General features: G+C 45.2%; 2 protein-coding genes and 1 pseudogene across 4 annotated transcripts; 1 reads left to right on the top strand and 2 right to left on the bottom strand.

Annotated features, from left to right (window-relative positions):
• Positions 1 to 11,462: 11,462 nt before the first annotated feature.
• On the bottom strand, positions 11,463 to 15,909 carry GOT1L1 (glutamic-oxaloacetic transaminase 1 like 1). The gene is made up of 9 exons (XM_019440788.2): positions 15,683 to 15,909; positions 14,733 to 14,914; positions 13,864 to 13,975; positions 13,507 to 13,616; positions 13,196 to 13,288; positions 12,952 to 13,102; positions 12,278 to 12,443; positions 11,911 to 12,053; positions 11,463 to 11,663 (listed from the first exon to the last, which is right to left on the bottom strand). Exons 1-9 carry the CDS (start codon positions 15,795 to 15,797, stop codon positions 11,515 to 11,517), a joined length of 1,221 nt encoding a protein of 406 aa, XP_019296333.2. The 5' UTR covers positions 15,798 to 15,909; the 3' UTR covers positions 11,463 to 11,514.
• Positions 14,815 to 37,781, bottom strand: ADRB3 (adrenoceptor beta 3). Of its 3 annotated transcripts, none has more exons than XM_019440790.2 (3): positions 36,405 to 37,781; positions 17,596 to 17,719; positions 14,815 to 14,914 (listed from the first exon to the last, which is right to left on the bottom strand). In XM_019440790.2, exons 1-2 carry the CDS (start codon positions 37,576 to 37,578, stop codon positions 17,697 to 17,699), a joined length of 1,197 nt encoding a protein of 398 aa, XP_019296335.2. In that variant the 5' UTR covers positions 37,579 to 37,781; the 3' UTR covers positions 14,815 to 14,914; positions 17,596 to 17,696. The 3 variants fall into 3 exon arrangements, with proteins under 3 accessions (XP_019296335.2, XP_053757057.1, XP_053757056.1); XM_053901082.1 differs by lacking the exon at positions 14,815 to 14,914 and adding an exon at positions 35,555 to 35,694 and having other exon boundaries at positions 17,616 to 17,719; XM_053901081.1 differs by lacking the exons at positions 14,815 to 14,914; positions 17,596 to 17,719 and adding exons at positions 34,970 to 35,456; positions 35,555 to 35,694.
• A 23,040-nt stretch (positions 37,782 to 60,821) lies between these two features.
• On the top strand, positions 60,822 to 61,233 carry LOC128776426 (60S ribosomal protein L37a-like; annotated as a pseudogene).
• The last annotated feature ends 24 nt before the right edge of the window (positions 61,234 to 61,257 follow it).

Here is a 61,257-nt window from a genome sequence, read left to right as displayed (position 1 = left end):
TAGTCCTCAAACTTGGTTGTTTTTCAAAATTGGCTATTCTAGGTCCTTTGCATTTCCACATGAAGTTTGTTTATTGGTTTTATATTCCCCTTCCCTCCGACCCACCTCCCCTCTGGCAACCATCAGTTTGTTCTCTTAAGAGTCCGCTTTGTGGGGCGCCTGGGTGGCTCAGTTTGTTAAGCGTCCAACTTTGGCTCAGGTCATGATCTCACGGTTCGTGGGTTTGAGCCCCGCCTTGGGAACCCGGAGCCTTCTCCAGATTCTGTGTCTCCCTCTGTCTTTGCCCCACCCCTGCTCACACTGTGTCTCTCTTTCTCTCAAAAAGAAATAAAACATGGGGCGCCTGGGTGGCTCAGTCGGTTAAGCGGCCAACTTCGGCTCAGGTCATGATCTCATGGTCCATGGGTTCGAGCCCTGCGTCAGGCTCTGTGCTGACAGCTCAGAGCCTGGAGCCTGTTTCGGATTCTGTGTCTCCCTCTCTCTGACCCTCCCCCGTTCATGCTCTGTCTCTCTCTGTCTCAAAAATAAATAAATGTTAAAAAAAATTAAAAAAAAAAGAAAACATTAAAAAAAAAGAGTCTGTCTTGTTTTTTTAGATTCCACACATGAATGAAATCAGATGGCTTTTGTCTTTCTTGGTCTGACTCACTGTTGGTTTTGAAGACTATGCAGAGCTAGAGAGAGGGGATGCAAACACATTAGCTTAAAACCCCACAAAGCTCACTGCTCTAATCAAGAGTGAGGGGGTTCCAGGGTGGCTCAGTCAATTAAGCTTCGGACTCTTGATTTCAGCTCAGGTCATGATCTCTCAGTTTGTGACTTCGAGCCCCACATTGGGCTCCAGGCTGGCAGTGCAGAACCTGTTTGGGTTTCTGTCACTCCCTCTCTCTCTGCTTCTCCCCCACCTGCTCCCTCTCTATCAAAATAAATAAATGAACTAAAAAAAAAAGAATCAGCTGGGTTTTTTTGAATAAACAGTCCCTGGATGGCTGCAAGCCTTTGACTAATTTCCAGAATTATGAAAAAGTTGTTTCTGTTCAATGTTGCCGGTTTCTCATTGTTTTTACAGAGGAGAGAATTTTCAGAGGTCCTTACTGCACAATTTTCACCAATGTCACTTCCTCCCCTCTTGTCTTAACTTTCCTTCACAGCCAGCCCTGGTGCCAGGGTCCAGACAACAGTGGCTGCCTATAAAATCTCATGACACTCTTGCCTTTTTCTCCTCTGCCCTACTCTTTACTGCAGGATTCCTGGCCTGATCACACTGGGTTACCCGCCTTCTCTGAGTCTGCATATAAGTAGCTGAATTTTGGGGCACCTGCATAGCTCAGACGCTTGAGCCTCTGACTCTTGATTTCAGCTCAGGCCATGATCCTAGGGTTATGAGATCAAGCCCCACATCAGGCTCTACATTGACAGCATGGAATCTGCTTGGGAATTTCTCTCTCTTTCTGCCCCTCTCCCCTGCTCGTGTACTCTGTGTGTGTGTGTGTGTGTGTGTGTGTACAATAAAAAATAAAAAATAAAAAATTTTTAAATTAGGGGCGCCTGGGTGGCTTGGTTGGTTGGGCATCCGACTTCGGCTCAGGTCTTGAACAGTCTGTGGGTTCAAGCCCCACGTTGGGCTCTGTGCTGACAGCTCAGAGCCTGGAGCCTGCTTCGAATTCTGTGTCTCCCTCTCTCTCTGTGCCTCCCCTGTTCATGCTCTGTCTCTCTCTGTCTCAAAAAATAAATAAAAACATTTTTTAAAAAATTTTAATTAAAAAAAAGTAGCTGAATTTTGCTGGAGAAAACCATATAACTGACCTCAAATGGGCACTCAGCACGGGCAGACAGTCTTATTACAATTAATTAATACTCTTTCCCAGTCTTTTTTTTTTAAGTTTATTTATTTTTGGGACAGAGAGAGACAGAGCATGAATGGGGGAGGGTCAGAGAGAAAAGGAGACACAGAATCTGAAACAGGCTCCAGGCTCCGAGCTGTCAGCGCAGAGCCTGATGCGGGGTTCGAACTCACGGACCGCGAGATCATGACCCTAGCCGAAGTCGGCCGCTCAACCGACTGAGCCACCCAGGCGCCCTCTTTCCCAGTCTTAAAGAGAAGCAGAGAAATGCGTATTGATTCCTGATTTTTCAATTCCTATGCATTATCACAGACTATCTCATTTCCTGCCTTTGAATGCTGATGAGATTAACTGTTTATCCTTCCTGTCTGCTGAATCTTTCTCCACACTCTTGCCAGTTATTTTAGTTTGCATTCTTTAATTCATGATGAACAACAATTTTTTCAGGTTGAAAATTTCCTTTTTAGTACATTTCTTGCTTATATCCTAAGTCCTTTAATAAATTGCTTGTTTATGTCCATTTTTCCATCAAAGTATTTTTTTCAAGATTTTGTTTTTAAGTAATCTCTACACTCAATATGGGGCTTGAACTTACAACCCCAAGATCAAAAGTCGCATGCTCTACCAACTGAGCCAGCCAAGCACCCCAAGGTATTCTTTTTCTTGATGTCATATATGTTGCATATCAATAAGAGTGTGTGTGTGTGTGTGTGTGTGTGTGTGTGTGTGTGTTTTACTTTGGAGCTAATAGCAAATGCTATTGGTCAGAACTGGTGTTTCTTAATGACATTTAAACAGCTCAACTCATAATGTCCTATACCTTTTTGTATCACCCTGAGCTAAAAATGTTCCTCATACAAAACATAAAGGAGGCTCAAAATTTACTGTGGATGATGACTGAAATGATACAGGAATATCTTAGAGCAAAAGTTTCCTAATTCCCAAAGGCTGCTTTCTAGAGAAGCCACCTTGGCAAGTGCTTGACATAGTCTTATAGAATTTAAGAGCCAGAAGAAAGTTTAGGTGATCCTCTATTTCATTCTGGACAATGTAAGAAAACTTAAGGTAATTTAAGAAATTAAATTTAAAAATTTAAGAAGTCTGGGAAGGGGTGCCTGGGTGGCTCAGGGGGTTAAGCGGCCAACTCTTCATTTCAGCTCAGGTTGTGATCTTACAGTTCCTGAGTTCTAGCCCCACATCGGGCTCTTCCCTGACAGTGTGAAACCTGCTTGGGATTCTCTCTCCCTCTCTCTCTGTCCCTCCCCTGCTTGTGCTCTCTCTCCCAAAATAAATAAACAAACATTGAGATATATATATATATATATATATCTCAATGTTTGTTTTATATATATATCAATGTCATATATATATATATATTTAAGGAAGTCTGGGGAATAATAAAGTTTTCAGATAAGAAAAGATCTTGAGAAAATCTTATTCCAACCTATCATTTATTTTTTTTCCAACCTATCATTTATCAAATGAGCTCCCAAAGAAGGAAATGACTCGTCAAAGATACGCATCTCATTAGAATCTCACTGGTTATTCATGTCATGAATGGACTTCAAACTACAAAGTTAGACTCTAGTCTGGAGAGATAAAAGCCAGATGCATACAGAATGTGGAGAGGGTAAATGTTCATACTTCTTGAAGCTGAACCATTCAAATTTGAGATTAACCAGTGAGATATTATTTATGTTTAGTAGTCCACTGTTTAAGAAAAGTTAGGAATACTTACTCACATGCACTTAGACATTTGATTACATTTTAAACAAAATAGAAGAATAAACCATAAAACATTTACAAAAGTTATCTATGAAAGACAAGGAAGTAGCATGGAAGGTACAGTAAAAAAATAAAATTAAGGGGCGCCTTGGTGGCTCAGTCGGTTAAGCGGCCGACTTCGGCTCAGGTCATGATCTCTCGGTCCGTGAGTTCGAACCCCGCATCAGGCTCTGCGCTGACAGCTCAGAGCCTGGAGCCTATTTCAGATTCTGTGTCTCCCTCTCTCTGACCCTCCCCTGTTCATGCTCTGTCTCTCCCTGCCTCAAAAATACATAAAAAAAAAAAAAAAGTTAAAAAAAATTTAAAAAAAATAAAATTTAAAATTAAAAAAAAAAAAAACTTGGGCACCTGGATGGCTCAGTCGGTTAAGCATCTGACTTTGACTCAGGTCACAATCTTGCAATTTGTGAGTTCAAGCCCCTCATCAGGCTCTGTGCTGACAGCTGGGAGCCTGGAGCCTGCTTCGGATTCTGTGTCTTCCTCTATCTTTTCCCCCTTCCCCCACTTTTGCGCGTGCGCGTTCTCTTTCTCTCCCAAAGATAAATATTAAAAAAATCTTTAACTCTTAAACACAGAAAACAAACTGAGAGCTGCTGGATGGGTTTAGGGTAGGGGGATGGGCCAAATGGGCAAGGGGCATTAAGGAGGACACCTGTTGGGATGAGCACTGGGTGTTATATCTAAGGGATGAATCACGCTCTACTCCCAAAATCATTATTGCACTATATGTTAACTAACTTGAATGTAAATTTAAAATAAATAAATAAATATTTTAAAAATCTTTAAAAAACAAAACAGGGGCGCCTGAGTGGCTCAGTCAGTTAAGCGCCCGACTTCAGCTCAGGTCATGATCTTGCAGTTTGTGGCTCCCAGCCCCACGTCAGACTCTGTGCTGACAGCTAGGAGCCAATAGCTCAGAGCCTGGATCCTGCTTCAGATTCTATGTCTCCGTCTCTCTCTCTGCCCCTCCCCATTCACGCTGTCTTTCTCTCTCTCAAAAATAAATAAACATTAAAAATTTAATAAAATAAATTTAAAAACATAAAAAACAAAACAAGCACTAATCTTAAAAAAATTATTTTAAGAAGTCCAAGTGTAGGACAATCAGGAATGAAGATAAATGATATTACATATGTGGACATGTGATATATTGGATGTATGTTGATAGGAAGTAATTGTTGGTTTGGAGGTGTGTGATGTTGGTATTATAGCTATTTTAAAAAGAGGAGCCCTTGTCTTTTAGGAGTACATACTAAATACTTACAGATTAAAGTATGTAACAGTTTGTTTCAAAATAATTTGGAGGTATGCCTGGAGAGATAGAAGAAACAGATTGGCCGTGATTTGGTCATTGAAGGTGGATATGGCTACAAGGGGGGTTCATTATATAATTCTTCCTAGTGTGTTTGAAAATATTCATAATAAAAAGTTTAAACTCATTAATACTTTAAACAAAGAGTAGTGGGGCGCCTAGGTGACTCGGTTGAGTGTCCAACTTCGGTTCAGGTCATGATCTCTCGGTTGGTGGGTTCAAACCCCACATCGGGCTCTGTGCTGACAGCTCAGAACCTGGAGCCTGCTTCAGATTCTGTGTCCCTCTCTTGCTCTGCCCCTCCCCTGCTCACACTCTGTCTTTCCCAAAAATAAATAAAAATTGGGGTCTATCCACCAAGAAGACCTAACAATTATAAACATTTATGTGCCAAATGTGGAAGCACCCTAATATATAAATCAATTAATCACAAACATAAAGAAACTCATTGATAGTAATACCATAATAGTAGGAGACTCCAACACCCCACTCACAGCAATGGACAGATTAATCAAAAAACCAACAAGTAAACAGTGGCTTTGAATGACACACTGGACCAGATGGACTTAACAGATATATTCAGAACATTTCATCCTAAAGGAGTGGAATATACATTCTTCTCCACTGCATATGGAACGTTCTCCAGAAGAGACCACATACTGGGACAAAAATCAGCCCTCAGCAAGTACAAAAAGATTGAGATCATATCATCCACCCTTTCAGACCACAACACTATGAAACTCGAAATCAACCACAAGAAAAAACTGGGGAAGGTAACAAATATTTGGAGACTAAAGAACATCCTACTAAAGAATGAATGGGCTAACCACGAAGTTAAAGAGGAAATTAAAAAGTATATGGAAGCCAATGAAAATGATAACACTACAAACCAAAAACCTCTGGGACGCAGCATAGGCAGTCATAAGAGGAAAGTATATTGCAATCCAGGCCGTCCTGAAGAAGGAAGAAAGATCTCAGATACACAACCTAACCTTATGCCTTAAAGAGCTGGAAAAAGAACAGCAAATAAAACCCAAAACCAGCAGAAGACAAGAAATAATAAAGATTAGAGCAGAAATAAATGCTATCAAAACCAAAAAAAAAAAAAAACAGTAGAATAGATCAATGAAACCAGAAGCTGGTTCTTTGAAAGAATTAACAAAATTGAGAAACACTAGCCAGCTTGATCAAAAAGAAAAAGGAAAGGACCCAAATAAATAAAATCAAGAATGAAAGAGGAGATATCACAACCAACACAGCAGAAATAAAAACAGTAATAAGAGAATATTATGAGCAATTATATGCCAATAAAATGGGCAATCTGGGGGCGCCTGGGTGGCTCAGTAGGTTGAGCATCTGACTTCAGCTCAGGTCAGGATCTCACGGTCTGTGAGTTCGAGCCCCACATCAGGCTCTGTGCTGACAGCTCAGAGACTGGAGCCTGCTTCGGATTCTGTGTCTCCCTCTCTCTCTGTCCCTCCCCCACTCATGCTCTGTCTCTCTCTCAAAAATAAACAAACATTTTTTAAAAATGGGCAATCTGGAAGAAATGGACAAATTCCTAGAAACATATACGCTACCAAAACTGAAACAGGAAGAAATAGAAAATTTGAACAGACCCATAGCCAGTAAAGAAATTGAATTAGTGATCAAAAATCTCCCAGAAAACAAGAGTTCAGGGCCAGATGGCTTTCCAGGGGAATTCTACCAAATATTTAAGGAAGAGTTAACACCTATTCTCTTGAAGCTGTTCCAAAAAATGGAAATGGAAGGAAAACTTCCAAACTCTTTCTATGAGGCCAGCATTACCTTGATTCCAAAACAGACAGAGACCCTACTAAAAAGGAGAACTATAGACCAATTTCCCTGATGAACATGGATGCAAAAATCCTCAACAAGATATTAGCCAACCAGATCCAACAATACATTAAAAAAATTATTCACCACAACCAAGTGGGATTTATACCTGGGATGCAGGGCTGGTTCAATATCCACAAAACAATTAACATGATTCATCACATCAATAAAAGAAAGGACAAGAACCATATTATCCTCTCAATAGATGCAGAAAAAGCATTTGACAAAATACAGCATCCTTTCTTGATAAACACCCTCAAGAAAGTAGGGATAGAAGGATCATACCTCGAGATCATAAAAGCCATATATGAATGACCCAACACTAATATCATCCTCAGTGGGGAAAAACTGAGAGCTTTCCCCCTAAGGTCAGGAACAAGACAGGGATGTCCACTCTCACCACTGTTATTCAACATAGTATTGGAAGTCTTAGCCTCTGCAATCAGACAACACAAAGAAATAAAAGACATCCAAATCGGATAGGAGGAGGTCAAACTTTCACTCTTTGCAGATGACATGATACTCTATATGGAAAACCCAAAAGATTCCACCAAAAAACTCCTAGGACTGATTCATGAATTCAGCAAAGTTGCAGGATATAAAATCAATGCACAGAAATCGGTGAATAGGTGAATTCCTATTTACCAACAATGAAGCAACAGAAAAAGAAATCAAGGAATCAATCCCATTTACAGTTGCACCAAAAACCATAAAATAGCTAGGAATAAATCTAACCAAAGTGGTGAAAAATCTATACACTGAAAACTTTAGAAAGCTTATGAAAGAAATTGAAGAAGACACAAAAAAATGGGAAAAGATTCCATGCTCCTGGATAGGAAGAATAAATAGTGTTAAAATGTCAATACTACCCAAAACAATCTACATATTCAATGCAATCCCTATCAAAATAACACGAGCATTCTTCACAGAGCTAGAACAAATAATCCTAAAATTTGTATGGAACCAGAAAAGACCCTGAATAGCCAAAGCAATCTTGAAAAAGAAAACCAAAGCAGGAGCCATCACAATCCCAGACTTCAAGCTACACTACAAAGCTGTAATCATCAAGACAGTATGGTACTGACATAAAAACAGACACTCAGATCAATGGAACAGAATAGAGAACCCAGAAATGGACCCACAAACGTATGGCCAACTAATCTCTGACAAAGCAGGAAAGAATATCCAATGGAATAAAGACAGTCTCTTCAAGTGGTGCTGGGAAAACTGGACAGCGACATGCAGAAGAATGAACCTGGACCACTTTCTTACACCATACACAAAAATAAACTCAAAATGGATGAAAGACTTCAATGTAAGACAGGAAGCCATCAAAATCCTCGAGGAGAAAGCAGGAAAAAACCTCTTTGATCTTGGCCTCAGCAACTTCTTACTCAACACGTCTCCGGAAGCAGGGGAAACAAAAGCAAAAATGAACTACTGGGACCTCATCAAAATAAAGAGCTTCTGCACAGCGAAGGAAACAATCAGCAAAACTAAAAGGCAACCGACAGAATGGGAGAAGATATTTGCAAACGACATATCAGATAAAGGGTTAGTATCCAAAATCTATAAAGAACTTATCAAACTCAACACCCAAAAAAACAAATAATCCGGTGAAGAAATGGGTAAAAGACATGAATAGACACTTCTCCAAAGAAGACATCCAGATGGCCAACCGACACATGAAAAAATGATCAACATCACTCATCATCAGGGAAATACGAATCAAAACCACACTGAGATATCCTGTCAGAATGGCTAACATTAACAACTCAAGCAACAGCAGATGTTGGCTAGGATTCGGAGAAAGAGGATCTCTTTTGCATTGTTGGTGGGAATGCAAGCTGATGCAGCCACTCTGGAAAACAGTATGGAGGTTCCTCAAAAAATTAAAAATAGAGCTACCCTACGACCCAGCAACTGCACTACTAGGTATGTATCTAAGGGCTACAGGTGTGCTGTTTCGAAGGGACACATGCACCCCAATGTTTACAGCAACACTATCAACAATAGCCAAAGTATGGAAAGAGCCCATATGTCCATCGATGGATGAAAGGATAAAGAAGATGTGGTATATATATACAATGGAGTATTACTCGGCAATCAAAAAGAATGAAATCTTGCCATTTGCAACTACGTGGATGGAACTGGAGGGTATTATGCTAAGCGAAATTAGTCATTCAGAGAAAAACAAATATCATATGACTTCACCCATATGAGGACTTTAAGAGACAAAACAGATGAACATAAAGGAAGGGAAACAAAAATAATATAAAAACAGGGAGGGGGACAAAACATAAGAGACTCTTAAATATGGAGAACAAACAGAGGGTTATGTGAGGGTTTGTGAGAGGGGGGATGGGCTAAATGGGTAAGGGGCACTAAGGAATCTACTCCTGAAATCATTGTGGCACTATATGCTAACTAATTTGGATGTAAATTTAAAAAAAATAAAATTAAAAAATAAATAAAAATTTTAAAAAGGGGTGCCTGGGTGGCTTAGTCGGTTAAGTGGCTGACTTTGGCTCAGGTCATGATCTCGCAGTTCGCGAGTTCAAGCCCCTCATCAGGCACTGTGCTGACAGCTCAGAGACTGGAGGCTGTTTCAGATCTTGTGTCTCCCTCTCTCTCTGTCCCTCCCCTGCTCACACTCTGTCTCTCTGCCTCTCAAAAAAAATGAATAAATGTTAAAAAAATTTTTTTAATAAATAAAAATAAAAATAAAAAAATAAAATAAATTTTTGAGGAAAAAATAAATAAAAATTTAAAATTAAAAAAAAAAAGAGTAATGATCAGGCATCTGATGCTAAATAAGAGGTGATCAAGACAGAAACTAGTTTCAAGGAAGGCTTAAATGAACATTCAGTAAGAAATTTTTAAATGGGGTCCTGAAGTCAACTAGAAACAAAGTGTGGGAGGACAACTATTCCTCCCTCAAATGCTGCCAGAATCCTGGGCTGGGGGCATTAGAACCCCTTGTATCTCATGTAAGCCACTAGTAGAAAAGGTCACAGGCAGTGGTTTTGCTCTGCTAGTTCAATGCTTTCTAGCCTATATAATCTAAAAGTCACTAGTATTATTTTCTTAGGCTCAGAATGTTGGGGAGAACCTGGTTGAATAAATTCTATCCTCATGCTAAAACACCTTTGAGAATGGTTAAAACATGCCACCCATATGCACCGAGGGTTCGTTCCTCTAGAGTTCTTCTGACATTGAGGCTAGAAGCCCTTAGAAGCTAAGGACCAAAGGAATCTTGAGAAGAACCTGCAGGGATGCCTGGGTGAGTCAGTTGATTAAGCGACCAATTTTTTTTTTAATAACTTGTTTTATTTTATTTTTTTAATTTATATCCAAATTAGTTAGCACATAGTGCAAAAATGATTTCAGGAGTAGATTCCTTAGTGCCCCTTACCCATTTAGCCCATCCCCCCTCTCACAAACCCTCATGTAACCCTCTGTCTGTTCTCCATATTTAAGTCTCTTATGTTTTGTCCCCTCTCTGTTTTTATATTATTTTTGTTTCCCTTCCCTTATGTTCATCTGTTTTGTCTCTTAAAGTCCTCATATGAGTGAAGTCATATGATATTTGTCTTCTCTGACTAATTTCGCTTAGCATAATACCCTCCAGTTCCATCCACGTAGTTGCAAATGGCAAGATTTCATTCTTTTTGATTGCCAAGTAATACTCCATTGTGTGTGTGTGTGTGTGTGTGTGTGTGTATACCACATCTTCTTTATCCATTCATCCATCGATGGACATTTGGGCTCCTTCCATACTTTGGCTATTGTTGATGGTGCTGCTATAAACATTGGGGTGCATGTGTCCCTTCTAAACAGCACACCTGTATCCCATGGATAAATGCTTAGTAGTGCAGTTGCTGGGTCATAGGGTAGTTCTATTTTTATTTTTTTGAGGAACCTCCATACTGTTTTCCAGAGTGGCTGCACCAGCTTGCATTACCAAAGCGACCAATTCTTGATTTCAGCTCAGGTCATGATCCCAGGGTCAAGGGATTTAACCCAACAATGGGCTCCACATGAGCTTGGAAACTGCTTAAAATTCTCACTCTCCCTTTGCTTGTGCTCTCTCTCTCTCAAAAAAAAAAAAAAAAAAAAAAAGGCACCTGTGTTGTTCTGGAGAAAAAGGACTGGATTGTACCTGGTTTTTTTTGCCTTCTCTTTATTTTCCCTTTGTTGCCCAGATACTATTATCTGAATGTTCATGACACCTTAAAATTCACACGTTGAAACCTAATCTTCAATGTGGTGGTATTTGGATGTCATTGGATCATAGAGGCAGAGCCCTCATAAATGGGATTAGTGTCCTTATAAAAGAAGCCCTAGGGAGATCCTCTGCTTCTTCCACAATGTGATATTACAGCTAGAAGATGCTGTTTATGAACCAGGAGGTGGGCCTTCCCCAGACACCAAATTTGTTGGTATTTTGGTATAACAACCCAAACAAAGACACCACCAAATCAGGGCCTTAATATAGTATGTGTTCAATAAACATGAGATGGTCAATGAAGGTAGACATTCCCTTTCTCTCTGGGCCTTTTTTCCTTGCTGATTCCAGACCAATGCTTCATAAATAGACAGAAAGAGAGAGTGCTTTGCAGAGAAATGAATTGCAGCAATGAATAATCAGCACAGAATTTTTGCAAAGACTAAAGCTTTTTATTCTGACCAGAAGACATTGACTGTCTGAAGACATTACTGTGAGCCCTTGATGGAAAGGACAGCCTCATTGATGCTCTGAGTGATGTAATCTATATTGCAGGCATTGATGCAGGTGAAGTTGATCTGACTATCCTTGGGGATGTAGATATGCTTTTCCTTGACCAGGTACTCCACCTGTTCAGCTGGTGATAATCACAGGGTCTGAGATACAAAGGTGGCCACCTCTAACTCTCCTCTAGCCCAGGGTGGATTACAGAGAATAGGGAGTGTCAGCATTTCTGGGGATCCAGAAGGGTCTTTAAAGCAGCTCTACTTCCCTCAGGAAAGAATCAGACTCTGAGGTGAAGCTAGGGACAGGTCAGTGAAGTTTAATGCTCAATTATAAGCCCAAGGCCAGAAAGGGTGAGCTACCCCCTCTTAGATACTTACAGTTGAGTCCAAGGTAGCTATGGGGCCCACTCTGGTCCGTGATGTGATCCCAGGAACCAGGGGTTCCCAGGAGCCGGAGCTTCTCCTTCACCTTTTCCTTGGTCAGCATGATGTCCTCTACAAGTCCTTTCAGGCTGTGCTTCCTGCGAAAGGAAAGACAGCAAGGAATTAAAGTCCTCTTACCCCCTCCCCCAAGGTAAGGCAACTTTTGGCATGGCCCCTATAATTAGTACACAGTGGGTACTCAGCAAATGTTGATGAATGAATGGAGTCAAAGAGGCAAGGAAGAATCCTGTGAATTGGCAGGTCTACAGGTATGTCTAGAGGCTCTGCCATCCCCCTTCCTGCCCCCACCCTCTGCCCTTACCATTCTCCCTGAAGAGCAGGGTTACAGAGGATGGAGGTGATAATGCGAGCACCCCTACTGGGAGAGTTTAGCCACAGGGCCCGGGTGAGTGTCATCAGCTGGGAGAGGACACATAGCAGGAGCTGGTTGTTGAGTGCCACCACGACCAGGATCCCCACTCCTTCATCTGCAGCATTGAAACAGATAGCCCCTCAGTCTCCTCCTCCATTACCAGAGCCTTCCTTTATGACCCTACCTCCAACCTTGTAGAAGAGAGGGTTGGACTACAGGGCCCTCCTCCTTGTAGCCTAGCCAAGCAGCTATCCAGGCCCCAGGAAGTTGCCAGAGGCTCTTCTTCCAGAAAAAGTAGCCATAAGTAAGTGTCTCAAAGATGGGAGGCACTTGAAGGATCACTAAGTCCTACCCCTTCATCTTATAGCTGAGGAAACAGAGGCCCAAAGGGGCAAAATGATTTCACTGGAGTCAGTTTTAGTGGCTAGTTTTAGTAGCTGAATGGAGACAATATCACAGAACCTGACTTGTAGCTTGGTGTTCTTCCCATCTGCCTCCATGGTGCTCTCCCTGGAGGTCTTGGCTCTCTCCAGAGGGTAGAGATGTCAAATACATTGTTAGTGCCATGGCTGTGGCACCATTTCAGCACTAGGCCTTCTCTTGCCCTTCTCCCCATACCGTACCATAGATGCCAAAAGTCTTGGACAGAGACTGGCTGCAGAAGAACTCAAAGCCTTGAGACACAAAGTATTGTAAGAAATTAGTATCTTCTTCCAGGTCCCCGGTGGATAAGCCTTGATAGGGAATGTCAAAAAATGGGAATATCTGCTTTCTCTGTAGGAGAAAGGAGAACAGGAAAAGGACGAGATTGGTGGAGGAGATGGTGGATGGTGGGAGGGAGGAAAGTCAGGTGGATACTGGCCTCACCTTCATGCTGGCCATCAACCTTGCCCACTGACTTTGTGTCAACTTGCAGTCACCAGTGTTCCCGATCACAAAGATACAGCCATGTGGGGCCTGCTGCAGGTAGACATTGTCTCATCAGGCATTTCCCCTACCAAGTGGGAGTGGTACCAGGGCCCATGGAGGAGAAGGGATCCTCCATGTTGGTTCCTACTAAAGGGCTAGGCAAATCCAAGCCTAGAAAAGGTCTTTCATGATGACAGGGGTGGAGGGGAGGAAAGGAAAATAAAATTGTAATCAGGTGTGGGGGAAGATTCTGAGCAGGGCCCCTCTACCTCCACCACATTGAGAAGCACGTTGGGGTCCATGTGCAGCTTCTTGGGGTCCCAGAAGGAGTATTCGGAAACTTTAAAGCCCATGTCCTGGAAGACGAGTCCATGTGGCTCTGTGGGAACACAGCCCCCCTCCAGTTGGTACAGAAAAAATGGCGGCAGACATGCCAGAGAATGGGCCTCAAGGTCAATGGCTGAAGGTGGGACAATAACAGGAAAAGGACAAACATACTTGGCTCATCCACACCATTTTGTTCATGACAGAGAGTGAGAAGGACAACAGTGAAGATTGCAAATGGGGCAGGAATCAGGAACAGGGGAGAAGAATCTTCTGTCACCCTCACTTTGCATAATACTCACCTTTTCTAGAAGAAATAATGTAAACTACTTGAGAATCTTGACGCCAAATTTTGAGGAATTGGGCCCCAAGTTGGAAGGCACCATTGTCACCAACAGTGTGCACACCCCCTACCTGCCAGCAGAAAATAAACCGAAATAACTCTTGAGGGGAGCCTGAGTGGCTTAGTCGGTTTAGTGTCTGACTCTTGATGTTGATTCAGGTCATGATCTTACAGTTTGTGGGTTTGAGCCCTGAGTTGGACTCCATGCTGAAAGCATGGAGCCTGCTTGGGATTCTCTCTCTCCCTCTCTCTCTACTCCTCCCCTCATTCTCTCTCTCTCTCTCAAAATAAATACACTTTAAACAAAAGAATGAACTCTTTAAAAAAGAGTAATAGTGATACTAGTGCTGCCTCAAATCCAGACTATTTCTTTTTTTTTAGTGTTTATTTATTTATTTTGAGAGAGAGAGGGAGCATGTGAGTGTGCAGGGGAGGGGCAGACAGATAGGGAGAGAGAGAATCCCAAGCAGGCTCCACAGTCAGCTCAGAGCTCCACATGGGGCTCTATCCCATGAACCGTGAGATCATGACCAGAGCCAAAATCAAGAGTCAGACGTTTAGCCAACTGAGCCACCCAAGCACCCCCTGACTATTCCTTTCTCAAAAGAGCTTGTACATCAGCAGTGTGGGCTGGTGCAAAGAGCAGTGGCTTCAGGTTCTGATCCTGGCTCTGCCCTTCACAGACTAAGTCTCTGGACTCTGAGTCTCAGGGGTGTCCTCTGTCAATGCCAGGGAGCCCTCCAAGGCCCCTTCCGGGTTTAAGACTGTGCAACCCCAGAGCCCCACTCCCTGTATCTGGGTGAATAAACAAAGGGCCCTTCATCTCACCCTGTTCTCCGCAATGACTTGGTTGTGCCTTCCAAAGAGGAGTTTCAAGGAGGCCTGGATGAATGATTTCATGCCCATCACTGGCATGTACTCGTAGTTCAAAGAGGGATCCTGTGCAATCTGCAGTCGGGTCTTGCGCACCACGGAAGAAACCCAGGGCTGGCCTTTGTTACTCATACAGACTGTGAGGGAAAACCACAGAGGGAGCTCTGGATGCCCTGCCTCGGGGCCTCCAGGTCTGGGCTCTGCAGATAGCCCACAAACAATTCATCTGTCTTGGCTTTCTTGGGGTTTTGGAAAGTTGCCTAGGAAAAGACAACTTTTTTCTTCCCTCCCCTTTATAAAAACAACATGCTGTCAGTGAATGTGTATAATTTTTGTCTTTTTAAAGACAAGTGAACCCTATGCCATTTTTTTTAAACCTATGTCACTTTCTTTAAAGTTTTTTTGTTGTTGTTTTTGTTGTTGTTGTTGTTTTTTTGAGAGACACAGAGAGAAGGAGGGGCAGAGAGGGAATCCCAAGCATGCTCCACACTGTCAGGGCTCGAACTCACAAACTGTGAGATCATGACCTGAGCTGAAATCAAGAGCCGGAGGCTTAACTGACTAAGCCACCCAGGTGCCCCTAAATCTATGCCATTTTAAAGGGCAAAAATGATACACCACACGTGCCGTATATATACAAGGCTGAACAAAGGTAACCCTGACTTTCACAGTGGCAAGGGCTGGCTGCATTTCACAAGAGTCCATTTTGGGAGCCATTCTTAGTTCAGGAACAGAAAAGGGGAGAGGATCAGGGAAAAAGTATAGTGCCCAAGCAGACCCTGAAGCATAGAGCCAGGGTAGAGGACATAGGTCTTACCCCATCCCTGGAAGCCCTAGTGAAAGGCAGAGGGCACAGAATGATACAGGACATTTTCTGCTTTTTTCCAAAACCATGAGACATCTACCTTTATAGGCCAGGAACATCTTGTTAGGACAATCGTCTTGCTTGTAGGTCTTTAATAAGCTGCCCTCTAGCTTCTGGGCTAGGGGCACATCCAAGAACACTGAAAGGGTGGGCATCACTGAGATACAAGTATGGCCAAGCCTGTGCTGTCCTCTGCTCCTGCCCCAAAGCCTTCCCCCAAGCCTGGCCCAACCAGGGCTGCCTCTTTCCAGAACTGCAGCAGGTCCAATGCAGAGGCTCCAGATCGCTGGTTACCAGAGCAACAGAACCCTACAAGTCCTGGTCTCTGAGGGGGTGATTCCAGAAGGCTATGGGAATATGCCATGGCTGTTGAGGACGATCCCCTGAGAGAGTGGGCAGAGAGCAGGCGGTGGGAGGACCTGGAATTCCTAGGCACCTCTCTCTACCTCACTGCTTTCTCTTCCCCCAGTTGCCCAATCCAAAATAACAAGGCAGCCCCTTGGAAGAAAGGGCAAGGCAACAAGGCCTCTGAGCCAGGGGAGAGCTTCTCCTGCAGAAGTGAGAACCTCAGACCCAGCCATGACGCAAGTTGAGGGATACATTTCAAAAGTTTCTGCTTTCATTTTGCTAAGGGCCCCAGATTTTAAAAAGAATGGAAAGAGAGCACTGTTTTCTTCCATAGTTATTTTAAATAAGACTACTGTGTTTAGAAACAGTATAATACGGGGTACCTGTGTGGCTCAGTTGGTTAAGCATCCAACTCTCGATCTTGGCTCAGGCCATGATCACAGTTTGTGATTTCAAGCCCCCCATCAGGCTTGGTGCTGACAGTGCAGAGCCTGCTTGGGATTCTCTCTCTACAACTCCCTCGAGCACATGCTTACTTGCGCTCTCACTCTCTCTCAAAATCAATACATAAACTTCATTTTAAAATTTTAATTTAATTTAAAAAAAAGAAACAGTATCATAGGCAGCTCAGTAAGCCAATCCTATTTTCTCTCAGTTCTAGAGCCAAGACTTCTACATGTGTTAACTGGTTCAGCGGTAGACCAAGCAGCAAGTGTAGATGGCAGATATCAAGGGCAGAAAGAGCCAGTCTCTGTAGGATCAGTCTTGCATTTTGCTTTCTTCTTTTATTTATTTTATCTTATCTTATTTCATTTTTTGGTTTATTTATTTTGAGAGAGAGAGCAAGCAAGAGAGAGGCAGAGAGAGAGGGAGGGCTCGAACGGTGAGATTATGACCCAAGCCGAAACTAAGAGTCAGACACTTAACCAACTGAGACACCCACGCGTCCCTCTTCTTTTATTTTTCAAAAATAACTTTGCAAGCCTGGAGCCTGCTTCGGATTCTGTGTCTCCCTCTCTCTCTGCCCTTCCCCTGCTTGCATTCTCTCTCTCTCTCTCTCTCTCTCTCTCTCTCTCTCTCTCAAAAATAAACATTAAAAAAAAAGTTTTTTAAAGGGATGCATGGGTGGCTCAGTCAGTTAAGTATCCGACTTCGGGTCAGATCATGATCTCACAGTTTGTGGGTTCAAGCCCCACATCCGGCTCTGTGCTGACAGCTCAGAGCCTGGAGCCTGCTTCAAATTCTGCCTTGTGACAAATGATTATGAAAATTATCCCTATTATGATAGAAAACCTTAAAACCCCAAAAAACTTTAATGAAGAGCACGGATTTCCTACAGTCAATTTATAACCACTATTAACATTTTGGTGCATCCCCTTCTGGTTTCTTTTCTATGATGTTTATGTCTTAAGGTAATTGATATCAAAATTTACATGTAATTTACATGAATTCCCACTTCACATTTCAGTTGTGAGAATTTTAACATGTGTGCCAATCAGAACTGTTTATGTTGCAAGTAATAAAAAAAAAAAAAAAAAGCCCAGCCCAAAATAGCTTAAGCAGAGAGATCATTTATTGGCTCTAAAACTGATCAGCTCAGGATACCTCTGTTTTCAGTTGCTGTTCGGTCCAGAGTGTCAACGTGCCATCAGGGTTCTGGCTTCATTCTCTGTGATTTCCTTGGCTCTGCTCTTCTAGATGCATCTTCAGCTTTGTTCGCCAGCTGACTCTGGGTGTGGGAGCAAAAGCAAATGTAGTACAGGTACAGAACTGATGAGGGAGCATAAGGCGAGCTGAAGGCAAAGCACAAGCTAGCACACACATCCCCCCCTCCCCAGGTGGGATATATGTGATAGTCCTCAGGCACTCCTGGATGCCTAAGAAAAGAAAAGGACGATCTTATCAATAGCCTAATCTCCAGAAACTTATAGACTCAGTTTATTGGAGCCTCAACATCACCCTCTTCTTCATAGTGATGTGGAGAACAAAGGCAGAAGGAAATGGCAGATAAAACTAAATTTCCGTATAACCTGCAACCCATTGGCAAATATTTGAGGCAGGCAGAATAAAACATTTCTCCAGGAACTCCCTACTCACTTAATGTAAATGCTTTGCTACAGGGAAAAACAATCTTAGCTTGACAATAGTTAGGCCTCCAGTATCCTGAGTCTTCTTTAGCATATGAAAAATCTTTGGAAACTTCCCCTTGACTTGACCTCCCCAACTCCCAGGTATATAACCAGTCTCTCTTCAAGGTCCTGGGGCAGCTCTTTCTGTCTCCAGGTCCTGTCCCTGTGCTTCAGTAAAGTCACCTTTTTGCACCAAAGACGTCTTCAAGGATTCTTTTTTGGCTGTTGGCTCTGAACCCCATGAACCCCACCATCACCCCACAACCTCATCATATGATTCCCAACGTGTGGTTATGAGTCTTTTCATCTGGACTCTGAGCTTTGGTGCATACTTGGTGAGTACTTTATCTTTTCCTTTACTCCATCTCAGGGGCTTTTTGAGAAATATAGTCTTATTGGTACACTTTCATGTCAATTGCTCAGGCTACAATCCTTTAGCCCATGGCTACTCTATGGGGAGGAGAAAGCCTGCCTTTTGGCTGGAAGTTAATACCCTAGTTGAAATGGTAATACTGATGAAGGAGAATGAGGCAGGCTGAGCACAAGGTAGCACCCACCATCTGCCCCTCCCAATACCCACCACCACCAGGTGGAATATGTATGATATTCCTCAGACACTCCTGGCTACCCAAGAACAAAGGAAAGGGGTTTAAGTGTTTGCCATGGTAATGTGGGAAACTAAGGTAAATGAAAAATTAAATTCCCTTACTGCCTACTGCTGATTGCCAAGTCCTTGAACTGGCAGAGTGACCTCCCTCTAGGAGCTCAGCTGCCTCGATGATGACATTTTGCTAAGGGCAAAAGAGAACCTTAGCTTAACATTAATCCAACCTCGAGGATCCTGTAAGTCTACTTCCTTTATCTCAACTCCCCCAAGATATATGCTGGCAATCATGCTCCAAGCTTATGGCCCGCCAATATACATCTGAAGGGTCTCATGACTGAGATTTTATTAAGCAGTGATAAATGTGTTTCTCTAGCAACAACTAGCCCCTCAATGTCCTGGAGACCTTGCTTCCAAAATTCCTTAGAGACTTACTCTATCCCTGACCCCCTCCCAACCTGAGGATATATAATGGGTTACCTGTCAGGACCCCAGTGCAGCTCTTCCTGCCCATGAGTCCTGTCCCCATGCTTTAATAAAATCAACCTTTTGCACCAAAGACATCTTCAAGAATTCTTTCTTGGCCATTGGCTATGGACCCCATGAACCACCCCCCCCATCACTTCAAAACTTCATCATTTGGTGCCCAACGTGAGACTATGAGTCTTTTCATCTGGACTCTAAGCCTTCGTACAAATTTGGTGAGTGTACCTTTCTCTTTTCCTCTTTTACTCTCATTTCAGGGTTGTTTTTGTTGTTGTTGTTTTTGAGAAGTATGGTCTTATTGGAACACTTTCAGGTCGATTGCTCAGGCTGCAATCCTCTTGCCTGTGGCTACTCTATGGAGAGGAGAAAGTCTGCCTTTTGGCTGGAAATTAGTACCCTGGCCACACTGGTAATAAGATTCAGAAACTTGATGCCCTGTCTTTATTCCTGTCCTTATACAAGTTGTCTGTCTTGGGCATGGGACAGCCACCTAAGTGACTAGCATGGCTGCCAATCTTAAGACTCCCGTGTGAGCTTTCCTCCTGTTTGGTCTAACGTGATCCTCTCCACATCTCTGGTCTAGCTGCTTCTGACCATGGGAACGCCACTGGGAGCCAGCTGAAACCAGTACCCAACTGAATTAAAACCCAGCTGGGGACTATTTCCTAAGAAGCCAGCTGTAAGGACTACATGTGTTGAAATGTCACTTAGATCATGATGGATTTCTAACTACTGTTTTCCATCCTTGTCCTCAACTACAGAATTGGGTAATTTTGTAAAACTTTTCCAGTGTTTTCTGTGGGTTAAAAATGGTGGATTCTGGGGTACCTGGGTGGCTCAGTTGATTAAGCATCCAACTTTGGCTCAGGTCATGATCTCGAGGTCTGTGGTTTCAAGCCCTGCATCAGGCTCTGTGCTGACAGCTCAGAGCCTGGAGCTTGCTTTGGATTCTCTGTCTCCCCCTCTCTTCACCTCCCCCGCTCGCACCCTGTCTCTGTCTCTGTCTCAAAAATAAGCATTAAAATTTAAAAAAAAAAAATACCAGCGGGTTCTTCATGGCCTTCTCAGCACAGCAATATGCCATTCATATGCCAGCACCCATTTGTAGTCTAATGTTAATGCTAATCCTTTGCTAGAGGGAAAAACAACCTTAGCTTGACAATAGCTAGGCCTCCAGTATCCTGTGAGTCTTCTTTAGCATATGAAAATCCCTTTGGAAACTTCTCCTTGATTCTGCCTCCCCCCAACTCTAGAATGCAATGGGGAAGTGAGGGGAAAGCCAGCCTCTCTTCTACAGGGGCCCTTAGTGGCCAGTTGGTGATCACAGTGATTTTGTTCCAGGGACACCTTGGGTTGATTTGACACCTCAGGAACCTCTGACCTATCCCGTGTGCGGGACACCACCGGCAAGTCGGAGGGAATTTTTCTGGTAATGGACCTTCTCTTTCTAGGAGGAGCATGGGAGATTCTCTTTAGTCCCCAGGGGCTCTCCCTTGGGATGCCTCTTTAATCCACTGGAAAGCATTGGAATTGCAAAACTTGGGAAAGTACTGATCTTCTTTAACACTGCATGGTCTTCATTGGATCCAGCAGTTAGATCTCTCCTGCAGGAAACAAGGCAAATGAACAGAGATACCCTATCTAGGTCCAGCCCTTCATGGCTCTAAATCAGGACCTAGACTTAAGGGCCTCTTGCAGAATGTGTTTGCCTGAATATGTTTAACTAGTAAACTCCCTCCTGACATATTGGATGTCTAAACAGGCCTCCACCTGATAGAACTCAATCCCTGGAGGAAGCAGAGGCCATCCCTGATGAAGGGGATGCTGACTCTCTCTCTCTGTTCCTCTTCCTAATAGAGGGGGGCTTCTCCCTATTCATATCCCAGGTAATGGCTCTAATTGGAGCCAACTGTGGTTAGTATCCCTGGACTTTAAGGAATATTCTCAAGCAGAGCAGTGGCTGAAACTCCCTTTGTTTCAGGGAAATTCCCTGTCTTCTCTGGCCTGACATGGGCTGCATATTTCCACTTTGGAGGAAAACAAACATGGTGCCTGTTCCTCTGTCCACACCGACCACATGTAGAACCAGGAACCCTTTCCCTACCTGCTGGCAGCATCTTGCCTCTTCTGCCTCCTCCTGTTTCTGCACCACCTAGAGTGCGGCCTGCCTAACTGATTCTATACCATCCTCAGTGCCTGCAGCACCATTGGCTCCTCCTCCCACCCTCAGTGTCAAGGAACAAAGAGCACCCACTTGGACCACCCACTTTAGCTTTCCCCACTAGTGTTCCAGGTAAAAATTGACAATGGGGAACAAATTGTCTTACGTGGACACAGGTGGAACATATTTGATGTTTAAGCTACTTTAAGTTTGCTGGTTTGAGATAGACCTGTCTATCAGCATTAAATATGAAAGTTTTATTCTACTAAGGTTTATTAAAAGTCAAATAAGCTTCTGTTATCTCTATTGCAATTTGTTAGCAAAAACATGACTTAAAATGATGGTTAATTCTGTCTCAAAGTTTTCATGGGTAATTGTTAAGATAGCTTTCAAAATCTTTGGTAACCTGAAACTTTACAGTTTTTTTAAATATTTTTTAAGTGTTTATTTATTTTTGAGAGAGAGAGACAGAGTATGAACAGGGGAGGGTCAGAGAGAGGGAGACACAGAATCCAAAGCAGGCTCCAGGCTCTAAGCTGTCAGCACAGAGCCCGATGCGGGGCTCAAACCCACAGACTGTGAGATCATGACCTGAGCCGAAGTCGGACGCCCAACCAACTGAGCCACCCAGGTGCCCCGAAACTTTACAGTTTTGCTTCAGGTAAATACACACCCCACTTCAGGTAAAACACCAGCCCTGGGTGAGCCCCGCTTCTCTCTCTTTCTCTCTCTCTCCCTCTCTCTGCCCCCCATGTAATTCTCTCTCTCAAAAAAAAAATATATACATATAAAAGAAAGAAAGAAAGAAAGAAAGAAAGATGAAAGAAAGAAAGAAAGAAAGAAAGATTGATTTAAAAAAACAATTCTTAAAGGAAGGTTCGAAGAGAAGCGCACCCTTATTAGCTGATCCAAAGAGCCAATTCCATTGCTAGAAATGTGGATCAAAAAAATGTTTGCACCTAATGTCTATGTCCACATAAACATGGTATGAGGTCTGGACCAGTGATCACTGTGTGTGGCTGTCCTTTCACTTTTCTAGATGGAAATGATCCTGAAGCTTTCAGAAACTACTGCCCTGTCATATAGGAAACCCCCCAAAATGATGTCAACTGCTTGTGAAGAGAAGTTGGAAGAAAGAACATTTGTTAGATGACTCAAGTCTCTGATTCTTGTATCAGTTTAGATTTGTGGTTGCAAGCAACAGAAATGGACTCTAGCTGATTTAAGTCTCAGAGGGATTTACTGGAAACATATGGTAGCTGACAGAATTGATAGGGAAGTTGGTGATTTGGAAGCAGGAGCATGGCCACCGTCAAACCACAAAAGGAAGCAGGTGGGGGATTCTACTGCTGAACAGCAGATGATGCTGTGATTTGCCCCACCCTCATAGTCCTCTGCTTGGCCTCGGGAAGGCTGGCTGCCACTACAGGTCCCAGATATGGGACTTTGTTGCCACAGATTCTGAGTGGGTCAGGACACTTGGGATACTTCCTTCCCAACCTGGAGGCCCTGAAGGGCCATGGACCAGGAAGTCCATACCTGATTGGCTGACCCCATTCACGTGTTCCTCAGCCTCCCCTCTCCCTCCTCCCCCCACCCCCCTCCCCCCTAGCTAAGGGGGTGGAGCAGTTAGCCTGGTCTTTATGGCTTCAAATGTGGGAGGCCAGCTCTGCCTTCCTTGGAGACTTAGAAAATGGAGAGTTTGCCAAGAAGTACACAGTCTGGGCAGCAAAAAATGACAAATTTTCACAATTATATCACCTTTTTCCCTCTCAACTCCAATACTCCACACTTCCTCCCAGTAGTCTCAACTATTTCACAGAGTCTCAACTTATTTCACAGAGACAGAAAAGCTCTGGAAAGAGAGTTTCACATACTCCCATTACAGCTGCCAATCTATTTGCCTAAGTACCCACCTACTCCATCTTTTAGTGCAGTGCTAGGGCCCACCTCTTCTGTGCCCCATCCTGGTCCACCCTTCGCCTTTGTGCCCCAGGTCCTGGCTACACTTTCCTGCAGCTGTCCTTCCTCTCCTCTATAACCAGACCCCTCCACTAGAACATTCTCTTGAACATACAAACAGGCATCAAAACTCCCACCTTAAAAATCAGACAGCACTCCGTTGAACTCCCCTTCCTTCTCCAGCTGTTACCCCATGTGTCAGAGCTCATCTAAAGCAGAACTACGGTGAGTGGTGTGGGTATTGTAGGAATTAGAGCTCACACAATTGGAAGAGGACCCAGGGAAAGAAAGGGCCATGGAAGGGAGTTGGAGAATTAAAGAAAAATCAGTAATCAGGCTGTCTGACGCACCTGCAGGTGGGCAAATCAGAGTGTAGAGGGAAATCCAGAAGCCAGGCACCTCCAGCTATAGAATTGGGACTAAGAAGGGAAAATGCGTGGAGAGGTCTAGGGGAACATACGGCTTCTGTGCATCTCCCTACATCTCTGAGTCTGCAGCCAACAGTTGTCAGAGTCAACAGGCTGGAAGCAGAGCTGGACATGGCATGGAGGAGAGTCTGAAGGCAAACCAGGACCCACCAGCACCTCTGCTTTCTGCAGCTCACTCTGAAGCTCTTCAGGTATTAATGGGTGCTACTTCACTTCTGCCTCTCATATCTTGGCAAATTTTTCCTCTTTGGACAACTCTACCCCCAGAATCTAATATGAATTCTGGGAAACAGAATGCCACTTGCTTTTGCCTCTCCTTTAACCCTCCTGCTGCAGCTTCTCAGTTGGCGTTGCTGGTTCCTTCAATTTCTTTTTTTTTTTAAGTCTGTTTCTTTTTTTAAATTTTTTTTTAACGTTTATTTATTTTTTGAGACAGAGAGAGACAGAGCATGAACGGGGAGGGTCAGAGAGAGGGAGACACAGAATCTGAAACAGGCTCCAGGCTCTGAGCTGTCAGCACAGAGCCCAACGCGGGGCTCGAACTCATGGACCGAGAGATCATGACCTGAGCCAAATTTGGCCGCTTAACCGACTGAATCACACAGGCACCCCTGGTTCCTTCTATTTCTGACCTCTATATGTTAGAATACTCCAGGGCTCGGTCCTCCGAGTTCCTTTTTTTTTTTTTTTTTTAATGCCTGGAGTTGTTTTTATTTTTTTTCCAGCTTTACCAAGATGTAACTGACATATGACATCAGGTAAGTTTAAAGTGTCCCCTGTGTTGATTTGATGCACTCTGAATTCTTCTCTTCTCTGTCTACAGTCACCATGCAGGTAAGCTTATCCACTCCTGTGAGCTTAAATACCTAGCTGTCAAATTTATATATCTAGTTACTTTTCTCCTAACCTACAGAGTTGGAAATCCAAATGCCTATTGATATTCCAATAATTAATAGACTTTTCAAATTTACTGTGTCCAAAAACTTACACATAGCTTCATATCGCACCTCCCTCGCCCCCCACTGTGGTACATGGCAAGTCATTGTGCCAGGTGGTCAAGCCAAAAATCTTGGTCTCATCCCTGACTTCTCTTTTTCTCTTATACCCTACATTCAAGCCCTTGGCAAATTGTGTGAGTTTTATTTTGTAACATACCTAAAACCTGTTCACTCAATAAAAATTCATGGCTGAGATGCACGAGTTGATGAACACAGTGAACAATCTGTGTTTAAATGGATGACAGAGTGTACAGTCTGTGTGAAGATACAAAGACAAAGAAGAACATGAGTTCTTTAGTAAATGTAAGTGTGGTTGGAATAAAAGTGTATGGGGGAGGAGAGTGGTGAGAAATCAGATTACGAAGATAGGCACTATCCATCTAATGCCACATCTCTCTGTTGAGGGTTCTGAAACTTACCCCCAAATGCTTCAGAAAGTCATTGAATGGGGGCACCCAGGTAGCTCAGTCAGTTGAGCGTCCAACTCTTGATTTGGGCTCAGGTCATGGTCTCACAGTTTGAGATCGAGCCCCATGTCAGGCTCTGCACTGACAGTGTGGAGACTGCTTGGGATTCTCTCTCTCCCCCTCTCTCCCTTCCCCTTTCCCACTTGCGTGTGCAAGCTCTCTCTCTCTCAAAATAAATAAAGAAACACTTTTTAAAAGCCATTGAATGGGATGGAACTGGAGACTGTTATGCTAAGAGAGATAAGTCATACAGAGAAAGACAGATACCATATGTTTTCACTCTTATGTGGATCTTGAGAAACTTAACAGAAGACCATGGGGGAGGGGAAGGGGAAAAAAGTTAGAGAGGGAGGGAGGCAAACCATAAGAGACTCTTAAAAACTGAGAATAAACTGAGGGTTGATGGGGGGTGGGAGAGAGGAGAAAGTGAGTGATGGGCATTGAGGAGGGCACCTGTTGGGATGAGCACTGGGTGTTGTATGGAAACCAATTTGACAATAAATTTCATATTAAAAAATAAAAAATAAAAAAATGAAAGCCATTGAATGATTTTAAGAACGGAATGACATTGTCAGATTTATATTTTATAAAAATCTCTCTTGGGGCTTGTGGAGGATGAATTGGAGGGTATCCAGAACTCAGCAGGCCAAGTGGAGACTATTTTAGTTAATTTGGTTAAGAAGTGATGAGGGCCTCAGCTATGGCATTCGCTAATGGGTAGACTTGTCAGATGTCCTACACAAAAATACCAGGCACCAAACCAAGCAAGAGGGAGATGTTGGTGAGCAGGGGCAGTTCTGAAAAACACTTGCTTAACATAAACAATATCTTATGTGTCACTAATAATTTCCACTTATTTTGGTACAACTTCTCTACCTCCTTACTGCTTTTTAATTTTTTTTAATGTTTATTTATTTTTGAGACAGAGACAGAGACAGAGCATGAGTGGGGTGGGGGCAGAGAGAAAGGGAGACACAGAATCTGATGCAGGCTCCAGGCTCTGAGCTGTCAGCTCAGAGCCCTACGTGGGGCTTGAACTCATGAATGGTGAGATCATGACCTGAGTCAAGGTCAGACTCTTAACCGACTGAGCCACCCAGGCACCCCTCTGCCTCCTTATTGTTTTTTAAAGAAACACATTTTTCATTACAACTTGCAAGAAATGTTAAAGGACAGCAAAGGCAAAGTTTAAATTTTTTTTCATTCCGTGAAGTCAGAAGTCCAATACCAGACCACCCAGGTCAATCACAGCTCGCCAGCAACCCTACCAAGGTACCTACCAACCAGACCAAGGGGACGTGGGTAGGGATAAAAACAGTTTGCTCTTAAGACCAGTTCTACCCTCAGAAAATGGGAGGAAGCCATCACTCAGCTAGGCTCTGGAACTTGAGGTTGCTGGAGCAGTAAAGTTCGCCATCAGCCCCATATGTTTCTCCTTCCCCAAAAATGGTAGGAATTTCTCCATTGGAACAGCAGCTGCCTATGCTTCCCTTAGTTCCCCAGTCTCTCTCCCTGTGGTCCTGGGAGAATGTTCCAACATCAGTAGGCTTAGACTTGGGCCCAGGGGGAAGCCTGGGAGAAAGGGCTCACTCACATGATCCAGTGACTAGAGAGAAACCAGAGACACTGTGGGTGGCTCTGAGCTGATGCAAAGCTCTCCTGTCCCCATTTCTCTCTTCCCTGGGAAGAAGTGACCCATCCCTTGTCCCTTCTGGGAATACTAACAGCGGAAGCAACAATAGTTCATCTTGTGTTTTGTTAAAGAGATTTTGGGAACTGTGTTTGCTGTGTGTTCGTGGTATAAAGGGGTCTCCTCACTAGCATCTCAGAAATAAAACCTGTACTTAAATGGCTTTTGGACCTTTAGCTCCTAATTTTCTTAAAAAGTGTGTGGGGGCCAAGGAATCAGAGACTGACTGGTCATTCTCTCAGGTCTTCGTGAAAAACAAAGACTGAAAGACCCTATTCCTCGGACACCCAAGCAAGAGTCTCCGATGGTCCTTTGGAAGAATAGTAAACCATGGCAGATCATGGATCTCAGGGATCTTCCTGAGCTTGTGGTCCATTGTCTTTGGTTTCTGATGGGAAACCTTTAAAAACACCACCAGAGAGGGGCACCTGGGTGGCTGTCAGTGGAACATACGACTCTTGATCTCAGGGCTGTGAGTTTGAGCCCCATGTTGGGTGTAGAGACAGCTTAAGAAACATAAACTTAAAAACAAAACAAAACAAACAAACAAAAATAACAAAAACAGAAAACCACCACCAGAGAAGTACAGTTAAAAAGAGCAGCCTTGGGCAGAATTGTGCAGTGAATCTACATTTGTTTTCTGTTGTTATGTAGCAAATGACTACAAACATCACAGCTTAGAACAACACACATTTATTAACTCACAATTTCCATGTGTCAGGAGTCTGGCCATGAGGGAGCTGGGTATTCTGCTCAGGGTCTCACCGGGCTGCAGTGACAATGTCAGCCAGGGCTACAGTCTCATCTGGGGCTCAGGGTCCTCTTCCAACTCACATGATTGTTGGCAGGATCCACTTCCTCGCAGTTGTGGAACTCATAGTGGCTAGCATCCTTGAGGCCAGCAAGAATATCTTTCTGACTTCTTCCAGCTCTGACCCCTTTCTTTTAAAGGTCTCTCACCTGGTTAGGTCAGGCCCACCCAGGATAATCTACCTTTTTATTAACGTAAATCAATTGAGTAGAGATCTTAATCTCATCTTTGAAATTCTTTCACCTCTGCTACATAATATAACATAATCACAGGAGTGATATCCCATCACCATTGCCATATTCTATTCATTAGAAGCAAATTACAGGGGTGCCTGTGTGACTCGATTGGTTAAGCGTCCAACTTCAGCTCACGTCATGATCTTGTGGTTCATGAGTTTGAGCCCCACGCCAGGCTCTGTGATGACAACTCAGAGCTTGGAACCTGCTTCCAATTCTGTGTCTTCCCCTCTCTCTGCCCTTCCCTGCTCATGCTGTCTCTCTCTGTCTCAGAAATAAACACTTTTAAATTTTTTTTTAAAAAGAAGCAAATTACAGGTCCCACCCACATTCAAGGGGAGGGAATAATACAAGGACATGGGTCCTTGGGGTTTCTCAGAATTGTGCCTACCACAGAGTCCAAGAGCTTCTGGAGAGAACAGCCCTTTCCTGAAGGGTAAATGGGTGGATTATAATCTTTGAGACCGGAACTCTGAGTTAAAAGATTTATGTGTCTCTCACTGTAGTGGGCTGAATAGTAGTCCCCAAATATATGTCAACTTGGAATCTCTGAATATGACCTTATTTGGATTAAGCGTCTTTACAGATATAATTAAGGTAAGGATCTTAACATGAGATCATCCTGGATTAGGATAGGCTCCAAATCCAATGGCATGTGTTCCTATAGGAGACAGAAAAGAGACCCTTACAGACACAGGGAGAAAGTGAGAACAGAGGTAGAGATCGGAGTGATTTTTGTCTACAAACCAAGGAATGCTGAAAATTGCCAGGGCCACCAGAAGCTGGGAAAGAGGCATGGGATGGATTCCTCCTCAGAACCACCAGAAGGAGCCAGTCCTATTGACACCTTACTTTCAGACTTCTGACCTCCAGAATTATGAGAGAATAAATTTCTGTTGTTTTAAGCCATCGAGGTCATCAAGGTCAAATTGTTGCAGCAGACTTGGAAAACTAATACACTCACTGATCATTGTCCCCATGCGAATCAACGTCAAAAAATGGACATGATGGTCTCAGGTGCAACACGAACTCAGACTCGATAGAGATGCCAGTTCCCAGAGATCAGAGGTGCCCTAAGAGGTAGCAAAGCAGGGCAGCTCTACAACCCAAGCTACATTCATCACGGAATGTCAGCAGATGCCCATTCATTTCTACCCTCTTTTGTTATCCCTTCATTGATGAATTTGTTTGATTCAGCTACTGTTTAAAATGTGGGGAGGCTAGGGGCGCCTGGGTGGCTTGGTTGGTTAAGCGTCCGACTTCGGCTCAGGTCATGATCTCGTGGTCCATGAGTTCGAGCCCCGCGTCGGGCTCTGTGCTGACTGCTCAGAGCCTGGAGCCTGTTTCAGATTCTGAGTCTCCCTCTCTGCCCCTCCCCTGTTCACGCTCTGTCTCTCTCTGTCTCAAAAATAAATGTTAAAAAAAAAATGTGGGGAGGCTAAAATAACTGTGGCTTAAACAAGATCGGAGTTTATTTCTCCTTCACTTAAGGGTCTTAAACATAGGCAGTCCATGGTGGAAATGGTGACTCCACATTATTGAACACCCACGTTCTTCTGCCATTTGCAACACATAGTTGCCATCTCATGACCTAAGGTGGCTGCTTTAGTTCCTACCGTCACACCTGCATTCCAGCCAGTGGAAAAGGTAGAAGTTGGATGTGAAGGATGTGTCCTTTTCCTTTAATGGCAGACCTGGAAGCTGTACACCTAAACCGTCACATAGTCAGACCTAGCTACTAGCTGCAAGCGAGGCTCCAGGGTATCTTCAGCAAGACCCGGTACCCAGCTAAGGGTTCTACCACTTAAGCTAAGACTCCAGTTTCTTCCTAAAACCTAAGGAATAAAGGAAACCGGAGAGGGGAGAGCAACTTCTGTCCACAGGAGACAACACAAGGTCTGACTTGTTCAGTGGCCTCCCAAATCTGGGGCCAGTGGAGAAGGGAGGAAAGTCCCCAAAATGGAAATCCATAAGTAGATCAAACGCCTACCACCCTTCAAACTGATAACAGCATGAAGAAGAACCTTGAAAATGTGGGTTTAAAACAGCAGGGATAATGGGGCTCCTGGGTAGCTCAGTCAGTTAAGCGTCCGACTCTTGATTTCAGCTCAGGTCATGATCTCAGGGCTTATCTGTGCTGACAGTGCAGAACCTGCTTGGGCTTCTCTCTCTCTCTCTCTCTCTCTCTCTCTCTGCCCCTCCCTCACTCTCTCTTTTTCTCTCTCTGTCTCTCAAAGTAAACAAACTAAAAAAACAGTAAGAATGGGGTGCCTGGGTGGCTCAGTAAGTTAAGTGTCTGACTTCGGCTATGGTCCCACATCGGGCTCTGTGCTGACGGTGTGGAGCCTCCTTGGGATTCTTTCTCTTCTTTTCTCTCTGCCCCTCCCCTGTGTGTTCTTTCTGTCTAAAAAATAAATAAATATACTTTAAAAAATGAAAAAAAAAAACAGCAGGAATAAGATGAGTACAAAAAAGCTAGGAGTATAGTATTCCTCCTTCCCATACCCTCTGTTGTGGGTTGAACTGTGTCCCCCTTAAAGAATCGCTGAAGTCCTATCCCCCAGAACCTGTGAGTGTGACCCTATTTAGAAATAGGGTCTTTGCAGATGTAATCAAGTTAAAATGAGCTCATACTGAATTAAGTTGGGCCCTAATGCAATGACTGGTGTTGTTATAAATGTGGACATAGACACACAGGCAGAGGCCATGTGAAAACAAGCAGAGGTTTTGGGGTTTTTTTTAATATTTATTTTTGAAAGAGAGAGAGAGACAGAGCACGAGCGGGGGAAGGGCAGAGAGAGGGAGACACAGAATCGGAAGCAAGCTCCAGGCTCCAAGCTGTCAATGCAGAGCCTGACATGGAGCTCGAACTCATGAACCATGAGATTGTGACCTGAGCTGAAGTCGGACGCTTAACCAACTGAGCCACCCAGGCGCCCCCAGAGTTGTAATCACACAGCTACAAGCCTTATGATGCCAAAGATTGCCAGCAACCAGGAGAACGTGTAAGAGGCAGCCAAGGATTCCTCTCCTAGAGCTTTCAGAGAGAGCATGATCCTGCCAATACTTGATTTTTTCCTTCTAGCCTCCAGAACTATGAGGAAAGTAATTTGTTATGCCAGCCCTAGCAAACTAATTGACTGTCTCCCTTTCTGGTTTCTCGTGGCCTTGTTCTAATGAACCTTTGCTATAATGTACCATAAAGCCCTGACATCCAGAAGTGCTCTGTGTTCTAAACTTCTGTCCCTCCTTAAAATTTAGCTCATCACTGGGGTGCCTGGGTGACTCCATCAGTTGAACATCCAGCCCTTGATTTTGGCTCAGGTCGTGATCTCAGGGTCGTGGCATCAAGCCCCTCATTGGGCTCCGTGCTGAGTGTGAGCCTGCTCAGGATCCTCTCTCTCTCTCTCTCTCTCTCTCTCTCTCTCTCTCTCTCTCTCTCTCCATCTGCCCCTCTCCTCCCTCCTCTCTTTCTAAAATTAAAGAAAAAAATTAGCTCATTACAAATGCTGTGTGGGAAATGGAAGGGTGAGCCAAACTAGGACCGAAACATCAGACACAGGCCAGATGAGAGTCTAAGTGTGAAAAAGGAGCCAGAGGGGGAGATGTGCATGTGACATGGATATGAAACCAGGGGCATCAATCCGAGGCACGGATGAACCTGCAGAAGAAAGATGAGGTGGGACGTGGCCACCCTGGCCAAAGACAAGTCCAAGATCTAGGCTGTCTACGGAGGCAGGACCATCCGCAAATCAAAACCCCAGAGGCCTGGGACTAGTCCTCGCTGCCTACTCCAATGACTCCACTTACACTGGAGGAGTCCTTCGGTTTCCAAAGGTTTTCCTTCGGTTTCCTGCTTTATATGTCACCTCTTAGATGGTCTTCAAAACCAGTCTGCGTGGGCTGAGTAGAACAATAATAGAATTCCATTCGACTCACAGGCAAACAAAACGTCAGAGATACAAGTAACCTGCTCGGTGTCACATAACTGATTATCAGTGTGTGTGGAAGGGAGGAAAATGAAATTTAGAGTCTCGTAGGCTGGGTTAGAACCTATCTGATTTCGGGGCACCTGGGTGACTCAGTCGGTTAGGCATCCAACTCTTGATTTCAGTGCAGGTCATGATCTCATGGTCCGTGAGTTCGAGCCCCATGCCAGGCTCTGTGCTGACAGTGCGGAGTCTGCTTGGGATTCTCTCCCTCTCTCTCAGTCCCCACACCCCCTCCACACACACACTTCAAAATAAATAAATAACTTTAAAAAAAGAAGAAGAAAAGAAGATATTTGGTTTCTATGAGGCTCTACTGTTTGTTTGGTATCACTTCACCTACCATTTGCAGATCGCCTCTTACAGCGTTGGCTTATTGACTGATGCTCACTCAATAAATGACCATTTCCTTCCTCCTCCCTTTCTTGCTTCTCCAGCTCCAAGTTTGGTGCTCATTACACTACCAGTGTTGCCTTTCTCTGACTAAAGTGATCTTGGCTACTCACAGTTCACCTCTCTAGAAGTCAGTTTCTTCACCCGCTTTATCAAAGGGTTGGACTAAATCATTCGCAAGGTCTCTTCCACCCCTGATAGTCTGTGGCCTTCTGAACACTGCCTTCCTGCCGCAGGTCCCAACGGACCCACCCTGCGAAGCCCACACCTGTTGGACCTGCCATCGCCATCAGGTGGCGCCCAGCACCGTTTACGCCTTGGGTGGAGGAAAGTCTGAAGCTGCGATGCTCGACCTCAGCCAGCACAGAGCTTTAGGAGAGCTAGCCCTAGAGAGGAGAGAAAGTAAACCTGTCTCCATTTACTTTATAGATGAGGAAACGGAGGAAAGCGTTTTGCTTTTCCTTCGTATCATAATAGGACGAGCTAGGAAAGATTAGATGGCCTCCTGGAGTTCCTGCTAATTTAACTGAGTTGCCTCAACCCATTGTCCCGTAGTGGACCACATCCAGGGCTTTTTTGCACAGCGTCGGGGAGGGCATTAGCTGTGCTCCCCATTGCAGGTTCCCGCTCCTCTGGAGAGACATGCAAACACAAATATATGCACGCAGCCAGGAAGCATGAGAGGGAGCCCAGATGATTGGGTTTTAGGATCAAAACACAAAGGAGCATGATTTCCATGGCCTTCACCTATGCCCCCAGAATGAAAGGAGCAAGGCTGCTCCCAGTTTGTAAGAGCTTGAGGAATGGAGCTGGTGGGGATTGATAGCCCCGTGACTGCCCGTGACAACCACAGCCTGCGCTGACCATTGTTCCCCAGAAGAATCTACCACGGGGAGCCTCCCAGGAAAGCCTGCTCTCCACCTCCTCCTTACCCTGATTCTGCCTGCTCCTTCGCGGCTCCACCTGAAGCAGAAGGTCAAGTCACCTCTGGACTAGCCAGTCACTCCTCATCCGGTCTCTGCCAAGTTCTGCCCCCTTCGCGCTGCCATCTCTGTGCATGCCCAGCTCCTGCTAACAGGTTCTAGGAAGGCCAGGGGTCCACAGGCTCGCTCGGTCTCATCGGTCTGTAAGTCTTCACCTCTCTAGCTTCAGAGGATGGTTGTTTGCTCAGGCCCCGTTAGCAAAAGCAGCCTGCTCAGCATCCAAGATGTAAATCTCCCCCAGCCTGACACCTGGCCACAAGTTGCCGGAGAGACGACCAGAATGGCTGACTCTCCATCTGTCAGATGCACTGGTGACAATTTGCAGATGGAGTCCACAGCCCAGTGCAAGTCTAAACACTCTAAAGGAGCCTGACAGCTGGCACATGGGTGTGTGTCGAGCAAGACTCACGCAGTATGAGCTCTTGGATAACGTTCAAGGACATTTCTCCAAGCCAGAGCCCCACTCTCTGCCCCCCTCCCAAAAATCATCCTTCTTCCCTGCCCAGGAATGACTGGACAACTTTCCTCAGTGATGTTGCAAAAATATCCAGAGATGGAGAGAGGAGGCCCTCTTACTTATCCCAGGCCAAAGCAAGACTTCTTTCTCCACTAAGCATTCAAAAGTTGAGTCCTTGCCAAGAAACCTCCCACACACCTCGGACCCCAGAGATCTCACACTGCTCTGGATTCAAAAGGAGAAAGTCATCTTTGGTATGCAAACATCCTGAGAAATAAAACATGGGCTCCTGGGGAAAAGGGAGCCGCATAGCCCAGGTCAAATTCACAGGGAACACCCATATGTGGAAATCCACTGGGCTTATCCTCAGGACAGATCAAAATTTCATAACTCCGGAGCCCCCAAACCCACCTTGTGCACCGCACACCGCTGTCGCACAGCACATTAAATATTTGATGATTTCCTGGTCATCCTGTACCTCAGCCTGGGCAATCGTCTCTGCTTATGGAGTTTAAGTAAGAACTCGCAAAATGATTCAGTGGTTGCCACAGAAATTTCCTTTCCATAGGAAACTGCTGATAAGGTTCATAAGAATTGAAATAAGGAAAAAACTTTATCAACCGGCTCAAACTTGGGACTCCAGTTTTACTTCAAGAGGATAACATTGATTTCTGCAGCCCAGGAAAGGTGGAGGTTATGGAAAGGAAGCATCAGAATACATTTGTAACCAAAGACATTTGCCCAACACAGACAACACTCTGGGCCTCCAGACACACATACACGTACAACACTAGACAAAACTGGTTCCCGCAGGCAATGGGATCTTAGGAATTCACTGCTGGCTTATAGCATGGGAGCTGACATATGCCCATAGACCCTGATCCTGAGCACAGCAAACTCTGTCCTCCTATGAGCACTACACTCAAGTCTTTGGGTAGCATGGCTTTGCTACCCACTTGCAACTGGGTTCCATGAATTTTGGAAAGGTGGAGATACAGGAGTGTCAAAGGCTTAAACTCACTCCCCTTTACCCAAACAGACTTCTCATTTTTTGTTTCATGAGGATTAGGAAGAAAGGGGCAAGGACTAGTCCTAATTTACTGCATCTGTCAAAAGCCAGCTCTAAGAAGGGTGTAAGTGGATTATGGGGGTGGTGCGGGATGGAGAAAAGAAGGCAATGGAGGAATCGCATTCAGTAATATTTATTCATTTGATGCTAAAAGGAAAAGAAGGGATCTGTTCTAATGGTTCGGCCTCCTATGAATCCCGGAGCCATCACCCCCCCCCCACCCCCCTCCAAAAAAAAACCCTGAAGAAGTCCTTCCGGCACTGCTGTGAGGTAGATCAGAGCTGTCCTGTGTCCAAAGTGGGGGAGGCCGGTGCTTAGAGATCCGTAGCGATGTGTCAGGGACAAAACCCCAAAGCTGCACCTTTGCTAGCTTCCTGCTCCCAGCTTAGGCCACAGAGCAAGCAGCGAGCGTGGGGAGCACTGAGTGGTCCATCAGGTCTAGGCAGCAGGAGGGATGGAAGGAGGAGTGCTGTCTCTGCCCTAAGCACACAGCACAGAAGTGAGCAAGGTGACAGGTGTCCCACCAAAGCTAGTCCGGCTGCTCCAGGCTGCTGGATACTTCAGCTGCTGAGGTAGTGGTGAAGTTCAGGGCTTAGAAAAGTTCTCTCAGAAAGAGAGAGGCAGAGAGGATAGTGAAAACCCACCTGCTAAAGATTTTCCCTCCCCAGTCGGCCCCCCTCCCCACCCCAAGGCCAAGTCACCAGTTTCTGGAGGTCAGAGATTTCCAGCTGGGAAACTCCACAGGGCTCATTCTAAACAGAGGCCAGAGGCTTTCCAAAAGTTCTGGATGAACAGAGTTGTTTCTTGTCGTTCAGGACCTAAGAAATTCCCCCAGGAAGCCCTGAAAAATGGAGATAATATATCTTGGGGTGAGGGGCACAGGGTGGGAACAGAAGCACTAAAGAGCAGGGGTGAAAGTCAGGGACCCTGGGAAGAATATGTATGTAATCACACAAAAGCATCCGGGCTCCACCCAGCCACAAAATACCCACCCCCATCTCCAGCCCTGTTCCTGCCAGGGAGAAGAACTGGGGCTCACAGGTTCCCCTACTCCTGTTTACCCTTCATAGCCGAAGTAGAGTCTCACCTCCACAGCCATCAAACCTTTCAAAGAAACCACAGCTGAGGCTAAGGGCCGGGGTGGGGGCGGGGGGGGGGGGGTGCTCTATTCTTCTCCGCAAGTCAAAGCCAGCCCAAGTGCAGGCAAGAAATATGCGAGGCCAAAGAACTGGGCTAGAAAATCTAGAGCTGACCAGGCAGGCCCACGGTAAAGCCGCACTTCCTGGCCACACTTCCCGCACTGGGTCCTGGGGTGAAGAACAATCCTCCGCCTTTCTTTGCTTCAACCCTGGGGCAGGTGGGTGGGATGCTGGAGAAAAAAGTCTCCTGGGTTTCCTTTTGGTTCCGTCCTCCTTGTCCCCCTTCTTTCGCTGCAGAGACCTCCCCAACCCCACCTTCTCCTCCCGAACCCCAAACTCTGAGAAATGGCCACATGAGACACCGAATGCTTCCAGATCCTGAGCCGCCAACCCCTTCGCTTCGGTTACCTACCCGACTCTGCGGGCCTGGTCAGCGCCGCAGGGGCATCCGAGGTTTCTCCAGCCCGGGAGGCTGCTGCGTGGCGCTCCTCCCGCCGGCAGCGGCACAGCAGGCGGCGAAAGGCGCTGCGAAAGTCGGGGCTGCGGCAGTAGATGAGCGGGTTAAAGGCGGAGTTGGCATAGCCTAGCCAGTTAAGGGCCAGGAAAGCCGGACTGGGAACCAGAGAGGGGCCCCCGAGGGCGCGCACCACGTTGGCCACAAAGAAGGGCAACCAGCAGAGAGAGAAGGTCCCCATGATGAGACCCAAGGTGCGCAGGGCTCGGTGTTCCCGGAGAGGCAGAAGGCGCGCGGGCCGCCGACCGTAGGAGGGCACCCCTGCGGGAGAAGCGCACGGCCCCGCCGGGGCGGGGGACAGAGAGCGAGACGCGGCCGGCGGAGACTCCCCTGGTGGGAAGCGGCCCAGCTCTCCGCGCAGCAGGCGCAGCTGGCGCGTAGCCACGACGAAAACGCGCGCGTAGACGAAGAGCATCACAAAGAGCGGAAGGTAGAAGGAGACGGAGGAGGAGAGCAGCGCGTAGGGTATGTTGGAGGCGAAAGCGCAGCAGTGCGGATTGGAGTGGCAGCGCTGCGCCTCGGCGTCGGCTCCCACGCGCCACCATTTGCTCATGATAGGCGCAAACGACACCGCCGCTGACACGACCCACACCAGTACCACGGCTGCCCGGGCGCGCCGTTTGGTGACCAGGGCGCCGTAGCGCAGCGGGTTCGTCACTGCCAGGTAGCGGTCCACGGCCAGGGCGCACAGGGTTTCAATGCTGGCCGTCACACACAGCACGTCCACTGAGGTCCACAGCTCGCAACCAGTGGCGCCCAGGGGCCAGTGGCCGGTCAGCGCCAGGGTGGCCCCCGGCGGCACTACCAGGAGTCCCACCACCAGGTCTGCTGTGGCCAGCGAGGTCACGAACACGTTGGTCATGGTCTGGAGTCTCGGCGTCCGAGCGATGGCCACGATGACCAGCAGGTTGCCTCCCACGGTGGCCAGCACGGCCAGCGCCAACAGCGCCCCGGCCAATGCCACCGCCCACGGCACCCCCGGCAGCCCACTCGTGTTGGCAGTATTGGGCGTCAGGGTGGGGGCATCCGGCCACGAAGCCAGAGAGCCGTTCCCGTGAGGCCACGGAGCCATTCCCGCGGCGTGCGTGGGGCGGGAGGGAAAGAGAGAAGGGGTCTCCCAGCTCACCCGGCTCGGGGGCGGGGACAGCGGGGCGTGGGAGCGATTTCCCGGGCCTGGGCCATTTTCCCTAGTTGACCGGGGCGAGAACGCTCAACCTCCCCCCCTCCCCACTACCCGCCCCGGTGCCACTGCTTGGGGTGGGGAGGAGTGGAGGCCCTTAAAGGGGCAGCGGCCAACAGTCTCTATGCTGGGCGCCAGGAGGGGAATTGGAGGGAGGGGAGAGAAATGAGATGGATGTCTGAGTTTTCTTGTAACCTTATCTGGAGTGCCAACACCCGGACTTCTCTGCCACCATGTGCCCACTCCTGCCGTGACCACCGCAGGCACTCAGCGCAACACTCCGTCGGCACTGATTGCCTGGAACGCCGCACCAATTTCCCCGGAAGGTCCTGCAGCTTCGCTAGCAGAAAGGTCATGAAGACATCACCACCACCGCCTTACCTTGTCAGAGGAAAAGGGAACCCTCCCAGGGCCAGCAAAATGATCCCCACTAGCACCGCACCTACTTGAGGGTCCTTCTCTAAAATATTGTAAGTCAAAGTATCTTCTCTCTTTTCCCAAGACTTCGCGCCAATGAGACTTGGCCCCTTTCCCTTCTATTTCATTCACCTGCCCTGCCCCTCCAGTTCTCCGTTGTCTTGTTGCTGTTCTTTTCAGTTAGCAGGGAAATTTGATGTTTTCCTGGAGTCTTTATACTTGCCTGCTCATTTGAATTTTGATTAGGCTTCACACAGCCTAAGATGCTGAAAGTTTCCATCTCTCCATCTTCCCCATTGTCCCTTGCCGCTTCCACACACCTTTCCACCTAGAGAATTTCTAGATGGGTCCCTGCTTTTAAAATTTCTTTAAAATTGGAGGCACCCAGGTGGCTCAGTCGGGTAAGCATGGGACTTCGGCTCAGGTCACGATCTCAAGGTTGGTGAGTTTGAGCCCTGCCTTGGGCTCTGTGCAGACAGCTCAGAGCCTGGAGCCCTGCTTTGGATTCTGTGTCTCCCTCTCTCTCTGGCCCTCCCCTGCTCTCTCGCTCTCTCTCTCTCTCTCTCTCTCTCTCAAAAATAAACATTAAAAAAAATTAAAAATTACCTTTATTTTTTAATGTTTATTTATTTATTTTGGGAGAGCGAGTGAATCCCAAGCCCACTCCGTACTGTCAGGCGCCCCGACATAACACCTTTATTAAATCCTATCACAACCTGATCCTGGAGCAGTCTTGCTTCCACCCGGGGTAACAACGGGACAAAAGGGGAAAAAATGATCATGGAAAATGCCTCCGGGGCCATACCCTCACATGTCTCTTTTGAACAGCTCTATATTTCAAAAGAACGCTGTATGGTCTAAGCAATCCCTCTGGGAGGCTGAGCCCGGGGTTGGGAGTAAGAAAGACTGGAGGGGACGTGAGGGCCTAAAATTATCCTTGAGGAGAAAGAACCAGTTTTGTCTCCCAGGGACCCAGCAGCTCACCCACAAGCAGGGTTTGTCAGTGGCCCCCAAGCAAATGCCTTCCACGCCCATGCAGTACCCCAAGCCTTTGGACCCCAAGTACCTTTGGATCCAAGGAAATGCCCACTAGGTGGAGGTGGAAAGCCTATCCTCTGCCCTCCACCCCCCAGTCCTGCCCAAGTGGGCAGGCCCTACTTGGCCTTGAGTCTTGGCTGTGCCCTCTTGCTGATCATCAGGATGTCCACTTCCCAGTTGGGTTTTGCAACACCCCAGAGTGTTGCCAGTTATCTCAAAGGGGTGTCGTAAGATTCTCAAAGAGTAATCTCTAAAACAAATACATATCATTCAGCAATTTTTTTCCAGGACATCAGTTGGGGGCCAGGGTGGGGGAAGGGGGCTAGGAAGTCAAGCAACTTCAAAGGCTGTCATTGCTTTAGGGGGTGACTTCTTTATTCCGAACAAGTGTGTAATAATGTTTACATTTTCCAAAAAGACAAGCTTTCCGAAGCCACATGAGTGTGCTTGAGTTTGGGGACTGATTAGGGCAATAACCAAAGAAGAGTGTGAGCAGAGAGATTCCAGGCCCTGTTAGTGAAGGCTTTTATGAGTAAGCAGGGCACTGCCGAAGCACCTGGCATGCTTCCCTCTACTCTGGCCCTTCCTGCTCTCATTCCTAGTCTGGCCTCCCCCTGCCCAAGAGGCTGACAGCCAGAAGGGCTCCTTCTTTTGCCACTTTGGTCCATGGGATTATTCTGTTTTTCTTGCTTTTGTGCTTTTCAACTTAATCTTTTTTGCATTTATTTATTTTTGAGAAGAGAGAGGGAGGGAGGGCAAGGGACAGAGAGAGAGGGAGACAGAGGATCCAAAGCAGGTTCCACGATGACAGCAGAGAGCCCCTCTCGGGGCTCAGACTCTGGATCCACGAGCTCATGACCTGAGCCAAAGTCAGAGCTTAACCGACTGAGCCACTCAGGTGCCCCGGGTATGCATTCAACTTTATTCAACCATCAAAATATTCAAAATTCATGTAATAGAAAGTTCCCTTTATCCTGGTTTTCAGCACCCTCACAAGTACCCACCATTAGTCTCTTTTTATCCATCTAGTGATATGTTATATGTAAATAAATCAATACAAGTACATGTGCTTTTGTCCTTTCTTTTCTACACAAATGGCAGTAGGATATCCCCACTATTCAGCACCCTGCTTTTTTTTTTAAGCTTTATTTATTTATTTAGAGAGAGACAGAGACAGCGTGAGCAAGGGAGGGGCAGAGAGAGAGAGAATCCCAGACTGGCTCTGCACCATCAGCGCAGAGCCCAATGTGGGGCTCGAACCCATGAAACCATGAGTCTGATGCTTAACCGACTGAGCCACCCAGGTGCCCTGCACCTTGCTTATTTTAACTTAACGATGTATATTTGTAATCCTTCCATACCAATACATAATAGCTTCCCATTTTTAATATTCCATAATATAGCTATACCGTAACCTATGAAAACAATTGGCTACTGACGGACATCTAATTTACTTCCAATCTTTACTAAAAGATGATAGTGCAGTGAATAACTTGAAACATGTCATTTCACATGTGTGTAAGTATATTTATCGAATAAATTCCTGCAGGGGCGCCTGGGTGGCTCAGTTGGTTAACCATCCAACTTTGGCTCAGGTCATGATCTCACGGTTCACGAGTTCAAGCCCTGCGACAGGCTCTGTGCTGACAGCTCAGAGCCTGGCCTGCTTCAGATTCTCTCTCTCTCTCTCTCTCTCTGCCCCTCCTCTGCTTGTACTCTGTCTCTCTCTCAAAAATAAATAAATTAATTAAGAAAAGAATAAATTCCTGCAGGTAGAATTCCCGTATCATAATTTATAAATTTACATTTGCAATTTAGAATTTACTGCCAAATTACCCTCCCCAGGCAATGTACCCATGTATATACTCTTGCCATCATTTTTTTTTCTTGCCATCATTTTTGCTAGCCAGCTGGAGGTTGGAGGCAAGTGACCTGCTCCTCTGGGAAGTCGTCCTAATGACTGGCCCCAGGAGAATTAGTGCTGCCTGGTCTGTAAAGGTCATCCAAGTCTGGGCAGAAGCATACATTGCCCAGGGAGAGCCCTGGGCCCCCAAATGACCTTTGTTCTGTGCCCTTGGAAGCAGACAGTGAATGTGGGCTTCTTAATCTGCTGAATTCAGGCCCCCCGGGCTGCTGTTTATGTGTTGGGGGCTCCAAGGGTGAAAGTTATCCTGTTGTGTAAGAGGGCAGTTGTGTGATGGTCTGTGATTTAGAAAATGCGGTCAGTAGAACCGGAAGAGGCAGATACTGCCTGGTGGGTAGAGATTCTAATAGTGGGAGAGGGAGTCTGTCCCTCCCTTGCTTTTGTGGTCAGTCTTATGTGCATCACAACTCTATGTGTGTGTGTGTGTGTGTGTGTGTGTGTGTGTGTGAGAGAGAGAGAGAGAGAGAGAGAGAGAGAGAGAGAGAGAGTAGAAAGAAGCCTAGGGGAGTTTAGGTGACTGAGAGCCTCATACCTCATCCAATGTGTTAGAGGTGTTATAGGCTATGATTTAGAATCTCTCCATCTTGCTTTAAAGTTCTTGGAAGGAACCACAAACTAGGTGGAAGTTTCTTCCCTCTCTTTACCCTGCCTATCTTCTCCAATTAGTCCAGGGGGATAAGATGGTGGTGACATAGAATCGGAGCTAAGGGGTCTTAAAGGTCAAATCTGACACCAACATTTTACAGAATTAAAAGGCCGAGGCCCAGAGGGGAAACTGAGTCTTGGCCATGATCATACAGTAAAGGTTCATTCCTGTCAGATGCACAGGCATCCAAGGAGCCGGATCGTTTTCCAGAGCACCTCCCCTCACTCCCACCAAGGCCCCAGAACAGACCACTGCCTTGCCTCTGGAACTGAAAAGAAGTCCCCAACCTAAGACTTTCCTTATATTCTACAACATGGCGTGGCCAACTCTACACCCATCTGATGTTTACCAAGGCAAGGAGCTTGAAGGGAGGCAGAGAAGGGGCCTCCATTCTTTGGAAACAAAAGGTCCTCTGGTGCCTAAGCGCTAGCCTGGGACAGACCTTATATAGGCAGAGAAAGGGTAGACATTCAGGGTTTTCTAACAGTGCCTTTTCTCTTTCTTCCTGGCCATCAACAGAAGAAGGGACCAGGACATATTTCTTTCCCTCCTGAAGTAGAAAAAGAAATATTTGTTTTAGTCTCCTTAAATAATCATGAAGGTCCTTGACTCTTGATAAAGCTGTCCCCCAGGGGCTGGGAAAGGTCACACACCCCACCTGCAGTGCAGACAAGCCTTTCTTCGAGGATCAGTGAGGCACCACCACCCAGGGAGATGGGGTGAGATCAATCCATTGTGGGAGAGAGAGAGCAGGAGAGGCTGCCCACCAGCCCACAGATACATTTCTCTCCTGGCCTTCCAAGGCACCCCTGGATACCGCTTTGCCTGATTTCTTTGCACTTCCTTTCTCTATCAGGAGAAGGACTCAGCTTGGAAGAGGTCATATCTGCCATGCTTCTTGGATCTGTGGTCTCTCTCCTTACTCCTTGGGACGGAAAACTCAAACAAGGCTGGAGCATGTCTGGCTTAAGAGGCTAGTACTCAAGCTGAACATGCTCTAGACCCTTCTCTCACATCGACCCCCACTTTCCCCAAGGAAGCAGGTCCCGGGGAAAGGGTGGCTGGTGCCTGGAAGGAAAAGAAGCAACACAAGCAGGATAGTTTCTCCTCCAACAAAGAAACTAATGCCTCACATGATTCGACCCCTCCAGTTGAGCCGGGAACGAGGAGCTATCCTGGCTGGAAAGAGGAAGGAAGCCAAATCCCACAAATCCTTTTAGATTGCCAAAAGCCCATCACGGAAGAATCAAGTCTGGGGGTAGCCAAGATCCAGATGCCAGTGGAGAGGCTGTGGCAGGGGAGAAAGGAAAGTGTTTCTTGTTTTTGAAGAAGGCATGGATGGAGAAAACGGCACTTTTTTTTTTTTTTTTTTTTTTTTTAATCCCAAGAGGAGGCAAGACATTTTGTTTCTAGTCGGGAGGGGACTGTCTTCCCCTCTCATGATAAATGGGCAACAGGAGGAAAGGAGACATTCTCAGGCTTGTCATGCAGCTTGAGTCTTTGCAGGAGGACCTCGGTGGTGGAGGTGTGGCAGCCTGGTCTTCCAGCCTCTCAGTCACTGTTCGGCACACTTTCTCTTGTGCCAGTCCCCAGTGATAGACCGGTGACGAGGACCCATCCCCTGCCTGCAAGGTAGAGAGCTCCCAGCCCCAAAGAGGGAGCTGGGTTTCACTTTGCTCCCCCAAAGCCGTCCTGCCAGTGGTAGGCAGCTTTGGGCATAGACATTGGATAGGGTGGCTTTATCCCATTACAGAGAAAAGAAAGAAAGCAAGGAGGGCGTCTCTTGGGGACATCAAGGTGACATCTTAGAAGAGGGACCGCTGTACCTTCTACCCAGCCCCCCATGAGCAGACAAGTATTTTCCCACTGCTAGTAAGGTAGTTACACTTTAATCCTCTGCCTTCAATCCTGGGTCACACATGCTACCTCTCACATGCCTAAGCTTGACCCCAGCAGTCCTGGGCTTCTGTGAAAATATTGCTTCGTGGATGTTCCACAAGATATTAGCAGCGGGAGGAGGCTGGGATGATCACGTATATTTTCTAAATTGTGCTATTCAGATGAAGCAAGGAGATTGTTGAGGGTCACAAAGGAAACGGCACGGTGAGGCCAGGAAGAGAAGCCAGGTGACCTGGATCTCCAGCCTCTGACTTTGGCTGGCAGCTTGTCCTACCTTCTCTGCTGGAAAGGGGTTTGGGGTGTAGGGTAGGGGAGTGGAGGTGGAGGGAGGGCTGGAGACTGGAAGCAAGTCATTAACATTGACCTTCTCTGCTTCCTAGATTTTGAATTCCACCCTGATGCCCTGAAGGAGACGAAGGGGTTAATGCAGTGGTGAAGGAGGGTGGCCAAGGAGAGTGGATGAAGGAAAGGCAGGATTCTGAGCTGTGGCAAGTCAGGGTGGAGCTGGGCTCCTCCAGAGCAGGAAGGAGGGCTTTGTTTATAGGGGCACAGTTTATCAGTGAACCCCAAGTGAGGAGGTCTTGGAAGGGGTGGGGAACAGAGAGGCAAGGAGGAAAAGAATGTAAACAGTGCTAAGAATGTCAGCTCTCTCCTGGGAGGTGGGGGCAGTGGAAGACAGCCCTGGATTTCTAAAAAGGTCTTCCCTTTGTGGCATCTGGACCCCATTAAAATATTCTGAATGATGCCAAATGATTCCCAATGATGCTTCTGTGGGTCCCGGGGCCCTATCAGAACCACAGAGTACCGAGAAGAAATGGCATTATGAAGGAAAAGAGTCCTTGTTAGGAGCACGGGGCGGGGGGGAGGGCGGGGAGGGGGGGCTCCTCCATTCCTTCATTCCCCTCTCAGGAAGGAGAAGGAGGAGCCAATGGGCCAATTGGAATCCATTTCATGTGGCGCCATGATTAGGATCCGGGGACAAAAAGGAGCCATCGTTCTTGAAAAACCAGTTGGAGAGCTTTGGGTGAACACACATCCTGGAAGCTGAGACACGCTGATGTGCCTACCCAGAAAGGCAGAAACTGAAATGGGAGAGCTCTCCCAGATAGGCACAGGCACAGATGGACACAAGTGTAACATGCACACAACACACACACGTGCAGATAAGTACACCCCATCTTCAGAGTCACACACACTTGGAGGTACGTGCACACAACCTACAGAGACTGAGATACTGAGATATCCCCCAAAGAGAGTCATCACATCCATATGCATACTCATGTGCGACCAGCCGAAGTCCACCCACTTGTAGATGCAAACCACACCCCCACCCTGAAGCCCAGACTTTGTACGCCACACGGGCATGCTCCATCTGTTGCGCTGGGAAGGAAACCGCAAACCGCATTGCTACAAAAAGCTCCAAGCCCAGCGCAAAAGCAGAACCAGGTCAGAGGCCGGCACACTTGGCTGCGTCTCTCACCACCCATCTCTCAGTGGTGGTGCTAATGGCACAGAACCGCAGGTCCCGAGTCTGTCGTGGGAAAGTCCTTTTAAAGCATGAAAGGCAGAGCAGCCTAAATTAAACCCAGCACCGGCCTTGCTTGCTCAGAGGGAACAAGTCACTGGCTAGCCAGCTGTCCATGTTTCATTGTCATTTGTCCCAGGGAATTTCCTCAGGAGAGTCCTTTCTTTGCAAGAAGATGGCTGAGAAAGAATGCTTACTTCATTGTGTTGATGATTCGTTGATCAGTCAGCACTACTGCGCACAACCGTGTGCTGGGCACCAGGACAGGTGCGGGAGATGCCAAGAGGGATCGGACATGAGAGCACCCTTCCAACACAACTAGAGAATAACAGCCACGTGACAAGGGCAGAAGGAGGGCAGTGAGAATCAGTGAGAGCCAGATTCCGAGCAGGAAAAAACTTCACGAAGATTGGAATTGGAGCTGAGAGTTAGCAAATAATTAGGATGGAGAAAGGCATAGAAAAAGGAAAATGGGCAGCCCAGATGATAGGACTGGCATAAGCAAAAGTGTGGAGGTTCCGGATTGGAGTGGCTTCTTTAAGCTGCCTTGCCTGCCTTGGTTAATACTCCAGGCACCTTGGGAAAGGGCCCACTGACATTGACTCACCATTCTCAGCCTCAATCCTGGATGTCTTACCTTCATCCATTCATTCCTAGTTACATTCAAACTTACAGACATGATACTCATTCGATTGTGGTTCTCCCTTCTGATTGAATTTGACAAAAGGTAATGCCTTCCTACTGAAAAGGTTCCTCATCCCCAGGGCTGGATATCCCACCCCAGTTTTCCTAGGACACTCTTTCCCTGATTGACCTGACCGTAGGACGCTCACCCACTATCACCTCCTCCAAGGGTAGCTTCTCGCCTGATTCACCAGCCTAAGAGGATGGTGAGGAACCCCAACTGGAGATATTCCCAAGGAGGGGGTCTTTCCTGGGTACAGCTTCCAGATGCTGTAGCACACCAGGAAGAACAATGGATCAAGAAATGTTGTTTGGGGAACTTGAGGGGATCAGTTAAGCATCTGACTCTTGATTTCAGCTCAGGTCAAGATCTCATGATCTGTGACATGGAGCCCCGAGTTGGGCTCTGCACTGACAGCACAGAGCCTGCTTGCTCTCTCTCTCTCCCTCGCTCTCTCTCTCAAAATAAATAAATAAACATTACAAAAATTTTTAAAGAAAAAAAGAAATGTTGTTAGATGGGCACCTGGGCACCTGGCTGACTCAGTTGGAAGACTATGTGGCTCTTGATGTTAGGGTCACGAGTTCAAGCCCCATGCTGGATATAGAGATTACTTAAATAAATAAACTTAAAAATTGTTTGTTTCATTAAAAAAAAAAGAAATGTTGTTAGAACCATTGTCAGGCCTGCTGCTTTAAGGACGATAAAGCATGTGATTTCAGGGAGATAGAAAGTTGCCTTCCTCCACGGAAAAAAAATTCTTCTTAAAATGTCATCATTATAAATGCATATATATGTGTATATATATATATATATACACATATATATGTGTATATATATATACATATATATGTGTATATATATATATATATACACATATATATGTATATATATATATATGTATATATATATTTTACTGAAGTTTGTATCTCTTATTAAACTGAAAAGGCCTCTGAAAGGGAAAGTCTCTTGGTCAGTTATACCTTAGGGTGAATGACTTGTAAGATCCTTTCCTGACAAGTTTGCCCAAGGGATAAAATATGTGAAGACACTTGATGTTCTTGGGGAGGCTGGGAGAAATTTCTCTCCCCACAGCCCAAGTATGGGCCAAGTTTGGGGGGCTGAGCACTTTGATAAAAGGAAAGGATGGTCTCTCTGAGCAGCTTGTCTGGAGTGATGTCTCATGTGATAAGCATAACCACTGAAGTGCAATAGATTGAACCACAATCTTAAGTGAATCTTTGAAACAAGAAACATTCTTGGAGGGATGCCTGGCTGGCTCAGCTGGTAGAGCCTGTGATTCTTGTTCTTAGGGTGGTGAGTTCAAGCCCCACATTGGGCCTGAAGGCTACAGGGAGGAACTGAGGGCTTGGTGTCCCAAAAGCTAGGCTAATCAGTCATAACTGCCATTACATGTTAAAGAAAAAGAATAGACTTCTGGAGAGTCAAAGTTGTGAAGTGCTTTCACAGGTCATCATGTTCAGTGTCCCACTGTTGCAGATTGAAGCTTAAAGAGGCCAAATGACTTATCTAAGATCTTACAGCATGTGGCTGATCCCCAGGTTCTTCACTCTTGGATGTGTTTCCTTTCCACCACACTCAGCTTCAGAACTGCAAAGCTGGACATTGAAAATGCACCTTTTATCCTGTCTTGGCATATTTGAGTTCATTAAAATGTATTCTCTTTAAAATTCAGCATTCTCTTGTGAAATAATGGATAGGCAATTATTGTCAAAAGCTGACAAAACAATTTGATGAAAGCTGAAGGAGAGTTTTATAATGAGCCAATCAGGGGGTGCCTGAGTGTCTCATTTAGTTAAGTATGTGACTTTGGCTCAGGTCATGATCTCACGGTTCACAATTTCAAGCCCCACATTTGACTATGTGCTGAGAGTTCAGAGCCTGGAGCCTGCTTCAGATTCTGTGTCTCCCTTGCTCTCTGCCCCTCCCCTGCTTGCACCCTGTCTCTCTCAAAAATAAATAAACATTTATGGGGCGCCTGGGTGGCGCAGTCGGTTAAGCGTCCGACTTCAGCCAGGTCACGATCTCGCGGTCCGTGAGTTCAAGCCCCGCGTCAGGCTCTGGGCTGACAGCTCGGAGCCTGGAGCCTCTTTCCGATTCTGTGTCTCCTTCTCTCTCTGCCCCTCCCCCGTTCATGCTCTGTCTCTCTCTGTCCCAAAAATAAATTAAAAAAGTTGAAAAAAAAAATTAAATAAATAAATAAATAAATAAACATTTAAAAAACAAACAAATAAATATTATGAGCCAATCAGTCTCACAATACCCAAACCCAATTAATTAATTTTAATCACCAAATGAGAGACAGTCAGATTTTATGTGTCTCTGAATATAACACGATAAACGTGCATGGCACCTTGACTAAGAAAAAAGAAGAGAAGACTCAAGTTACTAAAATCAGAAATAAAAGAAGGGACATTACTACCAACTTTACAAAAATAAAAAGGGCTATAAAGGAATAACATGAACGACTGTATGCCAACAGAATGGATAATCTAGATGAAATGGGAAAATTCTTAGAAACAAAAATCTCTACCAGAATTGACTCAAGAAGAAATAAAAAATTTAAGTAGATCTATAACAAGGATATTGAATCAGTAATCAAAACCTCCCAATAGAGTGGAGGGATGGGCTAAAAAGGTGATGGGGATTAAAGAGAGGGCACTTGTGATGATCACCAGGTGTTGTATGGCAGTGATGAATCACTAAATTCTACACCTGAAGCTAATATTACACTGTATATTAACTAACTTGAATATAGGGGCACCTGGGTGGTTCAGTCAGTTAAGCGCCCAACTTCAGCTGAGGTCATGATCTTGCAGTTTGGGGGTTTGAGCCCCGCATCGGGGTCTGTGCTGACAGCTCAGAGCCTGTAGTCTGCTTCAGATTCTGTGTCACCCTCTCTCTCTGCCTGTCACCCACTCATTGTCACTCTCTCCCTCAAAGATAAACATTAAAAAAATTTTTTTAACTAACTTGAATTTAAATAAAAACCTAATAAAAGAAAAAAAAACTCCCCAACAAAGAAAAGAAAAGAAAACAAAACAAAAACACATGGCTTCACTAGTGAATTCTACCAAACATTTAAAGCAAAATTTATCCTAATACTTCTCAAACTCTTCAAAAGAACACTTCCTAACTCATCCTATGAGGTCAGCATCACCCTGATACCGAAGCCAGACAAAGATACTACAAAAAAAGAAAACTATAGAATTATGTCCCTTGTGAATATAGACAGAAAAATCCTCAACAAAATACTAGCAAACCAAATTTGGCAGCATATTAAAAGGATAATATACCATAACCACGTAAGATTTGTCCCAGGAATGTAACATATGAAATCAATGTTATATGTGACATTAGTGGAATGAATGAGAAAAATACATGGTCTTCTCAATTGATGCAGAAAAAGTTTGATGTTAACAAAATCCAACACCTGTTAGTAATAAAAACAATAAACTAAAAATATAAGGGAATGTTCCTCAACATGATAAAACTGTTATATGAAAAACATTACACACAATAATAAAAGATCGAAAGCTTTTCTCCTAAGATCACGAACAAGATAAGGATGCCCACTTTGCCATTTCTATTCAGTATATTACTTGAAGCCCTAGCCAGAGCAAGTAGGCAAGAATAAGAAATAAAAGGCATCCAAAGTGAAAAGGTAAACTATCTCTCTTTACAAATGGCATGATCCTATATGTAGAAAACACTAACGAATCCACACCAAAAATAATTGTCAGTGTTATCTAATAAATGAATTCAGCAAAGTCATAGAATACAAAAATCAACACCCAAAAATTAGTTGTATTTCTATACACTACCACCAAACAATCCCAAAATTGAGAAAATAATTCCAGTTACAATAGCATCAAAAAAAAAATTAAAGTTTTAGGAATAAATGTAATCAAGAAGGTAAAAGACATGTACACTGAAAACTACAAAACATTGCTGAAAGAAATTAAGAAAACCTTACGTAAATGGAAAAGATCCCAAGTTCCTGGATTGAAAGTCCCAGTATCGTTAAGACGGCAATACTATCCAAAGCCATCTACGGATTCAATGCAATTCATATCAGAACCACAATGGAGGGGCACCTGGCTGGCTCAGTTGGAAGAGCACGTGATTCTTGATCTCAGGGTCATGAGTTTGAGCCTCACATTGGGTGTAAAAAAAAATAATAAAACTTAAAAAACTAAAAAAATAATAAACTTAAAAAATCTCAATGGAAAAAATCCCAATGATGCTTTTTTTTCAGAGATAGAAAAATCCATCTTAAAATTCATATAAAATCTCAAGAAACCACCAATAGCCAAAACAAATTTGCAAAAAAAAAGAGTAAAGTGGAGGATTCATACTTCTTGATTTTAAAACTTACTATGAAGCAACAGTAGTCAAAACAGTGTGGTACTGGCATAAGGATAAATATGCAGACCAATGGAATAGAATTGAGAGCCCAGAAATGAACATTCAATGGTCAATTGATTGTCATTGATTGACCCAACCATTCAGTAAAGAAAGAACAGTCTGGGGGCGCCTGGGTGACTCAGTCAGGTAAGTGTCCTACTTAGGCTTAGGTCATGATCTCACAGTTCTTGAGTTCAAGCCCCACATCGGGCTCCGTGCTGACAGCTCAGAGCCTGGAGCCCGCTTTGGATTCTGTGTCTCCCTCTCTCTTCCCCTTCCCGGCTTTTGCTCTCTATCCCCCTCTCTCTCGCTCTCTCTCAAAAATAAACATTTTTTTAAAAGTTAAAAAAAAAAAAGAAAGAAAGAAAGAACAGTATCAATAAATGATGCTGGGAAAACTAGATATCCACGTACAAAAGCATGAAGTGGGACTTTTATATTACAACTTAAAAAAAATTTTTTTAATGTTTTTATTTACTTTTGAGAGAGTGAGTGAGCAAGCAGGGGAAGGGCAGAAAGAGAGGGAGACACAGAATCCAAAGCAGGCTCCAGGCTCTGAGCTGTAAGCAACAGAGCCCAATGCAGGGCTTGAACCCATGAACCATGAGATCATGACCTGAACTGAAGTCAGATGCTTAACCAACTGAGCCACCTATGTTACAACTTTTAAACTCAAGCACAAATAGAGACCAGACTTGAAAATTCCCTGAACAGACAAAACCAATTTAATCATAAAGGCAAAGCTTCATTTAGCTTATTTTTCAAGACAAGTAAGACTAACTTGACCTGGGTCATTTCTTGCTTATGCCTCTGAAAATCATAAGCAACCCTTCCCCAAGGTTTATATGAGGGAACCACTAACCTGTTCCCTAATTTAAAAACTTTCTAACACTATAACCAGTCACTGCAAAGAATAAACAGTCACTGCCTCCTCACTATACAAGCTGCTTTATAACAATATACCTCTGAGCCTCACTGCATATTTGGTTTGAGTATTCCCAGTTCATGAACTCTCCTTTTTGTGTGTGCACAATAAACTTCTACTAATTAGTGCTCTGGTGATTCACTGGTTTTACTTCTGCTGTTGCTGGAATTTTGACGCACCACATACAAAAATTAACCAAAAATGGATCAAAGACCTGAATTTAAGAAGTAAAACTATAAAACTCTTTATTTAAAACTTTTTTATATTTATTTATTTTTGAGAGAAAGAGACAGAGCATTAGCAGGGGAAGGGCAGAGAGAGAGAGGGAGACACAGAATCCAAAGCAGTCTCCAGGCTCTGAGATGTCAGCACAAAGCCTGACGTGGGACTCAAACTCATGAACCTTGAGATCATGACCTGAGCCAAAATCAGACACTTAACCAACTGAGCCACCCAGGCACCCCAAAACTATAAAACTCTTAAAAGAACACTTAGGGGCAAATCTTCATGACCTTAGATTTGGCAACAGTTTCTTAAATATAACACCAAGAACACAGGCATCAAAAGGAAAAATAGAGGGGCCCCTGGGTGGCTCAGTCGGTTAAGCATCTGACGTCGGCTCAGGTCATGATCTCACGGCACATGGGCTCCAGCACCGCATTGAGTGAGCTTGAGCCCTGCTTTGGGTGAGCCCCGCTTCTCTCTCTGTCTCCCTCTCCCTCTCCCTCCCTCTGTCTCTCTGTCTGTCTGTCTGTCTCTCTCTCTCTCTCTCTCTGCCTTTTGTGGGATTGTCTCTCTCTCCCTTTCTCTCTCTGCCCCTTCTCTCTGTCCCTCAATCACTTGCACTTTCTCTCAAAAAAAAAAAAGGAAAAATAGATAAATTAGACTTTGTTAGAATTAAAAACTTGTGCATCAAAGAACGCTATTAAGAGAGTGAAATGACAATCTTCAGTATAGGAGAAAATATTTGTAAATATCTAGTAAAGGTTTGTATATACAGAATATATAAGGAACTACTGCAACTCAACAACAAGAAGGCAAGCAGTCCAATTTAAAGATGGGCAAAGGACTTGAATAGATATTTCTTCAAAGAAGACCGACAGTCAATAAGCACGTGAAAAGATGCTCAACATCACAAGTCATTACAGAAATGCATACCAAAACCATAATGAGACGCGACTTCATATTCACTCAGATGGCTATAATTTTTGAAAATGGAAGACAAGTGTTGGCGAAGACGTGGAAGAACTGGAACCCTTCTGCATTGCTGGTGGGAATGTAAAATGGTGCAGCCACTGTGAAAACCAGTGACACCATTCCTCAAAAAGTTAAACACAGAATTATCACATGACACAGCAATTCTCCTCCTAGCTATGCACCCAAAAGGACTGAAAACAGGGACTCAAACAGATACTCGTAGACCCATGTTCATAGCAGCATTAGTCACGATAGCCAAAAGGTGTAAGCAACCCAAATGTCCATCAACAGACGAATGGATAACAAAATGCAGTGGAATATAATTCAGCCTTGAGAAGGGATAAGGTTCTGACACATGCTAAAACAGGGACGAAACCTGAAAACATTGTGCTAAGCAAAATAAGCCAGACACAAAAGGGCAAATATGCTACGGTTGTACTTACATGAAATATCTAGGGTAGAGTCTGAAAGTGGATTAGAAATTACCAGGGGCTGAGGGGACAGGGAAGGAAGAGTTACTGTGTAATGGGTACAGAATTTCTGTTTTGGGTGATGAAAACATTTAAAGATAGTGGTAACGATCGCACAACATTGTAATCAATGCCACTGAGTTGTGCATCTAAAGTGGTTAAAATGGCAAAATGTTTTAATGTTTATTTGTTTTTGAGACAGAGAGACAGAGATAGATTGTGAGTGGGGGAGGGGCAGAGAGAGAGAGAGGGAGACACAGAATCCGAAGCCGGCTCCAGGCTCTGAGCTGTCGGCTCAGAGCCCGACACAGGGCTCGAACCCATGAACTGTGAGACCATGACTTGAGCCGAAGTCAGACACAATTGACTGAGCCCCCCAGGTGCACCTAAAATGGAAAATTTTATTTATTTTTTTTAAATTTTTTTTAACGTTTATTTATTTTTGAGACAGAGAGAGACAGAGCATGAATGGGGGAGGGTCAGAGAGAGAGGGAGACACAGAATCTGAAACAGGCTCCAGGCTCTGAGCTGTCCGCACAGAGCCGGACGCGGGGCTCGAACCCATGGACCGCGAGATCATTACCTGAGCCAAAGTCGGCAGTTTAACCGACTGAGCCACCCAGGCGCCCCGAAAATTTTAGATTAAATATACTTTACCCAATTTTAAAGATAAGAAAAATTGAATAAAAATATGAGACTCCAAGAAATTTGAACGCTGAAAGGGTATTTGGTGGTATTAAGAGTTGTTGATTTTTTTTAGATGTGATGATGTTACTGTGGTTATGTTCCTTTAATAAAAAGCCCTTCTCTTTTAGCAATAGATTGTATAATTATAGATGAAGTGATAGGATCACTGGGGTTCACTTCAAAATGATCCAGGGAGTATAGAGATGAAACAAGTCTTGCCGTGTTTTGACTGTTCTGGAAGCTGGGTGATGCGCATACGGAAGGGGAAATACTAGCCTCTCTACTTTTGAGTTTATTCAAAATATTCCACAATAAAAAATGATAACAACCCCCCTAATCATACTGTGGTTACAACTGAGCTAAAAGGAACAGATTTTTATTTACAGTCCCCAAATCTTTATATAAGAACATCAAGATGCGAGTGGTGCAGGAGCGTAGCCTGGCTCATTCAGGCTGGGCAGAGAGAACAGAATCCCTGGAGAAACAGAAAAACGGGACCCTGAGCCCGGATGGAAATGCCAACTTCATGCCAAGGCTCCTGAACACCCACCTAGCTCCCCTCCCTCCCCCACACGGCAAGGACCCCTTTGGCTCTTGTTCATCTCTAAAGCTGTCCTCTGTTTACTGTGACCTACATTCATCTTCCATAAAAACTTTCCAGATGGCCTTACCCACCATGGAAAGCTCAGGTAACTTTCAGCTTAGTGTGTTTTCAACACGGCAGACACGTGCTATATGCTCAAGAAGTAAAAGATAGTTCAGATGTGCTTTCTGCCTCTCCAAGACCTCACGGTACAGAACATCAAAAACGTGGTTTTTTTTTTTTTTTTTTTTAAGATTTTACTTTTAAGTGATCTCTACACCCAATGTGGGGCTCAAACTCACAACCCTGAGATCAAGAGTCACATGTTCTACTGACTGAGCCAGCCAGGCACCCTCAAAAATATTTTTTAGTATTTGTCCCTCAGTGGAAACAAACAAACAAAATAATAATTGTATATGGACCCTCTATATTGGCGTGTGTGCATAAAAAATAAATTTTACGGGGCGCCTGGGTGGCTCAGTTGGTGAAATGTCTGACTCCGGCTCAGGTCATGATCTCACAGCTCGTGAGTTGGAGCCCCACATGGGGCTCTCTGCTGTCAGCGCAGATTCCCTTTAGATGACTTTGAATCACTTTGGATGACTTTGGATTGCTTTGGATCCTCTGTCTCCCTCTCTCTTTGCCCCTCCTCCACTAGTGCTCTCTCTCTCTCTTTCAAAGACACACAAACAGTAAAAAAAAAATAAATTTCACGTGTATACCTTTTAAGACAGCTAATTTTTTGGACAGTTAACATTTATTGACTGCTTATGATATGCTGTGCACTGTTCTAAGTGCTCTACGTATATTACTGCATTATAAGAAAGGCACAAAAATTGAGATCCTATAAGAATAATACAAATATAGGGGCACTTGGGTGGCTCAGTCTGTGAAGTGTCCGACTCTTGATTTCAGCGCAGGTCATGATCTCAAGAGTTTGTGGGGATCAAGCCCTGCATCAAGCTCTGCGCTGACCATGCAAAGCCTGCATGGGATTCTCTGTCTCGCTCTGTCTCTGTCCCTCCCCAGCTTGCACTCTATCTCTCTCTCAAAATAAATAAATAAATAAACTTTTTAAAAAGAATGAAATAAAAATAAACAATATTTAAAGATTTATTTATCAGGGGCGCCTAGGTGTCTCAGTCAGGAGAGCGTCCAACTTGGGCTCAGGTCATGATCTTGCAGTTCGTGAGTTCCACCCCTGCGTTGGACTCTGTGCTGACAGCTCAGAGCCTGGAGCCTGCCTCAGATTCTGTGTCTCCCTCTCTCTCTGCCCCTCCCCACTCACACTCTGTTTCTCTCTCTCTCTCTCTCTCAAAAATAAACATTAAAAAAATTAAAGATTTTATTTATCTATCAATAATTCAAAAGCTATTTTTGTACCTGCTAACAAGATGTTATAACTAAACTGTTCCGGAAGTGAGTGTTTCAAATGTCAGACTAACCACAGTGGCCTCAAACTATTTGTAGTTACTCTTTTAAGTTCAGCTATATACATCTACAGAGAAGTTCATCATGAAGTTTAGAGGTTGTGAAACCTATTTCAAATGCTCTTCTTAATTATGGTTGCTTTTTTTGTCCAGCTTCAAGTGAGACTGTGGTGGGGTTTTTAACCTTGTAATGTGGCTGATGAAGGGCTGTGTTAGGGCATTGAAGACGTGCAAATTCAGATATGTTGAGGAAACAGAGAGGGAGGGCATTTAGCTCTGAGGCGGTAGGGTAAGGGGAGGCTTTCTTTGTGGAGTGATGCTGTTAGCCAGATGAAAAGAAGTAGGGCATTCTAGACAGAGGGAGAAATCTGCAACAGCATGAGCTGAGATCCCGAGGCATGGAGCAGTGGATTCAGAGAACTATTTGTTCAGTGTTGCCGAGTTTAGAGATGGTGCGGATAGTCTTATGAGTTTGGGGTTTTTTTAGTTTTTCGTTTGTGTGGTTTTTTGTTTTTGTTTTGTTTTTTCTTTTTGGTTGGTTGGTTGGTTTTGGTTTGGCGTGTGGGTGGCTCTGTTAGAGTTGTTCTGGGCTTGTCTGGAAAACCCTCAGGGAAACAAACAAATTGAACTGAGATGCGAAGTTCTTCCCCACAAGAACACCAGCTCCTCAACATGGAAGAACATCCGAGAGGGTTGCAGAGAGCTTTAGCCCCTGACACTTATGGACTTAATCCCACTCTACTACCAGCTAGGATTCTCTGCATGGGTCCATCAATAATTCTCAGTGTCCAGGGAAAAGCTGGACATTCAAGTAACTGAGTGGCCACTGACCAGCCAACCATTTCTAAGGAGATCTCTACTAATATCCCTGATGTGAAGCTGAACCCAAGAACACAAATCCTCTCAAGGCACTGGTCTGTTTTGAGGATTCTGGCCCTCTAAAACCAGTGGGAAATGAGGAGCCATCAGATCATGGTAGGGAGATTTCCATTTCAAATCTGCTCTGATAGCTACACGTGGACTGATCTGCATGAAATAAAAAAAAAGGAATCAAGGAGCTGAAATCAGGAAACGCGTGTACCAAAAAGGAGCTCAAGGCTCATGGTGCCATTTTGGGAACCACCAGTGCCTGCATGGGGCAAATGTGATGGGATTGAGTATACAAGACTATTCCTCCCATTCTGGCAAAGGTATGTAGACCAAGATGCAGGTTCTCTTTCTGGATGAGGACCCATCTGCCTGCCTCAGTGAGCACCGTGACAGACTGAGACACTGCATTGTGCAAAGTAGGAGGACCCCAACTTTATCCGTGAACAGCTTCAAGGCTGTTGGTTCCATGTCCGTTGTTTTGCTGCTACACTTACACTGTTTTCTTATACCAAACAAAAGTGAAACCTCATTAACTCTTTTTATGTGAAACCAAAAAAAAAAAAAAAATGAGGTTTACTGACAGTGAGAGAAGTAACAGAAATGATTAGGGATTCTTCTTTAGGGGCCCTCAGGTTCATAGATTTTGCTGTCCTGGCTTTTTGGTAACTAATGCTGCAACAGAATCTTCAAAGTTGGCTGCTCTTGTCCACATTTTCTAGACAAGAGGCTGGCAAACTACAACCCATGAACCAATTCTGTCTGGCCCACTATCCATTTTTGTATGACCTGAGAGCTAAGGTAGTTAGTTGTTAAACTTTTTAAGAGTTGAAAACAATCAAAAGACCTGGAGTCAATAACAATGTATTGCGCACTTAAAAGTTGTTGAGAGGATACATTGAGGTGAGTGTTCTTACCACAATAAAAAAAGTCAAAAGTGTATTTTACGACACATGAAAATTATATGAAATCCAACTTTAAGTGTCCCTACATAAAATCTGATTGAAACACAGCCACATTCATGCTTGTGGGGTTCATGCCACACCAATGGAGGCCAAGGGAAAGCTTGCTGCCAACAGTCTTGTAAGTCTTGGAGGTTCCCAAGATTGATCTGAATCTACCAGACTAACCTTCTAATTCAGGGTTGTTTACAGAATATTAAACCTTTCACAGCTACGTTGGTGTTTATAAGTCAGACTCATTGTAGACTAGTGGAGGAGTTGTTTAGAGTTGACCAGTGCTCGGGGGAAATTTAAGTCAAGTGGGGCATCTTGAGGAGTTTCTGGGCTTGTGTAATGAGACAAGTTTGCCCAGTTCCTTAGGGCCATTGCAACCAGGATGTCTGGGAGGCCCAGGTCTGAACAGTCTATCTGCAATCTTTGAGGCAGCCAGCAATGCTCCACATCTATCACATCTGTCATTTGCTACTGGGAGTAGACTAGAATGAGGCCAGCCTCAGGAATGCAGCAAGTCAATGGATAGTTGCTGTTTTTCAGCTTCCTTCCAAACCCCCTCCTTCCTCTCTGCTCCCTCCTCCCACATTTTCCCCAGTGACCTAAGTACATTTAAAAAGAAGGAGGAGAAGAAGAAAGAAGAGGAGGAGGAGGAGAAGGAGGAGGAGGACAGGGAGAGGGAGGGGAGGGGAGGGGGAAGGGGTGGAGAAGGAGGAAGAGAAGGAGAAGGAGGAAGAGAAGGAGAAGGAGAAGAAGGAGGTGGAGGAGAAGGAGAGTTAGAAGAAGGCAAGAACCAGAAACTTCCCTCCTGAGAGCCCTACTGCCTGTCCCCACTGCCCTCCAAATTTCATGCTGGCAGACAACTGTGTCCAACCTCTGCCCTACTGGGGAGGTCTTCTCCAGGGACCATCCTTCCTCAGTCCCCTCAGTTTCCCTGAAGGCTGAAGGAGGAGTCCTCAGAGTGGAAAGGGAATGGCAACTTGGGATGTGAGCCAGCCCTGGCCTCTTCTGGAGCCTTCTGTGAGGGCTGGGAGAAAGCTGGCTGGTTAAAGGGGAGGGAAACAACTTCCAATGCCAGCTACTCTTCGGGACATTGGGGAGCCTTCTCTGGGCGAAACAGGGAGTGGGTGTCATGAAAAACACAGGTCAAGGGAAATCATGTGATGAGGTGGCACCCTCAGCCCCGTGTTGCACTGGGCCATGGCAGCAACCATGACTGCTCAGATCTTGCTTGACCAATTAGGCGTCATTTAGTGCTCATTTCTTACTTCTTTGTTTCGTTTGGTTTACCTTACTTTCGACTCACATCCCTGAGCTCACATCTGCCCTAGATTAGAAAATGATCCCAGTGTTGCGATGCGTTTTGGGACCAAAGGCAGCAGCCCTGGGAGGGAAAAAGACATTCCAGGACAGTGTGGTGGGAATAAGGAGTTCTTAGGCTTGCATGGAGCAGGAAGAGCACTCAGACACCATCTGTAATCACCAGGGAAACACAGTGGGTCCCATGGGCTAGAGAATTGTCTTTTTAGCCACTTCTAGTGTCTGGGATACTCTCTGTAGGCTGCAGAGAGGAAATCTCGCCGGTGCAATCCTGCCATGACCTCTTCCACCTTCCTGATATGAAAATGAAATGCTGCCTCTCCACAAACACCTCCAGCATGGAGACCCAAGGGTCACTGGCAACTGCCTTTCATTCCAGCCACTGTTCCCATTTCTCCTGGCTTCCACTCAAGCCCCCCCACCCCCACCCCTTAATGAGTACCAGAAGAGGAAATTCCAGCAGGATGGGGGCAGGGGGGCTGGTCACCTCACTGGCCCCAAAGCAGAGCTTGGTGGGGGAAGAAAGGAACATATCAGTGTTATTGAAGAGGCTCTTCCTGCCCAGCTCTAGGTTATGGGCTCAGCAGCTGGCACAGGGATGAGATGAAGCTTCTGAAGTCTCAAGCTGGGGCCTTGGGTTGCTGATGCCCTCTGGAGACAAGCTGCCTGGTAGGGACCAAGAGGCTGTGAGAAGAGTAGGTTGAGAATGTTCATCTCAGGCTGTTCTGTCTGCAAAATAATGCCCACTGGGTACAGAACACCTTCCTGGGCCTGGTGAGATGCAGATAAGTAGAAGATGCAACAATGCCCTCACCAAGTCCCATGTTATTGTAGATTATTGAATACACACTGAAAAATGGGAATACTCACTAATCCTTATGGTAACAAAGGCAAAATCATTTGATGCAATTCAAGTAGGGTACAACAGGGGCAAGTTAAGTATAGGAGCTAATCCAGGAAGATTTTAGGAACGTAGGTGAGTTTTGAATTTTAAATTGAGTCCTGATGGATGAGGGGGCAAGGGTATATAGATGAAGTTTATGATTGAGAAATAATAGGGACCTTTATAGGGTGACTCTTGATTTCTGCTCGGGCCATGGTCTCGCAGGTGCATGGGTTCAAGCCCTGCAGTGACAGTGCAGAGCCTGCTTGGGGTTCTCTGTCTCTGTCTCTCTCTCTCTCTCTTTCTTAAAAATAAGTAAACATCTGGGGTGCCTAGGTGGTTAAGCATTTAGTTCAGGTCATGATGTTGCAGTTTTGTGAGTTGGAGCCCTGTGTCGGGCTCTGTGCTGGCAGTGGGGAGCCTGCTTAAAAATTCTCTCTCTCTCTGGGGTGCCTGGGTGGCTCAGTTGGTTAGGCGGCCGACTTCGGCTCAGGTCATGATCTCGCGGTCCCTGAGTTCGAGCCCCGCGTCAGGCTCTGTGCTGACAGCTCAGAGCCTGGAGCCTGTTTCAGATTCTGTGTCTCCCTCTCTCTGACCCTCCCCCATTCATGCTCTGTCTCTCTCTGTCTCAAAAATAAATAAACGTTAAAAAAAATTTTAAAAAAAAATTCTCTCTCTCCCTCTTTCTGCCCCTCCCCACTCATGCTGCCTCTGTCGCTCTCAAAATAAAAAATAAATAAACACTAGAAATTTCTTTTAAAAAAGAAGTAATAAGTTACATTCCTGCAGAGAGAAAGGATCTCACCTAGAGAAGGAAGAACGCAAGTGAAAAATCTTAAAACCAAAGATCTCCTTTTGCAGCAAGAAATGTCAAGGTTTACAGGCACCTGGGTGGCTCTGACTTCAGCTCAGGTCGTGATCTTCCAGCTTGTGAGTTCGAGCCCCACATTGGGCTCTGTGCTGACAGAGCCCGGAGCCTGCTTCAAGATTCTGTCTCCCCCTCTCTCTGCCCCTCCCCCACTCACTCTCTGTCTCTCTCTCTCTGTCTCTCTCTCTGTCTTTCTCAAAAAAAAAAAAAAAAGTCAAGTTTGAGGTGATGGAAGACTGACCATAATGAATCAGCATGTTGGTGTGATAGAATGTTCAAGTGATTCAAAATTCTTTTTTTGTAACAATGCATGTTTAAAAATTCTTTCTTACTCCAGTGGGCTCAGACCTAGTTTGTGTTGACATGGCTAAACACACCAAGAAGTCAGAATTGTCGGGAAATACGGGCCCTGTTATATGGTGCCTCCCCCGGAAAAATGGTGAAGAAGATTGAAATAAGCCAGCGCGCCAAGTGCACTTGCTCCTTCTGTGGCCAAACCACTATGAAAAGACGAGCTGCGGGGATCCTGCACTGCGGTTCCTGCATGACAAACACCGTGGGTGGTGCCTGGACCTACAACACCACTCCAAGGTGACAGTAAAGTTGGCCATCAGGAGACTGGAGGAGTTGAAACACCAGTAGAAGCTCCACCACTTGAAACATGGCTAGCCTACGATAAATGGGTTAATTTATATAACACAATTCCTTTGGCTTGCTAAATTTATTAATTAGATGTTCTGATTTACATTGCATTAATTTTGCTTTCTCAAAAGACTTGGAAATTAAAAATCCTTCTAATTTTTATTGGAAAAAAATTCCTTCTTAC

The sequence above is a fragment of the Panthera pardus genome, unplaced genomic scaffold (genome assembly GCF_024362965.1).
Source record: "Panthera pardus isolate Hobbes unplaced genomic scaffold, ASM2436296v1 HiC_scaffold_13, whole genome shotgun sequence".
NCBI lineage: Eukaryota > Metazoa > Chordata > Mammalia > Carnivora > Felidae > Panthera > Panthera pardus.
This window is presented reverse-complemented; position numbering and strand designations above follow the sequence as displayed.

Excerpts from the sequence above, each read along its gene's own strand:
- GOT1L1 (XM_019440788.2), bottom strand. The coding sequence starts at position 15,797 with ATGCCCACCCTTTCAGTGTTCTTGGATGTGCCCCTAGCCCAGAAGCTA. Across the intron at positions 13,976-14,732 it reads AAGTCATTGCGGAGAACAGG|GTAGGGGGTGTGCACACTGT; the intron begins GTGAGATGAAGG and ends TTCTGCTGGCAG. Across the intron at positions 13,289-13,506 it reads TGCTTCTCAATGTGGTGGAG|CAGGCCCCACATGGCTGTAT; the intron begins GTAGAGGGGCCC and ends GTCTACCTGCAG.
- ADRB3 (XM_019440790.2), bottom strand. The coding sequence starts at position 37,578 with ATGGCTCCGTGGCCTCACGGGAACGGCTCTCTGGCTTCGTGGCCGGAT. Across the intron at positions 17,720-36,404 it reads GACCAGGCCCGCAGAGTCGG|AGTCAGCTGGCGAACAAAGC; the intron begins GTAGGTAACCGA and ends TCCCACACCCAG.